The sequence below is a fragment of the Lissotriton vulgaris genome, chromosome 2_1 (assembly GCF_964263255.1).
Source record: "Lissotriton vulgaris chromosome 2_1, aLisVul1.2, whole genome shotgun sequence".
Lineage (NCBI taxonomy): Eukaryota > Metazoa > Chordata > Amphibia > Caudata > Salamandridae > Lissotriton > Lissotriton vulgaris.
The window spans coordinates 1151740717-1151812805 of record NC_141687.1 but is presented as its reverse complement, the minus strand read 5'-3'; positions in this window follow the sequence as shown (position 1 = coordinate 1151812805).

Below are 72089 nucleotides of genomic sequence, written 5' to 3'. Positions count from 1 at the left end.
AGTGATGTCATTTGAGATGTCATCAGTGATGTCATCAGTGATGTCACTGACCATGTCATGAATGATGTAATATGTGACATCATCAGCAGTGGATTGCGGGTGCGCGATATATAGTTAGTGCAACTAACTATATATGGAATTTCAATGGTTTTGTGTGAGTAAAATAAGGTTTTGTAAATGCTAATTCCTAACTATATATGGTCTATAACCTATGGTTTTTTCAGTGAACATATATATATATATATACGCTCCGATCTTCCACGATCTGCGGTGCACTCTTCAACGGGTGCGGAGAGCGGTCGTGGACACCGCTAAATATTACAGCTCTGAAATCAGTGGTTCTGAAACTCAAGATGAATTTAAGTCTCAGAACCACTGTTGCATTAGCCGATACACGGCAACAACCTGTTAACTATAAATCATATACGACAATATATGAAATATGACAGAAATGTATCTGAGTATGTGTAATTTTACAAAGGTGGAATGGTTGGTAGCTTGATTCTACAGAAGTTGATGAAGCAGTATACATTGTATAGAAGTATGTGACGCTGAGTAAAGAGAAGCGCGATAGTCCTTTCTCTATCATGCTGAAAATGAAATGCTTAAGAACATGTCGATTTCAAATGGCTATTGACATAGAAGAAGGCGCTTTGCCGAAACGCGAACGCGTCTGTTGCTTGCTGGTTAATAGACAACTTTTAAAAAATTCCCCTTAAGTGCGGATTATTGCTTTTGAAAACGAAGGATTTCGGAGCTGTAACATATATATATATATATATATATATATATATATATATATATATATATATATATATATATATATATATATATATATATATATATATATATATATATATATATATATATATATATCAACACGTTTCACCCGCGTCCTCTCACTCCCGGTTTAGGAAAGAACGACACAGGAGCCGTGGCCTCAATTAATGGTGCAGTTTTAATGTTGATACACCGTCCGACGCGTTTCGGAGTAAGCCTACTCCTTCATCACGGGCAAACTTTGTGAATCACAATTAGAATAATAAAGTAAAAAACATGTCATGTGATAATAAACATAAACAAAATACTTTGCAAATGTACAATTTTCAAATTGTGTTTGTACCCTTAATTTCAAATGACTGTAAATTTCGTTAATTAAACTTAGCAACTCCCCAAAATTTAGAGTTGGATGCACCATTCATAAAGTTTATACAATATAAATGCATGATATTCGGTTTTGTCCACGGACTCACGCGCAAGTTAAATCACGGGTCCCTGTCTCTTGTAAACATGAAAAGCTAGTAAAGCAAATCAGTTACTGCCATCTGGCGCTGGATGGTTACATGCAATTCTTAATATAACCAAAATGTCAAAATTATTTTCAACCTAAACATGTTTCAGCGCGACATGTGGCGCGGGGTGGAATCGAACCCATACCTTCAAACGATAAAATATATAAACAGTCGCTCGAACCTCCGGGCTACGCTGGTGAATGCAGGACCGAGGCTGATTTATAAGTGATATCTAAACACTATCAATGAAGCTGGTATAGCTATGATCATATATTGCCCAAGTGGGCTGTCAAATAAAAGTCAAAAGAGACAAAAAGGACAAAACAAGATTAGGCCCAAGTGGGCTAAATCAAAAGTTCGAATCATGCCTGACAGACAATCAAGGTTGTGGTCGGATCTGAAGATCAATCAAATAAAAAGGCAGTCTCTGTATAAAGCCCCAGTGGGCTGGTGCACTGTAGGAAGCCAAGGTTGAATTCTCATCAGTCAATGTTGAATGAGTACTTGCAACACCTAAGACAATGATAAATGCAAAGTCCCAATAAAATCCTCATAATAGAGGAAACTTCACTTATTTATGAAAACACACAAAATTTCTAAAACAAAAGGCAGAAGTTATTAGGGCAAAAAACAGTATGAAAATAGTTCGACATTTAGTGTAGGTGTACTGACAGTTCCTTGTCCATGTTCAAACCTTGGGGCACCATGGTATTGAAACGTATAATGAACTTGGACTCTAACTTTCTTAGTTCCAGAAGCCTATTGCCTCCTCTTGGATTTTGGGCAACACAGTCAATGACGACAAATTTCAAGAGATTAGCATTGCTTTTGTGGTGCTCTTGAAAATGCCGCGCCACAGGATAGGATCTATCCTGTTTTCCTATGGCTCTTAAGTGTTCCAATACTCGCTTTTTGCTCTTATGGATGGTACTACCAATATAGTACTTAGAACAAGGACATTTCAAAGCATAGACGGCATATTCAGTGTTACAGTTCAAGTGTTTTTGTATGACCCATGGATTGTTGTTACCGTTAAATTTGATAGTCTTGGCACTACTACTGAATTTGCAGGCCTTACACTGATTACATGTGAAGAAACCTCTGACAGCATTGTCCTTTTTGGGGGTGGATATCATATTGCTACATAAGTGATCTCGCAGTGCCTTGGGTTTGCGAAATGTAAGGGATGGGTGTTCTCCTATGTAGTCTTTAAGGTCGTTGTCAGTCTTAAGGACTTCCCAAAATTTGCCCAGACTCCTCTTGACTTCCCACGCATGGGTACTATAAGTGGTAATGAATCTCACTGTCTGTTCTAGTTTGGGTTCAACAGGTTTGGGAAACAGCAAGTCTTGTCGATTAAGTGTTTCCACTCTAGCAATAGCTTTGTCGACAACTTTGAGGCTGTAGCCTTGTGACACAAATCTTTCCTTCATGATAGTTTTCTCTTTTTCAAAACTATCTGATGTACTACAATTTCTACGGGCTCTGAGTAGCTCCCCAAATGGTATGCTGTCAATTAGGTTGCGGGGATGGCAGCTGCCAGCATGCAGTAAGCTGTTGCCCGCCGTGGTTTTCCTAAACAACGAGCTTACAATGGCATTGCCGCTCACCTCCAATTTAAGGTCCAAAAACTCCATGGTCACTTTACTGATCTGGTGTGTAAATTGGAGATTCAACTGGTTAGTGTTGAGGCTTTGCACAAATTCAGTTGCTTGTGCTTCAGTACCACTCCATACACAAAAAATGTCGTCGATATAACGTAACCAGAGGACGGCGTGGTCTTTAAAGAGCCTGATGTTCTGGACTACCTGCTCCTCCCACCAGCCCAGGTAGATACCTGCAAAGCTGGGGGCGAAGCAGGTCCCCATCGCCGTCCCCTGGGTTTGCCTAAAGATGGTGTTATCAAAAAGGAAGAAATTGTTACTCAAGCACATCTCAATATCATTGATTTTTCTTAAAAAATCACTGGTGTCAAGACACCAGTGATTTTTTAAGAAAAATCAATGATATTGAATGGTCCTCCAACTATCTCATGCTAGGCCTAGATGTATGCAGTCTTTACACCAGTATTCCGCAACATCTAGGTCTAGATGCCTGTAGACAGTCTTTTAGTAACAGGCAATTATGTTTTCTTCAACATACTGAGATGTTACTCAAGATGATTGAGATGTGCTTGAGTAACAATTTCTTCCTTTTTGATAACACCATCTTTAGGCAAACCCAGGGGACGGCGATGGGGACCTGCTTGCCCCCAGCTTTGCAGGTATCTACCTGGGCTGGTGGGAGGAGCAGGTAGTCCAGAACATCAGGCTCTTTAAAGACCACGCCGTCCTCTGGTTACGTTATATCGACGACATTTTTTGTGTATGGAGTGGTACTGAAGCACAAGCAACTGAATTTGTGCAAAGCCTCAACACTAACCAGTTGAATCTCCAATTTACACACCAGATCAGTAAAGTGACCATGGAGTTTTTGGACCTTAAATTGGAGGTGAGCGGCAATGCCATTGTAAGCTCGTTGTTTAGGAAAACCACGGCGGGCAACAGCTTACTGCATGCTGGCAGCTGCCATCCCCGCAACCTAATTGACAGCATACCGTTTGGGGAGCTACTCAGAGCCCGTAGAAATTGTAGTACATCAGATAGTTTTGAAAAAGAGAAAACTATCATGAAGGAAAGATTTGTGTCACGAGGCTACAGCCTCAAAGTTGACGACAAAGCTATTGCTAGAGTGGAAACACTTAATCGACAAGACTTGCTGTTTCCCAAACCTGTTGAACCCAAACTAGAACAGACAGTGAGATTCATTACCACTTATAGTACCCATGCGTGGGAAGTCAAGAGGAGTCTGGGCAAATTTTGGGAAGTCCTTAAGACTGACAACGACCTTAAAGACTACATAGGAGAACACCCATCCCTTACATTTCGCAAACCCAAGGCACTGCGAGATCACTTATGTAGCAATATGATATCCACCCCCAAAAAGGACAATGCTGTCAGAGGTTTCTTCACATTTAATCAGTGTAAGGCCTGCAAATTCAGTAGTAGTGCCAAGACTATCAAATTTAACGGTAACAACAATCCATGGGTCATACAAAAACACTTGAACTGTAACACTGAATATGCCGTCTATGCTTTGAAATGTCCTTGTTCTAAGTACTATATTGGTAGTACCATCCATAAGAGCAAAAAGCGAGTATTGGAACACTTAAGAGCCATAGGAAAACAGGATAGATCCTATCCTGTGGCGCGGCATTTTCAAGAGCACCACAAAAGCAATGCTAATCTCTTGAAATTTGTCGTCATTGACTGTGTTGCCCAAAATCCAAGAGGAGGCAATAGGCTTCTGGAACTAAGAAAGTTAGAGTCCAAGTTCATTATACGTTTCAATACCATGGTGCCCCAAGGTTTGAACATGGACGAGGAACTGTCAGTACACCTACACTAAATGTCGAACTATTTTCATACTGTTTTTTGCCCTAATAACTTCTGCCTTTTGTTTTAGAAATTTTGTGTGTTTTCATAAATAAGTGAAGTTTCCTCTATTATGAGGATTTTAATGGGACTTTGCATTTATCATTGTCTTAGGTTTTGCAAGTACTCATTCAACATTGACTGATGAGAATTCAACCTTGGCTTCCTACAGTGCACCAGCCCACTGGGGCTTTATACAGAGACTGCCTTTTTATTTGATTGATCTTCAGATCCGACCACAACCTTGATTGTCTGTCAGGCATGATTCGAACTTTTGATTTAGCCCACTTGGGCCTAATCTTGTTTTGTCCTTTTTGTCTCTTTTGACTTTTATTTGACAGCCCACTTGGGCAATATATGATCATAGCTATACCAGCTTCATTGATAGTGTTTAGATATCACTTATAAATCAGCCTCGGTCCTGCATTCACCAGCGTAGCCCGGAGGTTCGAGCGATTGTTTATATATTTTACCGTTTGTAGGTATGGGTTCGATTCCACCCCGCGCCACATGTTGCGCTGAAACATGTTTAGGTTGAAAATAATTTTGACATTTTGGTTATATTAAGAATTGCATGTAACCATCCAGCGCCAGATGGCAGTAACTGATTTGCTTTACTAGCTTTTCATGTTTACAAGAGACAGGGACCCGTGATTTAACTTGCGCGTGAGTCCGTGGACAAAACCGAATATCATGCATTTATATTGTATAAACTTTATGAATGGTGCATCCAACTCTAAATTTTGGGGAGTTGCTAAGTTTAATTAACGAAATTTACAGTCATTTGAAATTAAGGGTACAAACACAATTTGAAAATTGTACATTTGCAAAGTATTTTGTTTATGTTTATTATCACATGACATGTTTTTTACTTTATTATTCTAATTGTGATTCACAAAGTTTGACCGTGATGAAGGAGTAGGCTTACTCCGAAACGCGTCGGACGGTGTATCAACATTAAAACTGCACCATTAATTGAGGCCACGGCTCCTGTGTCGTTCTTTCCTAAACCGGGAGTGAGAGGACGCGGGTGAAACGTGTTGATTTGTAAGGGGGTGGCTACCCCTGCCGTGAGCCCGCCGAGATCGAGGCAAGGGTTCAGCCACAACTTTGTGTACATATATATATATATTCAAATCCACCTCCTTTGTAACGCCGGGACACCGTGACAGCGGTGCATTAAGGGGCAAAGGTCCCCCTTTGTTGTATACAAGTCCACAAAACGTAGTAAACTACGTAAATGCACTCTCCTTGAAAGATCCGGAATTAAGAATTTAGCAGAGTGCGCTTTTCCAAAGTTCTTGTTTATTTAGAGTGCAGCATCGTGACAGCTCATGGAAACAAAAAACCCAACGCGTTTCAGCGAGGAAACTCGCCTTGATCACGGCGAGTTTCCTCGCTGAAACGCGTTGGGTTTTTTGTTTCCATGAGCTGTCACGATGCTGCACTCTAAATAAACAAGAACTTTGGAAAAGCGCACTCTGCTAAATTCTTAATTCCGGATCTTTCAAGGAGAGTGCATTTACGTAGTTTACTACGTTTTGTGGACTTGTATATATATATATATATATATATATATATCTGCACAGACTCCAAAAAACAGCCACTGCTGGTTCTAGCAAAGATCAGAACCCTCCAGGCAATGAGGAGACATAAATATATATAAATACACACGTACATTCACAGAGGTTCACTCTTCTTGTACTGGTGTCGTCGAATTCCATGCATGCTCTGTTTCTAGCCATGACAGCATAGAGCAGGGGCAATGGGGACAGTTGCTGGCTCTATTGCCCTATGAGGGAAAGGATTTTGCTGATAATACGTGCACTTCTACCTGAATATAAGTGCACTTCAGTGCCAGAGCAGGTAGGTCAGTCCTTCAGTTTCTATTTTTCATTCTGTGTCTCGTTCATGAATTTACTTCTCCTTATAATTATTTTTACAGCTTAAAGCAGATCTCCAAGCACTGCTACTGAGTGCCGAGCTTGCTGCTAATTGCATCTGTAGTATCATTGTAAGACAGATGCCCTATGCTTTTTTTTATATTAATTCTTTTTTATTGCAAGCATATTGTTTAGGCAGTGCCATGTTGTCTTTTTTCTACCCTTTTCTTCAATGTAGCTTGCATCAGCTTGTGCTTATGTGTACTTTAAAATGTGGATAATTAAGTTGCTGAATGCAAGAACTAGTCAGCAAGAGGATAAATGGGTGAGCGTCAATGCATTTCTGACGACATATTGAGTGCCTAAACTTACCAGGGACTCAAGAGGCACTTTCAGTTATACCTCGGATGCTCTTGTATTTCCAAATCTCGTCTTAATGATTTTTACAATGGAATTATAACAAATGACTTCAAATTGAAAAAGAAAAAAAAAGTGTTTGCCAATACTTAGAAAATGTTTGTTTGTGCTCAAAGGGATTCCCCACAATTTCATTTGCTTCCTTCTGTGTATCGTCTGTGTCTGAGGCTGACTGTTTGACCATTACTGACATTTACCTGTGTGATCCTGTGCTGCCTTTATAAGCAATCACTGAGAAATAGACCTGCAACGGTATATGACCTTTCAAATACACAAATTTACTGGAAGTGGCAGCTATCTACAGAGGAAAGCCATGGAGGTAGGGAACACCGGAAGTCGAGTCTGGTATGCCAGGGTATAGCCTGCTCCACAGGCCAGGGCTTTCTTTAAACCTTCACTTCCACCTTGTTCAAAGTCCAGGCAAGTCATTGGGATCAGCTCAGCTCCGTTATGTCTAAGAGATAAGGTGCAATTAAACTAAAAAGAAATGCCCATAAAAGAGAGTTGAACATTGCATGAAAACTCTGGAAGGATTTGCCTTTCCTGGAAGCTTTAACGTTACTTGGAAAAAAAGTCTTGAGTCATAAACTTTCTAATCGCTGTTCACTTTCTTTGATTATTCAAACTATGGTTAGGCTCTTGAATATGCACTGTTGTTTACAGTATGATACAAAATGAGGTTTCATTTTCAATTTGTGTAATTAGTACGTTACCTCTGAACTCTACTGTACTTACATTCCAGGATTCAAAGGCGAGATGGGAGCAGGGTGAGAGCTCTTCCTGGCTTGCACATAGATCTATTTCTGGAAGTAATGTAATTGCATTGAGATAGTGCTCATTATCTCTGATAAAAGTGCTGAAGAGTGGTGGTGAGAGAGTAGTATTCTACACTGCGGGGTAGCCCTTGGGGGCCTATTAAAAAAAGTGTTTAAGGAGGGAAATGGCGTGGGTGGCATTGTTCTCTGCCTCCACAGGGGACTTTGGTGTTACGGAAGGGATAACAGACACTTGCTATGCTATCTGAAATACGGATAGCACCAACAGACATTTATGACTGGCGCTATCCTGAAGAGGTATTCCATCATTTGCCTGGGGGCATGCCCACATACACATGAGGAAAAGACTTTGCCACTATGCCCATGTCATATTATGGACGTTTTCTCTGAAGCAAAGAGGCTGTCAGGTGGTACACTGATTGTGAGCCACAAAGAGGTGGTGCATTGTCAATGTGCCTCCTAATGGGACCCCACTGAAGAATGGAAGGAGGTTTCATGGACACCCCAGACATCCTCTGGCAAGCGGGTGCAGTCATTCACTACATCTGCCTGCAGGGGTATTTCTGCCTCCCTTAAAAGTGCATGCCTGGTGCCACCTGCACTGTGAGACGCAGACCAGCGGCTCAATCAGCTGCTTCAATCAGCTGGTCTCTCTTTCACTAATATCCCGCCCTCAGAGCAGCCACAATTTTGCGGCTACTCTTGAGGCAAAACATTATCAAGGTGCACTTTCCCTGTTTGCACCTGGCACACCTACTTAAAGGTAAGTTGTAATGCAAACAGGAAAAGTGAGCCCTTACTGTAATACAGCCCTGGATGGCAGTGTTGAACATCAAGTGCATTCCTCTTGCAAATCACATCAATGCCAGCATTAAAAGCAGCAAGGAAATATTTGCCATCATTGCAACTCCTGCCCCCTTCAGAAACATCACACCCTTACAAGACCTTTGCAACAACCTCTTGGAAATTGTCTGCAACAAAATCACCTCCATATGCAGCAACTTCAGCCCTCAATTGGACCCCATCACCATCACAACTCAGCTTCCCATCATGGCTTAAGAACACACCCTGAACTAGTGGCATTCCATCACCACCATTGAAATGGCTGCTACCATGAAACCTATCCACTTGGAGGCTCAACCTGGCCCTCGCCCCCACCATGCCTTCACCAAAAAACTCCCTACCATCAGCGAGCACTAAAATCCATTCTAAACACCTTCATCGACTCGCCATATTCCTGGACAACTGGAAACAAAACACTGTCTTGCCCCTGATCAGGAAAGCATCAGCTGACCCAACCACACTTTTCAACTACAGATCCACCTCTCTCCTATTGTGCTCTGCAAAGGTCTGAGAGAAACTAATCAACTGATACAACACCACCACCTCAGCAACCAACAGTTCTTCAACGCCATCCAGTTCAGACTCAGGCCCAACCACAGTACAGACACACCACTCATCACCACCACATACATCCTCATGATCCGTAACAGAGGAGACACAGCAGCCCTCTTTTTCTTGGACCTCTCACCAGTATTTGACATAGTGTCACACCCCATCCAGCACATGCACCAGATTGTTGCATAAAGGCATACTCCTCCCTGGATCTGCTCCTTCTTACTGATAGAGCACAAGCTGTCATCCTGGCACTTTTTTCCCACCAAAGCACGCAACCTCATCTGCAGAGTGCCTCGAGGTTCATCGCTCAGCCCTACCCTTTTCCACACATACATGATCCCTCGGGCTAATGTCATCCGTGCAAATGACAAACTCTCACTCTTGAAAAACACTCACAACAAAAGAAATAAGTTCACCGCCCGCATGAGTAAAGTTGCTAGCTGGATGAAAGCCAACTGTCTCAAGCTCAACATCGACAAGATAGAAGTAGTGATCTTCAGCAAAAACAATTCACCATGGGACTCCAACTAGTGGCTGGCCGCACTCAGACCCATACCCAAAACCCATGCCAGGAGCCTCAGAATAATCATCAACAGCAAACAAGCCATAACCGCACAAGTAAACGCCATCACTGCCTCCTGCTTCCATACCCTGAAGACACTGAGGAAGCTCTTAAAATGGCTCACAAGCAACACTAGAGAGATTGTCACACTTGCTCTAGTCACCAGCAAGTTGGATTATGAGAACATTTAGAATTCGGCATCCAGACACATCATCAAACTCCCACATAGAAGTCACATCACACATCAGGGAACTACTCTGGCTTCCGATACACAAATGGATGCAATTCAAACTTCCCGCAGGCGCATTCAGGACACTAGACAACTCAGGCTCCACCTACCTAAACAGTTACATCTCCTTCAACCAAACACACAGACACCTCTGCTGCACAGGACTCCTACTCACACACATCTCATGCATACGCAGAACCAGATCAGAAATAAAGGCTTTCTCTTACGATGCTCCTAAAGCATGTAATGACCTCCCACTCTACAACAGAGCCTCCGCCTCTCTTCTTGAATTCCACAAGAAACTGATGAACTGGCTGTTCATTTTGGTGAAGTTACCATTTCATGCATTTGATTGCATTGATGCAAATATTGACTTGCAGTTACACTGTTGTTAATCATTCATTTCCACTTTCCGAGTTTAGAAGTGTATAGGCACTAAAACTTGTTAATAAAATAGGCAGAGGAAGAGAGTCATTTTCCAAGGCAGATTGCTCATGATGTGAGTTTCATTCAACTTTGATTTCATTTAATAGAATTTTGTATACTGCTACCGTGTCCTCATCTAGGTATCACAGCGATTGGAAAAAGCTCAAGAAAACACACCACAGATTGCTTGGGAGAAGAGCCATGTCTTAAGTGGCCTTAGAAATGTGTGGTGTAAGTAAGGGTTCTAATACTTAGTAGTAGGTTCTTTCAGTCTTTTGCAATCAAATAGGTAGCTTGTCCTGTTTTCAGTGTTTATTTAGAGATTTTTGTGGTGTTTTTAAGTGTTTTCTAAAACCTTTGAGCAGTACTTATCAGTGTTTATTCAGCTGAATAATCTGCAAAATAGACAAAAAACGTGTTTTACATTCATTGTTATAACGCATACATTTCATTTAAAAGCGAATTAATGCAGGGTATATACTCTCACCCACACTCACATCTCATTATCCTTTCTCACATCTCGTTTCCTTTCATACTCACTCTATTTATTTATTTATTTTATTTAATTGCTTGTATCGCGCCAAAATCGACCCATGAGGTATCTCCGCGCTTTGCTCGCATAAGCATTGGGATATGTTGTCTCTGTGGAGTACCACAGGGTGAGTTATGCTTCCTGAAACAGATGAGTTTTTAAGGCTTTCCTAAAGCACAGATGGTTGGTGTTGTGTCTTAGGTCAGATGTAAGCTTGTTCCACATGGTAGGGCCTATAAATGATAGGGCACGTCCTCCTTGTCTGACTTTTTTTATAGTGGGGATTTCCAGTAGACACTGGTTGCTGGAACGTAAAAGGCGTTCAGGTTTGTATATCTGAAATTTTTGTGCCAAATATCTGGGGCCTTGCCCATAAAGGCATTTGTGCACTAAGCAGCAGATTTTAAATCTAACACGTTGTCGTATGGGCAACCAGTGAAGGTGTCTTAACAGGGGTCTATCAAGTCTCTATCTGATTTACATGGTTAATGTGTTTAAAAAGTAAGAGTGCTCTATTCAAATGTTTCCATAAACAAATTCCTGGACACAGTTGAGGGTCATTTACCTACTCCTTACAGAATATTTTGAAACTGTAGGGTTGGTCAACCTTGCCAACAGCATAGTAACTTGGGAAAAATGTAACATTTTATTTACGCTAGAATAAATTGCAGCTATGTATTCTGAGGAACCTGGAACGTGTTGCTTTAAGCATGCTTACAACATATTTTCTGCACTCTTTGCCTGACAACAGTAAGGTAATGCTGCTGTTGTGTGGACATTCATAGCTACGAAGTGTCCCTATGGCAAATGTCTCACTTTAAGTCAGTCCTGATATTTTAACATACATTAAATTGTATTCTGGGACTTGAAATGCTGCTGTTAACATCATAACTATGGGCTCAAAGACCCTAGCAGAAAAGTGCAGTAGGGAAAAAGGCTAGCATTAGCTGAAGGTATCACATAAAAAAACTGACAGGCCTTGCAGCTAAAAATGTTTTTGCTATGTGGAAAGTCTTATGTCATGTTTTCATCACTATCCCATATGCATTGAGAGAGCACTCCAACTCTTACAATGCATACCTCTCACTACAACTTGATTTGAATGTTTAAAGCTGGTCTGTTTGGCTTGAGATCTGAAGTGGATACAGATTTGTTAGAAAAGGGGGCTGATGTATCCAAGGCTTTCACTCATTCTGTGTCTACAGGTAAATGTGATAGTACATACTGGTCATGATTCTTATGAGCCAGTCATTTCACAAGTCAATAAATTAATTAAACGCTGCCAAAAGATCAAATATGATTTTAATATCCCCAGATTCTCTACAGTGTATAATATAATTAGAGCAAAACTAAAACATGCTTCTAAACGCTGCACCTTAATACAAGCACTCAAAACTGGGGGAAACAAAGAGAAGAATTAACCATATTTTGGAGACATCCCTAAACAACACAACTCAAGCAGAATAATCTTAGGCCAGTGCTTCTTGCTACTACATTGAATAACAATGTTAGATTGACAGATTCAAATGGCCCAGCACCTCAATTCAAAGAACATGTAACAAATGTCATTCATGGCAATTCAGCACAGAGGTTATGTATTTCAGCCCACATGTTATATATAGTTCGCAGACTCTATTGAATTTACCTAGGAGGGACTTATTTATTCATATTTTTCTTCTTTTATTATCCTTTTTATTTAAAAAAAAAACAGAATTTCTCGCTTCTTTACTTCAAATGTAGCCAATTCATTTCATCACTACAGACTTCTTCGGGGCTTTATGAATGGATCCTTCTTAGTAAAATAATGTGATGATTTCATGAAATTAATAGTACACCAATTTTCTTAGGAATCATTTTTTTCATGAGTCCTCTGAGGCTCAACATGAACAGGGTGGTTTCAGCATTAGTTATCAATTTGATTGCTTGTATTGGCAACAAAAGACAAATCCTTTGGTGTGTTCCCAATGTAGAAATCAACTGATTTACAAAATCTTTACCTTCAAGCCCAGAAAATCTCTAATACGAGTTGCCATTACAATCAATCTAATTGATAACTAATGCTGGGACCATCCAGCTCAAGGGTGGTTCCAGCATTCAAGGAATCGTGCACAGAATGAGAACGGTAGGATCATTGATGAACCTTGAAGAACACCTTTCGTTAACAAATTAGGCCTATCAGCCACAAAATGTTCAAGCAAAGAATGTCCACTGTCTCTTACTCCACCTCCTAAAGTTGTTTTTAGGAGGATGCCATGTGAAACTGTTCATGGACCCCACATAAGGTTAATGTTAATAATTCAGAAGGTTAATACACAACAGTAAACATCAGTGGTACCAACTCATCTTTGAACATGTCACAGCAAAATGGGTCAACCTACAAACATCAGGAACAGTTGTTTGTGTACTCTGGATATTAGTTTGAAATCCAGGTGTATGATACTCAATCCTTGTAAATTGAACATGTGGAAATGATATATCCTGCTTCACACCAAGCATGAGAAAATTACAACCCTTAAGTCTACTCCAGCCAGCCTACAATTGGGTAAGAGTGGTCTGTATTTAACATAGTTTCTAACGTCAGGAATTGAGGTGTGCTTCAAACTTTACATCCTTTCTTGGTTCTAGGACATGTGAAATAGGCAAACACCGAGCTTGGGGAGAAGATCTGAGCAGTACATTGATGGATTACAAATGTGAGGTTGCATTGGCATTTTTTCTATCCAAAGTCTCCGCTGAAATATTGAAGTGGGTTCTTGTGTACGCTCTGAAGTTATTAAATAAGGCATGACAAAAGGGATGGTCACTGGAACCTGATGGAACTTATCTGCCAACAACATGTACAATTAAAGCCCAGGATAAAAATAAGATGTTCCTACAATCATACACTTTAGTAATTCTTGAGAAAGTAGAATAAGACAACAGGTTACCTTGTCCCAAAACTGACAGCTTCCAATTTTCTCATAGTATCTTCCCTCTGGTATGCCTCAGTGAGTGAAGGATGATGTCTTCTGAGTAAGTGAATGTTGATGTTGTATGGGTAAGTGAATGATGATGTCGTCTGAGAAAGTGAATGAATGACGGTGTCATCTGAGTGAGTAAATGATGACGTTGTATGAGTGAGTGAATGATGGTGTTGTCTAATAGAGTGAATAAATGATGATTCCATCTGAGTGATTATTGAGGATGTCTTCTGAGTGAGTGAATGATGATGTTCCAAACCGTCCAGAGTGACAGGTTACTGTGTTGCTTTAGTGAGTGTAGTGAGGAAGGCATTACAGCCAACATCAGCTGGCTGAGCGGATGGTGTAAATACTACAACAACAACAGATAAAGATTATAACTTTATATGCACTACACTGACGATGAGGCATGTAGCCTTAAACAGCCCCTGGAGAGAAAGAAAAGACAACCCTCAGAAGGAAGCAGAAGTTTAGGAACCCAATTGTTACAAGTCACCTGTCAGTAGAGAAGGCTGCAGCAAATAATTTTATGTTTTAGTACAGAAGCCATAAAACCATGATTAGAACAGGCAGCCATCAAAAGTGAGAGTTCCAGACATCCTAGGACTATTCGTCAGTTGGCAACAACTGAAGACATCTAAGTTGCTCTGGAGTTGGGAAGGAGAATGATGGTCTCACCCACCAATGAGAAAAAGCCAGCCAGCAGGGTGATGTAGCATTTGAAACCATGGGTGGTGTTCAGGATCTGTTTAGGCTGAGAAACAACCAATAAGTCAAGGATGTCCAGAGTAAATACAGAGAGTCCTGATTGTCAGGATAACTACATATTTTAAATTTTCATAAAATCATCTAAAGGTTTTTGATGCTTAGTGGCTGTGTTTAAAGTCTGTTATGGATGTGTGGTCCTCCTGGGCATATGCTGAACTGCCCTGTAACACCGAAAGAGGTACTTCATGATGCAAAGTAAGATTGTGCATCAGAAGATAAACAGGGCTTCTTAGGTGGCTCTAGCCATTAACAGGACAACATGGGTGAACTTTAAGTGAGCAAGAAGAAACCAGTCTCACGGAGAGGGTGGATCAATAGATTGGATAGTCAGTATCTATTCACCACTATGAATAGTGAAACGAAACTGCTTGCACACTGACAGAAAGTTATAGTCTACAGTTTAGTGTGTGGCCCTTAGGACATTTCTTGGATGACTGCTTTACCAGCCTATGTCTCTGTCCAAGAGTTCATCCAGCAGTGTTGAGCAGTGGTCTATCTTCAAGGAGACCGATAAGATGTTGAGTTGGCACTGGCTTCCTTAGTAACAGCTGGAGTGTACATTGTGGGGCATATTTATCAAAGAGTCTTGCAGCAAGTCACCTTGCTGCACTGCATGACAGGGAAAGGGTACCAATGCGCCATATTTAACATGATACGGTGCATTCCTGTCTTTTCCCAGCACTGACGCACAATGCACTGCCTAGCGCCAACATCGGCACTCCTGTACCATGGTGATTGGGTGCCTGTGTAGTATGCAGGATTGCTTGTATGCAGTAAGTCTCCTGAAGCATTTTCCTCTTCAATGTGTGATGCAAAATGCAGCACACATAGAAAGAGGAAAAATCAAGGAGAAATAAAGATATTTCTCCTCTTTACACCTCCTCTGGGGAGGAATAGCAGTTTCGGTGCATTCCCAGGTCTACCACTTATGGTAAATCTGGTAATGCACCATCCATTGGACACCTCCCTGGGGCAGAGTAATGCAAAGCAGCTGTTCGTGCAGCGGTGTGTTACTCCAGATTTATCAAGCCACTCAGGGACATGCAAGGTGGCCTTGCATGGTTTGATAAATTGCACTTAGTTGTGTCGCGCTTCAGCCGCAGTCGGTAGTGGGAGTACCTGCCGGGGGGTGACGTGGGGAGGGGGAGGGGAGGGGTGTGGTAGTAATATATGGATTACGGAGCTTTACAGGTAAGTAAACATTTAAATGAATAAAACAAATTTTGTTGCCCGCACTGCATCGCATTTGGAGATGCAGTAAATGCAACAAAAGTTGTTTAATCTATTTCTATGTTTACTTACCTGTAAAGCTCCGTAATCCATAGATTACTACCCCCCCCCCCACCCTGCCCCTCCCCACGTCACCGCCAGGCCGGTACTGTCGCGCTTGCAATGCAACTACTTGATAAATATTGCCCTCAGTCTTTCTGTCCACCAAATATTCCCTGGGGAGCCTGGGTGCATACAGTGAGTTTTATAGTATGCATTACTAGCTCATGAAATGGAGAACAGTCTAAATTATTAGTACATTGTGTGTCAAATATTGTTGTTGTTTTTTTGCAGTTTTATATAGCATGTAGTAGTCACAGGTGTAAGAAGTTGGCCTGGCATATGATATCCACTATTCTAGTGGGCACCTTGCACCAGTCCAAATGACCCTTATTGATGGTAGGTTTAAGACAACCTATATAGAAAGCTATCCTAGTGGTAGCTGTGGAGAGCAGCCTTCAGGCTAAGTCTTGAAGGAATGTAAAGCAGCTTGTTTTAGCAGTCTATAATCTCTTGTATCATCAAATGAAAGAGCACCACACCAGGTATATATAAAATATATGTATTTATTCTAAACACAATCCCTCTAGTCTCTTTGTGAGGCGAGAGGCAAAAGTAAAATACAGGAAATTAAATAGCACACAGTAAATTAGCACAGTCTACGTTTTGACCTAAGGGCATCACAAACCATATGTGGTATAAGAACCACGTGAGGGATAGAAGTTAAGCCTAGTGCCTGTAGAACCGCCGGGGCAACCAGGAACCACCCAAGGTAGGGACGCAGGAGACCCACGGAGGACGCGTGCTGTGTCTAAACAAAGCCATGAATCACCATTGACTTCTATGACGAAAGTTAAAGTTACAGTTTAAGGACACCTAGGAGTGGACTACGGTAAAACCCTTTCAGTACTGGACACTTCGAGAGTCAAGACCTCACCCAGGGAAGCCGGGTGCATAGGTGTCTTTTCGTGTCGTGTTTCGTCATCGATTCCAATGGAGAGCTGCAAAGAAGTGCTGCAGGCGTCCAGGTGAAGAGTGTCTGGATGGGTCCAAGGGTGGATCGGAGATCTGAAGAACCTGAAAGCATAGGTACAGAGTCTGGATCACTAGCCAGTGACCAGGATGGCGACAGGAAGATGCCAGCCGATGTCGGGTGCTTTCCAGTGAAGTAGGTGAAGCTTGACTCTTCAGCCACGAGGTTCAGGAGGCATCGACGCCAACCAGAAGCTGGATTTCGGCTGTCCCACGTTGGATGTCGAGTGCTACAGCGTCGGTATTTGGATTGGGCCCAACAAGCCTTAGCAACAGCAAACCATGCAAGATGACAAGATTGGCTTTGGTCCAGACCAACAAGGTCTGAGGGACTCACCCTTTGGAGGGGAGTCAGGGCATGTCTGGAGCAATCAGGGAAGCCCTTGAAACAAAGTAGATTCCTACGCGGGGACCCACTAGCCAACAGCCTAGAGATCGCGAAGGTGCCTCAAGCTGAAATGCTGAAAGTGGGCCCACGGAATACTCATGGAGTGTAGGCCCACAATCGTCAATGCAAAAGGTGCTCAGGGCTTAGACTACAAGTAGCCCATTGCCAACTTCAGGAAAATTCGGGAAGCTGATGCACTAGCAAATGTGCAGGATGTCCAGGAATTCCGGTCCCACGTTTCTCGTGATAGCTACAGGTCTCAGCTTCACTGGGGATTTCTGTTTCAGAGTTTCGTCCAGGGTAATCTAAAGTCCTAGGGACTGGGGGGCATATTACCAAGCAATAGCGATAATTATCGCTATTGCTTGGTTAGAGATAAAAATTTACCGCTGAGCTGCGGCGATTTTTATCGCAGATAAACCTTGGTATTACCAAGGTTTATCGCGAATGCGATAAAAATCGGCCACAATGCATGAATATCGCTGAAAAGTCAGCGATATTCATGCATTACCAAGCTAATGCTCTTAGCCATGTTATCCACCTCCCATTGGATAACATGGCTAAGAACTGCTCAGGGCAGGTGTTAGCTTTTGGAGATATTCGTGCTTAGCGTGAATATCTCCAAAAGTTGGTAATAGGAGATAGCGATGTTAGCGACTGTTTCCCGTCGCTAACATCTTGGTACGCCCACTTTGCATGTCATTAGTGATAAATTTCACTGACATGCAAAGTGGGGCCCAAGATGGTCGCTATCTAATACTAGCTGTCGCTAACTGGTGTTAGCGACAGCTAGGTAATAGGGAGATAATTTTATCTCCGCTTTCTTGGCTTTTAAAGCCAAAAAAGCAGAGATTAACCCCTTGATAATATGCCCCTGGGTTTCTATACTTATACCAAGTTTAGGGGTTGGACTAACTCTAGGGTCCCACTTATGGGTGGACCTGGGGACGGGGTGGTTACACCCCTTTGCCTTTGTCCAGTTTCATGCCAGAGCTGGGACTGAGTGCCCCAGCAACGGGTTTGAACTGGGAAATGCATGGGACACCTTGTGTGCCCCAGGCAGTGTCTGAAAAACATTCACTAAATGCAAACCACCCTGCCCCAATACACTAAAACCTATCTGGGGAGATGCTAGCACCTCTCTGGACAGGAAACCTATTGTCCAGGCCTCCCCTGCCAGAGTTTCGCCCAGCAGTCGGAGGTCAAACTCGTGTCTTTGGCAGCAGCATCCGTTTGTGATGCTGAGGCTCTTTTAAACATTTACAGAGGAAAGAAAGTGTGTACATGTCTTCTCCCTCTAGAAGGGTGGAATTCTACCCCCTCTGCCAGAACTGGTGGGGGGTGGGGGGGTGGTAGGTAGGATTCCAAAGCGTTTGACACCAAACACAAAATGTTTTGATAAAGCCATTCCAAAGTTAGCATTAACCGCGAGGATTATAATGCACTTAAGAGTATATGGTATGGCTATATCATAGAACAGCTATAAGGAAAGGGATTACGAAAGCTGCAGAGGGGCTCAGGTCATGCTAGGGCACCCTCTCACACAAAACCAAGCACTCTGCCTTCAGGATTGCGCAGTACTGGCATTTTGTTTGTTTAATAAATTCAGGATTGCTAAGGCCTGCCATAGGAGTGACTTATAGGTCTATATGTGTCTATATCTATAGGTTAATATAGGTATACTATATCTAAGTAAGGGGGCTTAGACCACCTTACACAGGCTGCAAATGCAGACCTGTGGTGTCATTTTGGAAGGCTTCCCAGGGGTGGCATAATACATGCTTCAGCCCTTGGTAGGCCTCTGGAGTACCTATCCCCCTGGTACCTAAGGTACCATATACTATGGACTCACAAGAGTAAACCCAGTAACCAATCTGGAGTTTACCTAATGTGCAGGTAACCAATTTAGAGAGTGAAACAGATAGGCTGGGACCGTGGACAGCAGGATCCCAGCCAAACTGAGCCAAAAACCATCAAAACACCTGTCAAAAAGTGGGGGTAACCATGCAGTAAGATTTCACCTTCCTACACCGGGGGTTTCAGAACCTGTTACAATATCAATAGGAAAGTTACAATTAATAGTGATTAATTGAATTATCGTAGTCACTGCGACCTTCGTAAATCCAAAACAATTAGAGGGGAGCAGACCAGATTCTGTTTATGAATCAACAGAGAATAGAAGAGGGTAATTACATAGGTATTTCTCAAGCAGTGGGATTTTTAAGTTCTTCTTGTAAGCATCCAATACAGGGTTTTTGTGGATTGAATTACATGTTTGGGGTGCACTCTCAGAGCTATTTTTGTTGGATTTCTTGAATGTGGATAATGATAGAAGTAAAGATCTGCACTACAATGGGACCCTTGCACTGTGATGTTCTATAGTGGAAGTAGAAATGCCTTTCTATGATTGCGACTTAACAAGTCGAGGCTATTGCCAACTGCAAATCGACTTTTTGGTGGATTCTAACCTTTGTATGAACTCGGGATTTGAACTTCCCCGACAATCTATAGACTAATTACAAAACTTATCAGCTGGGGAAGGGGGGTAAGTTCACCCCCTTTATTTTCATTTGCCGCATGTTTACACAAGTTCCATGATATGCTTGTGGTTACTCTACCCGTAAGAACAACCCTTGACTCTAAGACAGAGGTCTTCAAACTGTAGGGTGGGGGTGTGGATGGGTTCCCAGGGGGGCGCAAATGCCTTTGCAAGTACATGTAAATGAAGATGGCATGGGAGTGCGGCAATCTTTATTTGCTGCACTTCCAAGCTGTGTTCATTTACTCCCAAGCCCATGAAGTGAGATCAGAGTGCTGTGGGGCCATAGGTTAGTGAGAGTGCTGTTGTGGGCTTGGCTGGACAGTGGCTGGAGTCTTATCTTCGGCATGTCCGAGTTTTTCACAGCTCTTTAAAGACCATTTGCATATTTACATATCTTTATTAACTGGTTACTGAGGCTTAGTTTTGTTTTGTGGTTCCAGTACCCCATGGACTCCCACTCTGCCTATTCCTTACATTTGTATATTACATTTACTAGTGTGAGAATGCATTTCATGAAAAGAAATATAAAGTAGAGTTGCTAAAAGAAAATTGCCAGCCATGTGTTGTTTAAAGAGCCTGCAAAGACCTTGTCTTGACACTAAATAGGGTTATAAATTTAAAAAAGTACTATTCATTTGTAATGTGACTTTTCTGTCTTTGTTCCCTTTAATTGTCAGTTTCTATTTATATTTGCTGTTGGAAGTATGCACAGATAAGTGCTGAAAATATGGCTTTAGTGACAGCACAATAATGGGCTGGCAACCATAATCATAAAACTGAAAGTTTGTTGCAGGATCAGCACATTATTTATTGCTGCACCGTTGATCCCTGATTAATGCCAAAATAGCTGAAACCCTACGCCACCGTCAATAACATGCTGATTTACTTCAAGTGTCTGGGAATGCACCCTGCATTCAGACAACTCCTCATTCTCACCCTTCACTTTCACGCTCACCCTGCACTCACAGCAATCACTCTGCCCTCACAATGCACTTGTGCTGTTCACCCTGCACCTCACCCTGCAGTCACACAAGCAAACTACTCACCCTGCACTCAAGTGGACACTTCACTCATCTGTCCCCCTCATGCTCAATCAGAAATCTGACTCAAACAAGCCCATCACTAACCCTGCATTCATTCGTCCCACTCTGGACTTACATCCGCACCCAAAATCATATGGGCACCTCACCCACACTGCAGTCACTCTTCTTACCCTACTTTTACACTGCCGCATCACTCACCGTTCACTCACCTGGGCACTCCTGCCACCCACACCTGTGCAGAGGGTTGATGTGCCTGCTAAAAATAACTTGTACAATGCAGATCACAGAACTGATTGTGAGTAGCGATATAAAAAAAAGAAATGTTTGTCTGAAAAGTGCTATAGAGAGATGAGCTCCGCAGGCAGACGCCGGGAGACTCGCTTTTTTTTAAAACTGTTTAACTTGATTTTACCTGTGTGAAATTCACAAGAAGCCTGTTGCTTCACTTTCCCTCAATCTTTAAAACCAAACAGCGTCCTTGGGACGACTGCAACGACCCCCTGATCGCCTCCCCGGCGACGCACAGGCCACGCCCACTTTCGAGGCCACGCCCACTCCGTGACTGCATTTAAGAGCGCGCGCACTGGGAAGCTGCCGCCAGAAGTGTCAGAGCTCCGCAGGCAGACGCCGGGAGACTCGCTTTTTTTTAAAACTGTTTAAATTGATTTTACCTGTGTGAAATTCACAAGAAGCCTGTTGCTTCACTTTCCCTCAATCTTTAAAACCAAACAGCGTCCTTGGGACGACTGCAACGACCCCCTGATCGCCTCCCCGGCGACGCACAGGCCACGCCCACTTTCGAGGCCACGCCCACTCCGTGACTGCATTTAAGAGCGCGCGCACTGGGAAGCTGCCGCCAGAAGTGTCAGAGCTCCGCAGGCAGACGCCGGGAGACTCGCTTTTTTTTAAAACTGTTTAAATTGATTTTACCTGTGTGAAATTCACAAGAAGCCTGTTGCTTCACTTTCCCTCAATCTTTAAAACCAAACAGCGTCCTTGGGACGACTGCAACGACCCCCTGATCGCCTCCCCGGCGACGCACAGGCCACGCCCACTTTCGAGGCCACGCCCTCCCCTACCTATATCATGTGCTGCCAGCGGAAGCGCAGCGGACGAGCGCAGCGGGAGCGCCGTTTGCGCGCCGAAGGCGCGCCTAAGGCAAGCCCGTCTGCGCCCGTCCGCGGCAGACCGGGGCACGGGGCCAGACCCCCTGGTCCTCACCCCCCAGATAACCGCTACGACAAAGAGGAGCTCCTCAGCCTTCGCAACAAATATCTCAAGGTATGTGAGCACAGTATTGATCTCAGCAGTCCTACCAATTCCTGTGAAAACTGCGGCTTCACCCTCAACAAACACCTTAAAGCAAGCACGCCCAACGGCAACGTCCAACCAGAGCACAGTAGAAAAATCAGTGGCGCTCTACTTAACTGTCGCTCCCTCAAAAAACATAAATTGGAAGTATTCGACCTTTTAACTGACAATAAATGGGACCTACTATGCCTTACTGAAACTTGGCTGGACGAAGACTCAGACCCAGAAGTCAGGGAGGCCCTGCCCCCTGGATATGCAATTTGCAGGCAGGATAGACCTAAGGGAAGGGGAGGCGGCATTGCCATAATCTATAGAATGAATATGACATGCATCCTCGAACCTATCACTATAACAGATAGCGAAACTGGAGTTTTCTCCATCGATATTGACAAAAATACGGTCATCAAAGGCCTACTGATCTATAGACCTCCGGGAGGTAGCAGAAACTTTACGGAAAGTCTTATCCAGAACGTCACCCCACTGGCTATGAGATACAGGAAGTTCCTTGTATTAGGGGATATTAACCTCCACATTGAAGACCCTAACAACTCAGCTGCTCAAGAACTATGCCAAGAGCTGCAGACCCTACAATTAGTCACTACCTCCCACTTCCCGACTCATCGCCAGGGGCACCTTCTAGACCCCATTTTTAATAACATGGAGGATTTGAAACAGGATACTCCCATTTCTTTGCCGTGGACAGATCATTTCTTAGTCCCTTTTCACTTCCTAGTCATGATTCATCATAAAAAAACTCACCATTGCGCAAATAAACTACAAAGAAAATGGGCCAGGTTTTCCATGGAGTCCTTCGTACATCACTTCCTACTAAACGGTTCCCCTGCAGACTTAGGAGTGGACGTTGACAGAGCTTGCACAGCCCTGGACGAACACATCACTAAAACCCTGGATATTACTGCCCCTTGGGCCAATAAGGGCCCGGAGCGACAAACTAAAACTGCACCTTGGTTCAGCACAACTCTTAGAGAAACCAAGGCAGCCTGTAAAAGGCTTGAACGCGCCTGGAGAAGGAACTACTCATTAGAGGCAAGAGATGTTTACAGAGCTAGCATAAAAGAATATCACCTCCTAATTAGGAAAGCCAAGGCGTCCTTCTATGCGGATCGAATAGATAGTGCTATATGCTCTCCCAAGGAACTCTTTAGGATTTATAAAGAGATTACATCACCTCCCCCTGTTTTAGAGCAGGCCGACACATCAGCACAATCATGTAACGCCATCGCGGAATTTTTCCACAAAAAGGTACGCGACATTTACAACAGCTTCCCAGATGATGCCAGAACTGGCTCTAACCCTCTTCCTCCTCATGAAGAAGCAGCTTGGGAGGCAACGATCGAAGACTGCCTCACAGTATTCCAGATTCCGTCGGAAGATCTCCTGATAGCCATTGCTAAAGGCATTAAATCAGGCTCCCCGCACGATCCTGCCCCTGCCAAATTCCTGGCCAGCGCCATGAGTCATCTGGCACCCTATGCTGGCCACGTTCTATCTACCTCTTTTAACACCGGCAAGGTCCCTCACCGGTGGAAACAGGCAGTCGTACTGCCTCTGAAGAAAAAAACCCAACATCAGTGCGTCCCAGCTCAGTAACTTACGCCCCATTTCGCTTTTACCCTTCTTTTCCAAACTGGCGGAAAAGCTGGTTAACCAACAACTTTCCGCGCACATAGAGTCCAGAGGACTCCTGCACACCAACCAATCGGGCTTCCGAGCACGCCACTCCACAGAATCAGCCCTCCTTTTTTCGACTGAGGCACTGAGGAGGCACGTAGATGCGGGACATGTGGCAGCACTAGTGCTTCTGGACCTCAGTGCAGCCTTCGACACTGTAGCACATCATACGCTGCTGCAGTGTCTGAAGAAAGGAGGGGTGACAGGCAGGGCCTGGTTATGGCTGGAATCTTTTCTCACCAACCGCAGCTTCTCGGTAGAGCAAGGAGGAGCACGCTCCGACACCTTTGACCTCGGTCAAGGAGTGCCGCAGGGCTCAAGTCTCAGTCCAACCCTTTTTAATTTATATGTCACCCCAGTGGCTTCTACTGCGGAACGATATGGGGTAGAAGTAGTGACATACGCAGACGACACACAGTTGGTGGTCGCTCTGACCCAACCTGCTGAACAAGCTGCCGCTAATTTTTCAGCATGCCTCCAGGACATGGCGGGATGGATGGCGAAGAATTGCCTCCGTCTTAACGGTGACAAGACTGAGGTGCTGATTGTTGGAAAACCCCCCTCAGTCTGGTCATCTGCCTGGTGGCCACAGACCCTGGGGCCCCTTCCTACCCCTAGTGATCAGGTCAAGAATCTGGGAGTATGGGTGGACTCGAAATTGGACTACGACTACCATACCAGACGGGTAGCCGGTACGTGCTTTTCGATTTTACGGAAACTCCGCAAAACCATCCACCTGCTCCCTGAATCATCTAGGAAGACCCTTGTCCACGCCCTGGTCACATCAAGACTGGACTACGGCAACGCCCTATATCTGGGGGCCAATGCCTCTAGCCGGCGGCGACTGCAGACAATCCAGAATGCTGCCGCCCGCCTGGTCCTCCGGCTGCCCAGAAGAGCCCCCTCAAAAAAATCCCTACAAACTCTTCACTGGCTTCCGATCAATGAAAGAATTGATTTCAAAGTCCTTTGTATCGGTCATAGGATCGTACATGGCAAGAGCCCGGCCTTCCTTCGGAACCTTCTCTGCCCCTATACGCCCACTCGACAACTCCGCTCGTTAGGAGCAGGCCTCCTCGCTGTCCCCAGACACAAGAAAGCCAGAATGGGAGGAAGATCCTTTCGCACTTTGGCAGCACGTAAATGGAACTCTCTCCCCCTGAGCTTAAGAGTGGAAACATCAGAGCTCATCTTCCGTAGAAAGCTCAAAACATTCCTCTTTCCCAAAGATTAGCCCGTCTTGTTTGACTGACGGAGTCGATGGCTCTTCTGACAGCGCGGGGACACACTGAAAGTGTAACCATGCGCTCTACAAATTCAGAAATAAATAAATAAATTGTTGGTGAGTGGTAGTGAGGGAATTCATGGAGAAGGAGGAAATGGGGGAGGGACACCAAAATAGGCTGTTGCACTATGTGCGATCAGTGCTAGGGCCAGCCTTGGCTGGGATTGCTAGCTCTCACGAAGTTCTGGTCTAGTTGCTGTCAGGGTCAAAGAGGTTGCTAAAAAAAAAAAGCCTAAGGGGGATTTCTCAAGAACGTGTGATAATTACCGCAAAAGTAGCTTAACGCAAGTCTTCTTATTGCAGTCTATTGCGGGAAAATAACGCTGTGTTTACTAATTATTCACAACATGGAGGCACCATGCAATAGGCCCACGACAACGCGTCAGAAGGTCAGCGATAAAGTCAACGCGATGCCGCAAAAATGCATAACGAGATGAGGCCAATAGCGATACAAAAATCAGTAAAAACAAGTGACAGGCCTGCAAATACCACGTGTCAGGTGGAAAAAAATCACCATAAAAGTAGAAAAAAAACAGACAAACAAATGCCAAACAACAGCGAAGCACAATGGATGTTGCCGGAGCAGGTACGGAGGACAACCAGAACCCCACAAGCCCCACAGATGACCAGCCTAGGATCTCGGGGTCAGGGAAGGCCAAGGAGAAGAAGAGTACGAAGAAGTGGTTCAGTCCGCAGGAAAACAAGATCCTGATAACAGAGGTGGTAGAACACCATCAACAACTGTATGTCACCTCCACTGTGTCATTGGCAACAAAAAATGGACTACGGCAGTTCATCGTTGACAAGGTGAATGTAGTCGGAGTGCTGAAGAGGACAATGGAAGAGGTCAAGAGGCGCTGGAATGATATCAAGCGCAAACCAAGCTGGAACTCGCCAACAACCGGAAGGCAGCAATGCAAACTGGAGGTGGCAGTCCTTCGCCACAGGAGGAGCTGGATGAGATGGAGGAAATGGTGACTACAGTCATCAGTGGGGAGACGGTGGCAGGAGTTGGGGGACCGGACACTGCTCAACATGACCGGACACAACAGCACCAGGGTGAGTAAACACCAGGGACTGGGGGACAAGGGGAGATGGGCACAATGGCACACATGTGCAATTAAGTAGAGCACATTTGCTGACAAACCATGCACCAGCCCCCAAGTCCCACCAAGAGACCGCACATCGATACTCAATCATAGAGGGTCCATGACTTGCGGGACACAGACTTGGTGGCACCGGGCACACTGCGGCCGGCACAGACCCACCGCCAGGGGATGGTGACTTTTGGTGCCCTGAGGTAGGGGCACCTTAGGTGCTGAACGGGTGTGCAGCCTGCGATGATGCCCCATCCTGGTGGTCTGGCTTGCTGAAGATTTGTGTGCCCTTCTAGTCCGCAGTGTAGGCCTGAGCCAGTGGGCAGTGCGTGCCTACCGCCATGTGGCGTTGCCTCGCGGGTCACAGAGTTAGTGGCACCTCAAGGGCTGATCGGGTGTGCAGCCTGCGTTGATGCCGTGTGCACTGGTATGTCCTCTGCCATAGCGATATCAAGACCCAGAATCAAATGTGAGACCTGGTGGCCCACGGAGCGGGGCTGCATGATGCGGAGGGTACCATGTTCGCGGGCCCCGGGCTTGGGGCTTGCACCGGAACGTGGTGGGCCCTCTTTGCGACGCACCAGTGGCAGAAGGTGAGCAGTGAGGCATGGGTGCGCAGGGGTGGGCAGTAACCGCTGGGCGGTGGGAGGGGCTGGGGTTCAACTGCATGGGTGCGCAGGGGCGGGCAGGCACCGCTGGGCAGCGGGAGGGGCTGGGGTTCAGCTGCATGGGTGCGTAGGAGCGGACAGGCGATGATGGCCTGTGCCCTTGTATGTACTTTGCCATTTAGGTATCTGCACTCTGTTTCAGATGAGGGATTTGGTTCAGATGAGGGACCTGGTGAACTGCACTACATACCAGCATGTGGTTGGAGACACACAGGTGGCAGCAGCTGAGCAGTGATGCCTGGGTGCGCAGTGTCGGCACTCTCTCTCCCTGTCCCTCTCTTCTTTTCCCTGTGTCTCTCTCCCCCTCTCTTCCTGTCTTCCTCTCCCTCCCTCTCTTTCCGTCTTTCTCTCCCTCCCTCTCTCTGTTTCTCTCTCTCCTCCACTCTCTCTCTGTCCTTTCATGGGCGCATGACACACCGTCTTCTCTGGATTTTTGTCTCGCAGGCTATGACCTACAGATTGTTCATAGAGGAGCCGCCATGTATCTTCATTGATGTTCTCCTGTGTTTGTTTGAATAAATTTGCGTGTGGTAATTCAAAGGTGATTGTGTAATGCTCATTTTTATGACGACACATGCATGATGTGCAACATCATGCAGATTCTTTGGTACATGCTTTCGTGAAGTTGATGTGACATGTCTTTGCTGGGGGGGCTGGAGGGGTGCTTGGTGGGTGGGGGATCCTGGGGGTGGGGGCGGTGGGTGTTGTGGCCCTCTTGGGTGTCCGGCATGCATAATCAGTGGCTCCATGGCATCTGATGCCCTTCTGGTGTGGCTCTGGGCTGGGCTCCCTTTTGTAGTGCAGGCTGTCGTCCAACTTTACACCAGATCCAGAGAAGGTGTTAATTTCCTACTACTAATGCGCCTTATCGCATGTTTTGTGATCCTATCGCCGATCTGGCTGGTCGTTGAGTATGTTGCGGAGTGGTGTTGCGGCTTTTGGCACCGAACACCTACTCTGCATCTCATTAGCGTTAGTTGCCGGTGTCATCTGTGACAATGTTTTTTACGGCTGCTATTGCAGATAAACTGGTGATACGGGCTGTTAGCATCAGCTTATGAATGGGGTGATAAATTTATCATCACTTTGGCTGCGATAAAGTGTCGATAACTCGGCGATAAGTCCTTGTGAATATGCCCCTAAGTGTTTTGTGTTTTCACAGTTATTCAAGTGTGTATAAAATAATCCAATAACAGCTTAATTGGATAATGAATGCAAGTTAAACTAACTGGTGATAAATGCACACTTTTAGGTTATGAAACCTCAGTTAGCGAATACCATCTGTCAGGGTCTGAAGGAGGTACCTTCCAAATGGACAATTAGGGAGGACTACATCTCCCATACTGCCTAGCGGTAGGGGGACGGACCGGGAAGGCATATAGCACTTCGAGAGGAAGAGGACCACGCACCTGATTCGTCCTTGGGAGTCTGCTGGTTGCGGACGTCCTGTTCCCGCGGAGCCGCTGCGGAGTTCCTTGTTTGCCTTCACGTTGCCATCTCAGCTTCGCGGCTGTGAAGCGAAGTTGCGTGCTTGCTTGGATGAGCCAGCACGCCTGAGGTATTTACCGGCTGGTATTGCCAACGTGTTTATGGTGAGGCGATTAGCTTGAGAATTGGTTGGGGAGACGGTGGATTGCCCCCTCCCTGGCCGCATCAAGCAGACTGCTCGTAGGGGTCTGGAACTCTCGTATCATTCTATGGTCCAAAGGCTTGCAACGATAGCATTGCGAAGAAGCAGTGAGACAATCCTCTGTATCCTCTGGACCTGCCGGTAAGGCTACCTTTGTTTTCCGTTTTGTTTTCCAGAGTCTAAGGGGCTATGCTCTACTGCTAACCATTGGGGTAGCGAATTATTGACTACCGTTGTGAATACTGTGTTGGAGCTTTATGGGGAAGGAAGCCATTATTATTTTTTCCGCCGAGAACCGAGAGGCTGAAGGACCCGAATTTCTTTTAGGAACTTGTGAATGTGTTTTTGATCAATCGTATAGCAGATGAGAGAAGGATCTCAGAAGAGGGAAGGGTTCATCTCCTGAGAATTTATCAGGTGTCCCTACCCCTGCTGCTCCTACCTCTACCTTTCCCTCGCTTGACTGCCTTTGTGCTCTGGATATTATAGCTGGTCAGAGTGCAGGGACGTCAGGAGGTGGACCCCTTTTGAGCATCGTTCCGACCTCGAGGAGCCAGCAGCCGTGACAGAATCACGTGCCCACGTAATACCTCTCCTCCCGATCGGAAGGATCCTCAAACATGGCGACTATGGATGACGTACTCCAGGCCCTGCTGCTAGTACAGCAGGAGCTGGCTACGTCAAAAACAGAGACCGCAGCATTAAGGGAAAGACTAGATCGACAGCAGGGCAATCCGTTTGATGCGTCAGCGGGGGCTCGTCAGATACAGGTGACAGTCCCACCCCCTATACCCTTAGCCAGTCCAGAAAGGTATTCGGGGGATCCGCAGAAAATACAGGCTTTTCTGACACAGATCACCCTCCATTTTTCTTGCAGGCCTGCTTCGTTCCCCACAAACATGTCCCGGGTGGCGTTTGCCATTTCTTATTTGTCAGGGGATGCTGCCAATTGGGCGGTTCCGTTCGTCAGGAATGATGATCCTATACTTAACGATTGGTCCACTTTCCGTAAGGAATTCGAGCGGGTATTTGACTGAAGAGCGACCACTCTCAGTGCAGACCGGGAGCTCTTAGAGCTTCGCCAAGGAACGAAAGACCTGGTCACGTACATGACCACTTTCAAACGGCTGGTTGCCGAACCTGCCTGGCCGGAAGAAAAAAGGATGGCGTTGTACTACCAGGGTCTGTCCGACGACTTGAAGGACATGCTCGCTCAGATCGACCCCCAACCTACTACCTGTGTCGATCTGATCAACCTCACCCTACGTCTCGACCATTGGTTAACAGAGAGGGGAGGTGATCGTTGGAGACACGACAGAACCTCAGGGGACATGGAGCCGATGTCTCAACCTACCACAGTAACGAGAGACAGCGCCCTGGAGCCTATGGATGTAGGCGCTATCTGAGCGCCGTTGTCCAGGGCAGAAAGGGAGAGCCGCCGAACACAGGGGCTCTGTATGTACTGTGGGAAGAAAGGGCATTACATCAAGGAGTGTACCCTAAAACCGAAAAGACCTAAGCCCTTCTTTTCAGGAAAGAAAGTGGCGCTTACCACCGTAGACCTAGGCAAAACCGAAGAGACAGAGGTAACCAGAAAAGGGTTGGAGGATAAAGAATGGAGGCTGACATCCTTAGCATCTACAGAAGCTAAACCAGCAGCCACTCACATTATACTATCCACGTTGTTGCAATCTAAACTGCAACAACATTCAGTGAGGAGCATGATAGATTCTGGGGCTACCAGGAACTTTGTAGACGAGGGACTGGTGCGCCGTTTGGGATTGGGACGAGTTCCCAATACAAACCCGGAAACAGTGTTGGCCCTGGACGGTACCCCGTTGAAATCCGGTCCCATAACTGAATGCACTGACTAAGTAGTGTTGGTCCTAAAAGGCAGCACGGTCAAACAAGTAGAAAGTATTGTGCTAAACATCATCGAAGCCCCCCAATATGAGATCATTCTGGGGATACAAGTTTCAAGTTTCAAGTTTATTGTATTTGATTTGGTTCTCCACTGAGAAGCACAAATATTAAATGTACAATTTCAATTTAAACAGTTTAGGGTAAAAAATGTAATTCTAATACAGAGTTAAAAATGGTTTTAAAAATTTGTAAAAATTGTAACATACAAATTCATTTGGCGGAGCTTTACATAAAATATTCAGGTCCTGTACTGAGTTAATTCTACATTTAAAATAGATTGGTTGAATAAACCTTTTCCTAGCTTTTACTACTATCGCATTTGGGCAGGTAAACAGTAAATGCTCCAAGTCCTGCTCCCCACCATTACACAAGTTACAAATAAGACTTTCTTTTAGGTACCACCTGAATGTAATGGTTTTTACCGGAAGTATTCCGAATCGGAGCAAAACAATCGATCTCCTAGCTCCATGGTTTAGGTTAAAATTAATATACTGTTAAGGTTTCTTATACTCTATAGATTTAATGAAGCTTTGATATAAAGACAGTTTAAAACAGTGCTGAGAGTCAAGGTCAAAGCTGAGTCTTGAAGTAAATTGCTTGAGAAAAAGTTTCAACTGGGCAGGAGTCCAAGAAAGTAACAGTTTGATATTAACCTCTGATAACTTAAAAGCAAATAGGATATTTCTTGAAAATACATTCTTTGATGATTCACATTCAAAAGTTTCTATTTTTAGTAGGGATCGGAACGTTCCTTTTTCAGCATGGAGGAGATTGTACGCCCACCTGATGATATTGGCGATTGATCGGGCATAGGAGCTGGTTAGTGAAAACTCTAGGCGGAGAGCTTGCACTGGTACCGCCTGGGACAACTTCATTCGTTTTCGTAGGATCTTTCCTTCTTTTAAGTCTAAAAAGCTCCATTGAGTTATAGGTACATATTCAAGAGTGTATGACAGTACTGATGGAACCTTGGCACTGTATACCTTAAGCATAGCAGAAAAATGTCTTTGTCCAGATGCAGCGTAAAACCGTGAAAGTGCTCCCACATGCGCATTAGATTTCCGAGTCAAATTCAAAATATGGGGCCTATTTTGCAAAGTCTTGGTGAAGATTCTTCCCAAGTAGCTATATTCATTTACCACTTCCACCGTTTTTCCCCCTAGTGACCAGGTGAATTGAGTGCTCCTTTTCTTGCCAGAGAATGGTACTATTTTTGTTTTCGAGATGTTCGGTATTAGATAATTTTCATCTGCATAGTTGTGAAGTGCCCGAAGGCTTCTTTGCAGACCAAATGGGGTTAGATCTAATATAATAACATCATCTGCATACAGCAAAGTATGTATTTTGTGGGAAGCAATTTTTGGTGGAAAGTTGCATATCTGCTGAATACATTGAGGCAAGTCGCTTAAATAAAGGGAAAACAATAGAGGAACCAGGAGGCATCCCTGCCTAAGGCCATTTGGGGTCGGGATAGGATTAGAGAGACCCTTTTCCCTCCCCATTTGGACCTGGCACCAGGTATCTGTATGTAGTGATGATAGTATATGTAGTAAATTGTCCGGGATACCCATTTTGCTGAGTTTTCTCCAGAGTGTTGCTCGGTCCACTCTATCGAATGCGGTGGTAAAGTCGATAAAGGCAGCATATACGACCTGAGATTTTATTGTGACGTATTTATCTAAGATGGATTGCAGGACAGCAATATTATCAGTGACTGAGTGCTTTGGTCTAAATCCGGCCTGGAATAGATGAAAAGGCCCAGTCCTTAAGATGATCTAATACTGTCGCTGTGAAGATCTTTCCTGTAGCGTCCAAAAGGGCTATCTGTCTATAATTGCCAGGATGCAGCCTCTTACCTTTTTTGTGTATAGGTATTATAATGCTCCCCTTCCAAGACTTGGGAATATCCCCAGTAGTGTAAATATAGTTAAAAAAGGGGGGATAACATCTTACTCCATTCCTTGGGGTTGCATTGAAGGACCTTGATCAGAATTTGGCCCGGACCTGTTGCTCCTGTTGATCTCGCCTTTCTTATATGTAACTCAATAGAAAACGGACTGGAAACTCAACTATCTGAAGGTTTTATTTCTGGGTTCCTAGCAAAGTGATGACTTATTTCAGCATTAGTGTTTAGTTTATATAAATTGGCAAGATAGAATTTTCATTCTGATGGAGGCACCGGGATAGCTTGTAATGTTTTTTTCGTACCCATTTCTTTAGCTTTAATATTCCCATAAGAACGTTGGTTATTTTGTTTCGCTGCTATCTGCAGGTCTAACCAATTTTTATCTTGGGTTATTCTCTTGTTTTTTTCTATTTCTCTCCTGCGTTGATTTTCCAATTTGTTGATTTCTAACTGTCTAGCTGGTAATTTTTCTAAAAACTGTGCTCTTATCAGTTTATTTAGATAATTTGTATTAGTAACTAACTTTGAATTTTTGTTTTGAATCTTTATTGGTTGCATCAACTTTTCGTGTAATTTTTGTATTAGCTTTTTGATAATGATTTCAAAATTTGTTACCGGATTTGCTGAATGCATTACATGCAAAAGTTGCGTTGAATCTATTATGGTGATTATTTTAGTGAGAGTTGTTGAATTCCAATGAATCCGTCTTTGGGTTGAGTTTACCAGAACTGTACTGTGGCTATACATAATTTGGTTTGACTGGGACAGTTGTGTTTTCCACTCTGTACTTAGCTGTAGAATAGCATGGTCACTACTGTAAACAGAATCTATTTTAAGTTGTAAAACTGATCCAAACAGATCGTAACTACAGATCATGTAGTCCAGTAGCGAATGATTACAATTTCCCTGTCTTGTGTTTGAGACAGGGATGTCTCCTTCTACGTTGCCATTTAGTATTATTCCATTTAACATGGGTAGTGATGCTATTAGGGTCTTCCCTCTTTTATCCGCCTTACTTTCTTTAGGAAGAAGTGGAATAGAGATTCCCAGGGCGTCTTCTGAGACCCAATTTGCCCATTTCGATAGTACATCATTAGATATTTTCCCGTTGAGATCACCCATAATGAGAAGTGGTGGATAACCATGATTTTCTATTGTTTGTTCGATGTCCTTTAGGGTTTCTATAAAGAGGGCATCCATTTTTACTCCAGGAGGGATATAGATGTTATAAATTAATAAATCTTTTAGAGATTCTGAAGGGTTTGTCTCACACTTGATCTTGATACATTGGTGATTCTTTGAGTTAGTTGGAATTATTTCTTGGGTCCATTTGTAATCTTCATTTAATAAGATCGCTATCCCACCTTTTGTGTGTCCTCGATCAACCTTCTCTGCAGGGATATCATATACCAAATATTTCTCCTGATTGAAGTTTTGTGTAGACCAAGTTTCTTGGAGGGCCACTATTGCTGGAGAATTTTTTGTTGTTTCAGCCATTTTTTCTTTAGTTATCCCCGCTATGTTCCAAGAGGAGATCGTCAAGCCTGTGCTAAACAGAGAATTTGTTATCCTTGATTTGTTTATTACTGTTCAGGGTTTCTGAGATCCAGGCCCAGGAATGATCTCTCTTTGATATTTCCATGCTGGGGATATTTTTACTCCAAATTTCTCTTTCGCCATTCTTTATGGACACAAATAGATTTTCTGCAACTTGATCTAAGGGATTGATCATGGTGTTAAAGAATTGCTTCAATCGCTGCGTTTTGAGAGGTAGTTCTGCTATATATCTCTTTTGAGGTTCGTTCTTTAATACTGGGGTCAGATCATAACCATATTTGTGTAAAGTCTCACACTCCTGTAATATAATTCTTGGTATTACTGGAGACCAAAATTCAAGGTATTACTGGAGAACTGCACAATCCCTCCATTGATTGGAGGACGAAATCCGTGAGTTTTGCTTCTGATGAGTGTCAGAACACCTGTATGACTACACCTCCTTCACACACACTAGAATTGGCTCGGGTCATGCACATAGCCACGGCAGTTGAAAAGGATACGATCCTGCCCACGGCCTACGAAAAGTACAGAAAAGTGTTCAGCGAAGTCAAGGCAGAGGTACTCCCTCCCCATCGGGAGTACGACTGTCGGATAGACCTGGTCGACGAAGACATAGTCCCAGCATGTAGGGTGTATGCCTTATCAGAACCGGAGACTAAACATCTACAGGAATATCTGACACATTTTAGCGCTATTGGGTTTATCCGACCACCAGGTCTCCAGCAGCCTCGCCCCTGTTTTTCACTTCGAAAGCCAATGGCGAGCTGCGGACGTGCATTGACTATCGCCAGCTGAACAAGCAAACCATTCGGAATCGCTACCCACTTCCGCTCATCCCCGTCTTTTTGGATCAAGTGAGGGAGGCAGTGATCTATACACGGTTGGATCTCCGTGGCGCCTATCACTTGGTCAGGATCCGCGAGGGGGTTGAGTGGAAGACTGCATTCAAAACCCGATACGGTCTTTTTGAATAACTGGTAATGCCGTTCGGGTTGTGTAACGCCCCGGCGGCATTCCAGTACTTCCTCAACGACGTGCTGAAGGAGTATATAGACCTGTTTGTCAATGTATACATCGATGACATCCTGGTCTATTCCGTCTCCCAGGCCCAACACGCCAGCCATGTTATCCTGATTCTGAAGAAACTACTAGAGAACAGCCTCTATTGTAAACTCAGCAAATGTGAGTTTAGCTTAGAAACGGTGGAGTTTCTACTGGTTATATTGCCTCCGAAGGGTTTCCGTATGGCTGAAAGAAAGGTAGAAGCTGTACGATCGTGGCCGGTACCTACAAGCATGAAAGAGGTGCAGTGTTTCCTTCGTTTCTCTAACTATTATAGGCGGTTCATCTCTCAGTTCTCCCTGTTAGCCTCCCCAATAACTAAACTACTGAGGAAAGGGGTACCCTTCAGATGGAATCCCGAAGCCATGGAGGCTTTTGAACGCCTGAAACGGGCATTTGTCACTGCCACGATTCTGAAACACCCTCAATTGGACCTACCGTTTGTGGTGGAAGCGGATGCATCCGAATCAGCTGTGGGGGCCGTCTTATCGCAGAGAGACAAGGAAATGGTACAGTTGCATCCTGTTTCTTTTCTGTCCAAAAAACTCAACTCCGCCAAGACCAACTATTCGATCTCCGAAAAAGAGCTGCTAGCCATAAAAAGGGCGTTCCAGGAGTGGAGGCATTACCTTTGGGGAACGCAACATCCGAAAACCGTGTATTCCGATCACAGGAACTTGCAGTTCATGAAGACTGCACGTCACCTCTCCCACCGTCAGATGAGGTGGATGTTATTCTTTGCGGAGTACAATTTTATAGTCACTTTCGGTCCAGGATCAGAAAATGGGAAGGCAGATTCCCTCTCACGACAAGGGAGTGACTCAGTAGCATCACAGGAGGTGCAACGAGCAATCATAGCCCCGGAGAAAGTTGTGTGCACAGTTACCGCTGAACGGTTTATTGAACAAGTCCAGGGAGAATGGAGCCAGGCTCAGTGGCAGGCATAGGCGGGCAAGAACAGACTCCAAACTATTAAACACGGTATACCGTTGCATGATGGAAAGTTGTACCTACCCACACACGCCCTGCGGATGAAGGCGTTCAATTGGTGCCATAACGACGTGCTCGTGGGGCATCCAGGAAACAAGAAAACACTGCATCTAGTAAAGCGCCATTTTTCGTGGGAGAACATGACAAAAGATGTGGAGAGCCGGATCAATATGACACCTGTGCCCGGTCAAAAGGGGACCATACCAGGAGCCGAGGAAAACTCATGCCTCTACCCACTCCATCTCGTCCCTGGCACACCATAAGCATGGACTTCATCATTGGCCTTCCAACAGATCAAGGGTGCAACTCCATCATGGTGGGGGTGGACAGCTTAACGAAGATGGGACATTTCATCCCTTGTAAGAACCTGCAAACGGCCAGCCAAACAGCCCAGTTGTTACTAACCCATGTGGTGCGGATCCACGGCATTCCACGGAAAATCGTCTCAGACAGAGGACGGCAGTTTGTGGCACGGTTTTGGCACATGTGGTGCAAGGCCCTTCGGGTGGAAGACGCTCTATCCACCAGCTTTCATCCACAGACCGACGGACAGACAGAGCGGCTTAACCAAACGCTCAAGCAATACTTGAGGTGTGATTCAGAGGAAGCTAGTCAATCCTGGGTCTCTCTACTATGGCTTGTGAAACTGTCCTACAACAATGCCTGGCATAGTTCGATAGGAGAAACACTGTTCAAAGCTAACACTGGTTTTCATGCGAACACTCTGCCCTTGACAGTGCCAGGAGAAGTGCAAAATCATCCCACGGTAGCAGCTCACGTGAAGGCTCTTCTGACAACACACAGGCGAATTCAAAAAACGCTGGTCCACGCCAAGACGACATACAAAAGGTGGGCCGATAAACACCGACAGGAGGGCCCTCAGTATAAAGTGGGTGACAACGTCTGGCTGTCTACGAAGAATATCCGTTTCCACTATCGTTGCATCTTTCATCCGCGTTTCATCGGTCCCTACATCATACTCCGAAAAATCCATCCAGTGGTGTACACACTGAAGTTGCCTGCCTCCATGAGAATACATCCTGTGTTCCACTGCAGTTTACTGAAGCCCACAGGTTTGGCGCGGCGCAATGCCGCTCTGCCTATCCAGATGGGTGATCAACTGGAGTACGAGGTACGTTGCATACTGGACTCCAGGTTTCGTCACGGGAAGCTGTGGTTCCTTGTACCCTGGAAAGGATACCAGCCGGAGGATGATTCATGGGAACCGAGTGAGTAGGTTCACGTCCCACGGTTGGTCCGCATGTTTTATGCCCGTAACCGGCGTAAGCCGGGCGCTAGGAGGCACAGGGAAGGGGGGCGTACTGTCAGGGTCTGACGGAAGTGCCTACCAAATGGACAATTAGGGAGGACTACATCTCCCATACTGCCTAGCGGTAGGGGGACGGACCAGGAAGGCATATAGCACTTCGAGAGGAAGAGGACCTTGCACGTGATTCGTCCTTGGGAGTCTGCTGGTTGCGAACGCCCTGTTGCTGCGGAGCTGCTGTGGAGTTCCTTGTTTGCCTTTGTGTTGCCGTCCCAGCTTCGCGGCTTCGAAGGGAAGTTGCGTGCTTGCTTGGATGAGCCAACACCCCTAAGGCATTTACCGGCTGGTATTGCCAACGTGGTTATGGTGAGGCGATTGGAGACTCCGGATTGCCCCCTCCGCGTCCTCACGTGTAACGGCTGGATTCAACACTCGGCTGAGTGTTGACGTGGATGTGACTTGGAGTTGGGGTTTTATTAGCTTGAGAATTGGTCAGGGAGACGCAGGATTGCCCCCTCCCAGGCCGCATCAAGCAGACTGCTCGTAGGGGTATTTTGTTATTGGAACTGAGAGTCAGGAGACGCTGGATTGCCCCCTTCTGGAACTCTTGTATCATTCTATGGTCCAAAGGCTTGCAACGATAGCATTGCGAAGAAGCAGTGAAACAATCCTCTGTATCCTCTGGACCTACCGGTAAGGCTACCTTTGTTTTCCATTTCGTTTTCCACAGTCTAAGGGGCTATGCTCTACTGCCAACCATTGGGGTAGCGAATTATTGACTACCGTTGTGAATACTGTGTTGGAGCTTCATGGGGAAGGAAGCCATTATTATTTTTTCCACGGAAAACCAAGAGGCTGCCTGACCCGAATTTCTTTTTGGAACTTGTGAATGTGTTTTTGATTAATCGTATAGCAGATGAGAGAAGGATCTCAGAAGAGGGAAGGGTTCGTCTCCTGAGCATTTATCAGGTGTCCCTACCCCTGCTGCTCCTACCCCTACCTTTCCCTCGCTTGACTGCCTTTGTGCTCTGGATGTTAGTCAGAGTGCAGGGACGTCAGGAGGTGGACCCCTTTTGAGCATTGTTCTGACCTCGAGGAGCCAGCAGTCGTGACACCATCACTGCAGATGTCTGTGTGTGTTAAAGCTGAGGAACACATAACTGAACCCTAGTTGGTGCAGAGGAATAGTGACCTTTGTATTTATAATCAGGGCCACTGGAATTATGCAGTTGTGCAGTTTGAGCATTTTGCACATAGTTATGGATTTCCCGCATCATCTGCTGCATAATTTGCAGAGTTTAAAAAAAACTTGTTTCTAGCTCAAACAGTTGCAAAAGTTACTAAAGATGCAGCAACACATGTTACCTCGAAGTAGAAGGCCCTTTATAAAGGTTTACTGGTCACCTTTCTGTTGCTTTTTGCTATATGTGGCTGTTAATGTGGTACTTATGAGGGGCAATACAAGCCAGGAGTGTGTTAACAAGTGTAAAAATTGCTAAATAATGCAGTTATGCTATCACAAAATATGCAAAAGATACACAATTGATGGACGGAATGTAGAACAAATCAAAACATCCACCCCCAGTCAAGAGATCTGTGTTTAATCCATCATTCTTTTGCTCACCATGCCACCCCAGTTTAGAACTGCCCATTTGCAAATCAGTCTTGATCCTGTGCCTCATGGGAACTGACCAGCCCGAACTGTCAAGACAGGTCCTCCCTGGACCGAAAACAAGCATCCTAGGCCCAGTTTCATGGTTTCACCCATCATCAGCCCGGATATCTTGAATCCAGTGGCACAGTGAGCCCCTTTCACGCATAACACTGCGTGAAAGGGCCGCTTCATGGGTGTTGCTGCGGGAGTTCTCACGCAACACTCTGGAATCTGAAGCATTCTTAGATTTAAGAGGAATCGTAAAGGGTGGTGTTAGGGAGGCACAACGAGGAGAAATATCCTTACTTCTCCTTGTTTTTTCATCTTTTTATGTGTGCTGCAACCTGCAGCACACATAGGAGGAAATTGCCTCCATTTATTGATTTTGTGCAGAAAGGTGTCCCTATCTGCACAAAAATAGCCGTCCCCGCAATGCATGCACCCTTGCAAAATGGCGCAAGAGTGCCTGCATTAGTGCTATAATCCAATCAATACAGCCATATTGAAAGACTAAACCAATACACTAAAGACTCCTAGTTCTGTCTGAATTAATATATTTTTTATTTTCTTATTTTTCTAAATGGAATTTTTTCAATTTTTGCAAAATATTTACATATTTCAAGGTTACAACACCAATAACACATTAAAACATACACTTGTACAAAAAAACAGACTTCCCCATATACACTCTCAATCTCTCTCAATCTCTCTCACTGCACTCTCAAACCTCTCAATCACCTTTTCTTTGAAAAACTCACACATTCATACACTCCATTCACAATTGTCTTTTTTCTATTTACGATACAAATCAAGTTGAATCTTTTTAGAACATAGCCATACAAAAAATGATACCAAAATGTCCTCATTTTATGCTTAATTCAAGCTTAGTTTAGACATTCTTTTGGCTACAAACGGTCTACGCGTTTCGAACTCTTGTTGGTGGTAGAGTTGTCTTCAGGACCAAAAAGCTGTGAAACAAAAACAAACAGAATTTGTTGTCTAACTCTTTACTGTTGACTACTGGCTGCTTTCACTTCCTTTGCCTCTTCATCTACTCTTACCTTCTCTTGATGTGAGCTTAATCACCCGACATTTGGCACTGTATCAAAAGACAAAACCAAAATAAAAACCTAAAGCCATAAGTTAAAAGGCACCCAAATGAATTACCCAATCAGACTGGTCTGTCGACCTGCTTTCCCCGGGGGCCGCATTCCTTTCGCTGAGAGTTCTGGGGATTGTAGTTATATGCGCTAGCTCCTGTGCCGCGTGCAATACCAACTTTATTGATCTGTCTAATCTTTGACACCCGGTGCCATGACGGTTGGGAGTAGTAGTGTCTTTAATAGTCACTCTGAAAAACTGACGTTTTTTTTTATGATTGCCGTGGGCGTGTCTATGAGCCTCCTTTGATTGGTTAAACTGCTCATTCTCCATAGATATTTTAGGCGATCGCTCTTGTACCTGTAATGGGCTTATGACCCATTGTTTTTCCGATCGCTCTTGTAACTTAGTTGAGCTTCAGGAATAAAATGCAAAACCACTGGGCATATGAAAAGATCTGTTTGTTTTGTTTAAATATAGGTCAGCGGCTTGGCCTTACTGTTGGGAGCCCGAACCCAGTGGTGTTATTAGTTGCATTATTACTAGGCTTCTTTTTTAGCACAGGGGTTAGTACAGGAATGCACCATAATTTTGTAAATACAGCACATTCCTGCAGTTTTAGAATGACGCACCGCGGGCTGAAAAATTGCTCCACCATTCTATTGTAAATGAGGCCCTTTGCTTTTACATTTTCATACTGCATTGTCCCCGGTGCAGACGCTAGCTAATGTCTTTAAAGGGAAAGCACATTTTGTACATCATATGACACTAGGGGCTAGATGTAGGTAATTTAATTTTACCACTTCTTAAATACCGAATGTTACCGATTCGGTATTTAAGAAGTGGTAAAATAGAGGGGGGGGATGTAGGTATTACAGAATCGGTAAATACCGAATCGTTAAGATTCGGTATTTACCGATTCTGTAAATACCGATTCGGTAATGCCCATTGATTCCTATGGGCATTGAAGCCCATAGGAATCAATGGACATTACCGAATCGGTATTTACCGATTCGGTAAATACTGATTCCAGCAAGGGTGCAGGGGGTGTCACTTTGACACCTACTAGCACCCCAAATACAGGCATGTGTGCCATGTGGCACACAGGGCATGTCTGTCTGTCACATGGCATAGGTGTGCATGCACACATGTGCGTGCACACCTGGATTCGGTATTTTACCACCCAATTGGATTGGGTGGTAAAATACCGAATCTGAAAGGCCTTTGGGACTCAGAAGAGTCCCACCTACATCTGGAAGTTACCAAATCGGTAAAAATACCGATTCGGTATTTTACCGATTCGGTAAATTTACTGATTCAGTAAATTTACTGAATCAGTAAAATTGGCCCCCTATATCCCAAAAACCCATTTACTGGTCGGTAACGGCCGAAATCGGCATTTCCGGCCGGTAAATGGCCACCTACAACGGGCCCTAGGTCTTAGCTGGGTGCAACAATGAGCCAGGTGCAGGTAGGGATGGTGCACCATTTTTGTTGACATGGCCTCTAGTACTCTGTTTTTACAGGTCTACAAATAATGAGGTTGTGAGTTGTGGAGAAGTTACAAGAATTTTCGGTAAAAGGCCGGGTGTCAAAGAAAGGTTTGAGCACTTTTTTCAGTTGCAACTATACACACCATTTTTAGGGGCCTCGTTTTGGGGATTTGACATAGGGCAGCGCAGCAAGTCATGTTGCTGCACTGACCTACGTCAAAGTGAAAGGGCAAGAATGCATCATATATATCTAACACGGTGCATTCCTGTCCTCTTCCCCAGGGCAGGTGCCATTTTGGCAGCCTAGCGCCAATGCAGGCACCCTTGCACCATGGAGCAATGGTGCCTGTGTTGTCGGCAGGATTGATTTTATGCAGGAAAGGGCACCTCCATGCACAACAACTATTAGGAGAGGCATTTTCTTCTTTCTATGTGTATTGCAGAATGCAGCATACACTGGAAGAGGTATAAATGAGGAGGAATAAAGTAATAAAGTTATTTCTCCATGTTACTCCTCACCTCGGTAAGCGTACAGTATTGGTGCTTCTCCACGTTTATATAGTCTAGTAAATCTGGGGAAGAGTCAAAATCCATCCCATGGAACTCTTCTCGAGTGCCGAGTAAGGCAATGCATCGACTTGCACTGCCTTGCCTTACTCCTTATCTATGAGGACATTCCAAGCAACACAAAGTGGCATTGCATGATTCGTAGATATGATTTTGTAGTTTGCGTCACCGGATCCTCACAAAACATGGCGCTCTGGCAGCACAAGGAGGAGCTCAGAAATATGCCCCTATTTTCTGTTGATACCAACAAATGGTTCCGAGTGACATTAGCTTAAGATGTCAGACAGTGCTTAGCATCGTTATTAGGGAGTGTTTGCATATTCTTTGCTGTGCTTAGTTTAGAGTTTGAGTTTAAGGACTATCCTGTGTTTTCTTTTCCTTGCAACACTTGATGTTCACACGACCACATAGATATCAGCCTCATTTTGTCCTTGGAAGTTAACAATTAGGAGTCATTGGAAACGTTGGACTGATTAAATCATTTTTTTTTTACAATATCCTTTAGCACCACCTTGTGTGAGAAGGGTGAACTAAAACATTTTCAAACAAACGCTAATTTTTAGGCCAGATGTGTATCTTGGCATTAGGGAAAGTTTTTGAAATAGTGTAAATAAGGGAGAGCTAGAACCCGCAGATGTAATGTTGCAATGATTAAGTGTAACGCAAGTCACGTGTGAACAACACGTTGTCAAAGGTTTCCATTATACACTAATGATTGAAAATGAGTCTAAATGCAATCTTTCACTCATGTTTTCTGCTTTTTAGGGCTGACGTAACAGCTCTGATGCCACACACCTTATGTGAGCAACAGAAAAAGAGTTTTAAGAAGCATTATTTGTTTGGGCAAAAATTGTATGCTTCTACTAAAAAAAGAGTGTTTGTATTACAATGTTTGCCTTGTGAGAAAGCCTATACTCAATATAGCAAGATTGAGTTGGTCCTCATAAAAAGCCAATGACCAAGGCTATATGTTGATATGTTTAATATGTAAAGTTACAACAAAAGTTGAAGGCCTAGTGCACTTATTGTGAAAAGCACCTGTTAAAGTCAAAAGTCAATTAAGGGTGGATTTTTACAATACTGAGTTAAAGCCTACAGACAGGTATTTTGTTACATGAAATCTCAAAGATTACGGGGCATATTATCAAAGGGGTTTATCTCCGCTTTTTTGGCTTTAAAAGTCAAGAAAGCGGAGATAAAATTATCTCCCTATTACCTAGCTATCGCTAACACCAGTTAGCGACAGCTGTATGTATGTATGTATGTATTGGCATTTATATAGCGCACTACTTACCCGTAGGGTCCCAAGGCGCTTCGACCGCTGCGAAACCCTTCCTGGCTTCCCTGAGAGATGGTCCCTTAATGGGTATCTCCAGGGTGAGACCAGGCATCCCCGGCGGTCTGGTGGGGCCGTTAGTGAAGATGAGGCAAGCTAATGCTCAGAGTTGCCGAGTGTGATCGCTGATCAGAGTGGGCACCGAGGCGAGAGAATTATCGAGTCCGCTGACCCTGGTCCAGAAACCTGCCGCGCCGGGAATCGAACCCTGGTCCCGGGCCGTCCTCTGCTCTCGGGTCTGCCGCCTCTAACCAGTGAGCCACACTACTTCACATGTAGGAGATAGTGACCATCTTGGGCCCCACTTTGCATGTCAGTGATATTTATCACTAATGACATGCAAAGTGGGCGTGCCAAGATGTTAGCGACTGGAAACAGTCGCTAACATCGCTATCTCCTATTACCAACTTTTGGAGATATTCGCGCTAAGCACGAATATCTCCAAAAGCTAACACCTGCCCTGAGCAGTTCTTAGCCATGTTATCCATGGGAGGTGGATAACATGGCTAAGAGCATTAGCTCGCTAATGCATGAATATCGCTGACTTTTCAGCGATATTCATGCATTGCGAATGATTTTTATCGCATTTGCGATAAACCTTGGTAATGCCAAGGTTTATCGGCGATAAAAATCGCCGCAGCTCTGCGATAATTTTTTCACGGTAACCAAGCAATAGCGATAATTATCGCTATTGCTTGGTAATATGCCCCTCCATTCGTAGGAAAAGGCTTTGGTTTTGGTTACTCACTCTGACTTACCCTACGCATAGTAGATTTTGCACTATCATACTCCTTTTTGGGTTATGTTCTGAGGGGGGTTGTGTATTATTTTGCCAACTGCAAATCTGTAAACATTTTTACATATATAACTGAATGCCTGATGTTTACCTTGTGGGAAAGCCTTTGAACAAAACAGACTGTCCAATTTGGTTATGATGACAAGACACATGAAAAAGGGAAGAGGTCTGATTGCTTCAGTGGGAAAAGATATGTCAAATGCTATTGGTCTGGTGTGTTTGTTATGATACGTTATGGCAAAAGCAGCTTATTTTTGTAAAGAGTTTATGAAAGCCAATAAGGCTTTTTATGGGTAGGTTGCTATTGCACTGTTTTAAAACTCAAAGACTAAAGTAGAAGGCAATGGTTTTATTGTAGGTTACTCCCCACTGACAAACCCTAGGGGATGAACATATGTACTCTCATAATCCTATTTAAACCCTTTTAGGAAGGACTGTATATTTTTGCCAACAGTAATTTCGCACATACTTGTAACTTCATGACAGTTTACCTGATGGTTAGCTTCTGGGGAAATGTATATGCAATACAGTAGGCCTGAGTTTGTTAGGATGACAAGCCAATGATAAAGGCTATAAGCCTGATTGGTTCATTGGCAAACGTTATGTCAGATGCTACAGGAATAATCTGTTTATTATGAGAAGCTATGACAAAGGCAGTAGGCCTAACTTATTTATTATAAACTAAAGCATACAAAAAAATAATGGATGGAAATCTTGAATTAATCGCAGCCACTGATAATTACTCAGGGTCGCATCCCAGTCCATCATTATTTTCACACCATGACAAATTCATTTGGACTCAGTCATACACAAATCTGTCTTGACCCTGCACCAATGGGAACTTTGCAGCCCGAGTAACTGGAACCAAGCTGTACAAGGCTGATGCACCCTAACTGGGGCGAAACCGGTCCTGGGTTGCTTGTGTTCCGGTTCAGAGAGGACCTGGGTTGACAGTTCAGGTCGAACTTTTCCCATTGGAACCGGGTTGGTCAAAACTGTTTTGCATATGGCTAGGTCTAAACTGAGGTGGCATGGTATACAAAATAAGGACTGATTGGATGCCGTTCCAAGTCATTATTAGTGGCGAAGAATAATTAAGTAAGCAAAAACAGTTCCCAACAGGTATTATGTAAAGACAGTTTTAGAAATGTATGCAACATGCATTACAAAGAAAGGAGGACCAAGGAGTCAGAATGTTTTTCAAAAAAAGGGTAGTCTTATTTTCCAGAGAACAAAAGGAAAAAACTTTCATGGGTCAATACAGTTAGAACAGCACTGTACAGAGTGGATCTTGTGACAACCCGGTGACACTTGGTGCAAAGTGCTATATACAATCAGTGATAGGTGAGTGTGCAAGTGTTAAAAACAACAGCATTGGCGACGCATTGGCCAGAGTATAAACATCAAAGAATGGCTCCAACAGAAACAAGTTATAATCACTTGAAACACAATTATTTATATAAGAGCACAAGACGTGATATGCGTCGTAAAATTCAAGCTGTCTAGTCGACGGCGTTTCGATCCCCTTTAGTCGGGATCGTCATCAGGACGGGGTTGTCGATGAGAACAGTGCTGTGGACAGAAAGGGCAATTTGAGCGTGGGATCTAGGGTTGGCGTAATGTTGGGGGAGGGAAAGTGCACAGGTGCATGATCCGGTCTACATTACGGACTAAGTTGTGCCAAGATGTGGAGGGGTGAGGGCCAGAACGGGCAAGGGGGGAGTGACATAGGGGGTGGCTAAGGTAATACATGAAATGGGGAGGTAGCCGCTATATCTCAGTCAGCCAGGTTGGCAATTAAGTAAGTGATTAGGGTCGCCGCATATGAAACGGACAGATAGAGACTCACACTTAAGCTCAGGCAGGAGAGCGTAATTGAAATCCGATTGGAGAACTCAATGGTCCGAAGCTGTTGGGGAGCAAGTGATAGACAGTTTTTTAGAGAATGGCTAAAATCACCTGCTAAGACTAGAAACCACGGTAAGTAGAGTTACCTGATTGTTTCTTCCGTCTGGGCAGCGAGTGCTATTTGCTGTGCCTACGGGGGGGAAAAAAGAAAAGTACTCGGAGTGAGCACGATTCGATACCGAGAGAAAGCAAGGAGTGTCTCGGGATAAGGTAGCGCTCGACGCGCGTTAAAAAGTTTCCTCTTACCTGACTTGATCAGGACTGTAGGCGGTAACCGGGGCTCTGCTGACAAGCGGGCTGCAGGCAATGAATGCGGGAGCTACCTGCGACCGTATTGTGCCTGCATATAAGTCAGGAAGTAAACGACTGGGGGCGGAGTCAGGTGACTACCAGGGGCGGAAAAGGGGAGTGTCTGGCAGAAATACCGGGGTGGTATTGGCTAATTGGGGGGCTGGGGGTTGAGTCCGAATGTCATTAGAGGAGGACTATAGGGCGTGTAGAAAGGTTGCCTGGGTGACAATGGCAAACAGGAAGAGGTTGAATCGGCATTAAGTCAGAACAGTTCTAACAGGCATGACGCGATGGGGGCGTGTTAAGTGGACGTGAGCTACGCTCAGGTTGTGAAGCGGAGTCGGGCAAGCCGCGAACACAGGTGCAATGTCACAATTAAAAGTGCATCATAAGTCATGGCGGGAGAACAATTCAATTTACGAATGTATACACTGGACATTTTTTACATAGTATATTTAGGGCGACGGGGATATCCTAGATGTCAAACAACATTTGTGGGGCTATACAAAACATAGAAGTTCGAGTCTGGTGTAAAACGGATGGTTTAATACATGAGGGTTCGAGTCTGGTATAAAACCGAATGGTTAAATACATGGCAATTGTCTATATAGATGGACAAATGACTAGGACCTCATCCGAGGCTAAATAATACGGGCATTTGCAGTGGACTTAGAAGCATAATATGCGGTACAGAATACATCAACTTTACACTTCTTTTCTGATTATAGAGAGGTAGTCAGAAGAGGGATAGATATAAAAGGTAGATGGACAGTGGAATTAGATGGAGATGGTGTTTGTCCATTCATCAAGGGTATTTAACCCATGGTTGACGGAGTCAACTCGTGCAATCCATTTACATTCTGCTCTGTTGAGTAGGGTTGCCATATTGCCCCCTCTGATAGGTAGTGTTGGTTTTTCGATGACCAACCATCTTAGGTCAGTGTCCGTATGTGATTTTTCCAAGAAATGTGCGACCAGTGGAGCAGTGAGTACTTTGCAGTTAATTCTGCTTTTGTGCTGTATTATCCGTTGTTTGACCATTTGGGTGGTCTGGCCAATATAGATTAGTTCGCATGGACAACGGATGGCATAGATGACGTTTTGGGTTTTGCAGTTTGAGTGGTGGGAAAGTTGATGAGTCTGTCCATTGTAAACAAATTCCTTGGTGTTGTAAGTTAGCTCACAGACGCTGCACAATTGACATTTGAAGTGTCCAATTACTGGGGTCATTCCCCACGCCGCTGTGATGGTATGTTTATCAGTTGTGGCAGTTGGCCATGTGATGGCTCGAACAAGATGATTGGCAATGTGATTGCCTCTTTGGTATGAGAAAAGCAGTGGTGCATGGAATTGTTCATCAAAACGTAACACTGCCCAGTTTTTCTTGATTATTTTAGCTACTCTGTTGCTGTCTGGGCTAAAAACAGAGACAAAAGGGATTCTGTTCATGGATTTTCTGTTTTGGTTCGGCACTAGTAAATCCTCGCGGTGGTTTTACCATGCGCGTTTCTTCGCTTGGTTAACCAGGCGTCGTGGGTATCCCCTGTTGACAAGTTTCATGACCAAGATGTCTGCCTCTCTGAAGTAGTCTTTGCGCCACTTGCAATTGCGCTGAATTCTTGCGCTGAAGAATAATTAAAGCATTCCATCTACCACTTTTTTTGCATACTTTAGTGTGTCGCCCAAAGTTGGACGGGTATGATCAGACATGGCTCCTGCACACACTGTGTCACTTGAAACAAGATATACCTGGCTGATAAGCCCTAAGTTTAAAATAGTCCTGGGTTTCTTGTGTTCCGGTTCAGGTAGGAACTGGCCTGACAGTTCAGGCTGACCTTTTGCCATTGGAGCAGGTTCAAGATTGATTTGCATATGGCTTGGTGTACAAAATAATGATGGACTGAGATGCGGCCCGAGTGATAACAAATGGCTGAGATTAATTCCAGCCTTCCATCCATCGCTTGTTTATAGTCTTTTTTTACCATAAAAGCATATGTCAAACCCAATAGGATATTAAAGGTGGATTGCTATTACATAGTGCTAAAGCCTGTAGAGAGATATTGGGCCTTATTTATGAGGCCTTGCGACAGTTTTGCACTTCTGTTGCGTCATTTTTTGTGACGCATCGGCAGCTTGAAAAATGCCTCCAGTTGCGCCCTATTTACAAAGTGACGCATCTAAGCAGATGGGCCACTTTGTAAACCCCTGCGCTAAATTATACCTGCGTCAGGTATAATGTATGCAGGCGGGCATTTTGATGCAAGTAAGCCTCCTAGAAGTGACGCAGTGAAATCTACGAGATTTCACGGTGCCACTTCTAGGGTGCAAATGCGTCAATATCTTACACCTGCCCCACAGCAGCATACGACTGATGCAGGCCCTTTCACATAAGGCTTTCACGCAGCGATGCGTTACTTCTCATAAATGAGGCCCATTGTGTTTGATAGAATTTCAAAGATTACTGTAGTTGGCAAGGGTTTGAGTATTAGTCACCCCCTCTGACACATCCTGGGAATAGAAGATTTGCAATTTGATAATCCTTGTTTACTCCTCTTAGGAGGTGTTACATTTGCCTTGCTAACAGTAATTTTGAATATAGCTTTACTACTATGACACTATGACTTTAGACTTCGCCTACTTGTTAATGTTATGTTAATGTTAAGGATGGTTTTGTATAGCGCTCGGCTACTCCGAGGAGTGTCTTAGCGCTTTGACCTAACACGAACAAAGGACAAAAGTAAAAAGGGGAAATGAGAACTACTGCACAAACAACCAAGATTTCAAGTCCTTCATAAAGGCCAACAGGTTAGGATTCCTGCGCAGGGTGACTGGCAGTGTATTCCACAGCTGAGGGGCTAGGCGCCGAAATGACCGGCCGCCATTCCGAGCTCTTCCTATGGCCGGGACCGAGGCCAGAGCCAAAGACTCTGATCTCAGTGATCTGGCAGGTTGGTAAAAAGCCAGCCTTTTTGAATGTATTTAGCTCCGGTCATGTGAAGGGCTTTAAAGGCCAGAGTAAGGGCTTTAAAAGCGATACGCTTCCGGATGGGCAGCCAGTGCAAGGTCTGCAAGAGGTCAGAAGCTCTGGCGCGCCGATGGAGTCCGAAGATTGCACGCGCCGCTGAGTTCTGCACTACCTGCAGACGTTGGAGAAGGTATTCTGGAAGACCCAAATACAGGATGTTGGTGTAGTCCAGATGCGACCCAATAAGCGCCTGCACAGTGATCTTTCTATGTTCAGTAGCTACTTGCAGTAGCGGTTGGTAGTGGGAGTGCTGCCTGGCTGTGACGGGGGTGGGGGAGGGGCAGGGTCGGGTCGGGGATATTAAACTATGGAATACGGCCAAATACAGGTAAGTAAACATATAAATAAATAAACCGAATTTCGTTGTGCGCACTACATCGCCAAATGTGATGCAGTGCGAGAAACGGAATTCATTTTATTCATTTATATGTTTACTTTCCTGTATTTGGCCGTATTCCGTACTTTACTAACCCCTGCCCTGCCCCTCCCCCACCGCACGTCACCGTCCGGCAGCACTCCCTCCACCAACCGCTACTGCCTACTTGGAGTTTTCCCACTGTCATCAACGACCACGGAAACCTGCTCTTCAGTAACCTACCATAATTGAAACCTGCCATGGACCCAGCTTTCCCTGCCAATAACTTGTCGACAGCCACTATTTCACCAAAAATGTTTTTCAATCAGAAGGGAAATTTTCCACTGGGACAAACCTGGTCCTTATAACTGACCCACACTCCATTAAGGTCAGCCTTAACTTTTTTCCTTGATTCAGCCTAGAATGTTGGGGAAAGCACAAACATTGGTGCCATGGAACTGGCACCAGCAAATAAGCAACACAATCGGGGAAAACTGTAATTTGGGCCAGACAGTCCAAATATTCTGGAAATATACACTAAGCATGTAGGATAGACAATGTGCAATGGTCTCAAAGATGACTATGTAAAAGCATAAAAAATGGGAGGGACTAGAGGGTGGAATTGGAGGGTAATCCAGATCAAAATTACTCCAAGTAAAAGTACCATCTGCTTACTATTTTTAGGCGGGGTGCTGTTAAGCCTGCTTGATTGCTGCTGAACTGCTGGTATTCTGATTCCCTTCTACAACAATACTTTTACAATATCTCTGCTTTTTAACTCTTCTAATTCATATGCTTGTGAGCCAAACTAGGTTATTTCAGTGATAGTGATACAGCACTTGGATAGTAATGTTACCACCACATTCATTAACCATGATAGAGTCACTTTGATGCAAAGGTCGAGGGGCTGAATATTATATCAGCAAAATGCAATTTGAATCCATCTAGAACCTTAATACCTTAAAGTCTGAGGGGAGAGCTAAACCCTGATGTTAGTGGCTCCTAGTGACTCCAAAGGCAACACCTCCCCTTCATAAGGTGGTCTGACAATAGGAAGGATGTAGGACGACTGGGTAAACACATACAGGAATACCAATGATATAGGAAACCTGGGGGCATATGTACAAGCCCCTATTGCCATCACAACGCCACTTTCAGTGAAATTACGTGGCTTAACGCTGCCTTGTAAATAAGGGCCCTTTTTACTCTATGCTGAGTGTGAAAGGGGTGGGCAATGGGTGTTACGGTGGGCGTTCCACTACAACACCCATTGATTTTGACACTGCCCCCTATTTACAAAGGCAGCGTAAGTAAGAGGCAGCACCAAAATTAAGACCAGAAAAAACCTGGTATTAAGTTGGCGAAACGGGGAGAAATGCTTTATTTCTCATTGTTTTTGCTTTTTCCATGTGTGCTGCCATGTGCTGCATACATGGAAAAAGCAAACGCCATGGATTGGTTATGTGTAAGAAGGTGACCCTTTCTGCACATAAACAATCCGTAAAAAAAATTGCCATTTTGTAACTTCCATGTGTGCTGCATTGAGTAGGACACATCGAAGTGACAAAATGGCATTTCAGGATTGTTGATGTGCAGGAAGGGACACTTTCCTACACATAAACAATCCTCCCCTGCACACTGACAACCTTGCACTATGGTCCAAGGGTGCTTGCGTTGGTGCTACACTGCTAAGTGTAACGCCAGGGCAGGGGGAAACGCAGGGCTGCACCATCTACTTGTAAATATGGGACAGCCTTGCATTTCCGAAGTGGCGGAGTGAGGCGTTAAGCCACGATGAATAACGCCTCACTCCGCCACTTACTTGTACATATGCCCCCTGGCTGAAATACCTGGGTAGGAGCAATCAAAGGGAAAGTCATAGGATGGAAACGTTATAGAAGGGTTAGGTAAGAACACAGAACAATGTGGAATAATATAGTATTGTTATGCTGGGACATTCAGGAATGATGCAGGATAGCTGGGTACTAGCACTCCACAACAGGAACAACATTGGAGGCCAGGAAAATAAGGCTTAAAGCTAATGGAACAGTTCCAGTTTACAGCGGCAGCCAGTGCAGGTAAGCGGGGTGGGCAGTGAAGCGGGCCGGGGCTCAGCGGGGTGGATGTCAACAGACGACGGAATAGGGCAAATTAAATAAATAAATACCTTCTATCCCACCCCGCCCCACCGCGTTTACATGCACCGCTGCTGCCAGTTTACCGCAGCACCCCGCCCCACCACGTTTATCTGCACCGCTGCTGCCAGTTTATCAGAACAGTGGGAAATGGCAGCAGCACCCCAGTGCATCATGCCTAAAATATGTACAATGGTAAAATAAGAGTGGTCGGTGAAGTGTTACATGCAGTGGCCTGTAAATTGATACTTGTATAGAGCACTACTCACCCGCAAGGGTCTCAAGGCGCTTGTACGAATACCGCTGTGGAACCCATCCTGGTTTTCCCTGTGAGGCGTCCACTCCTGGGCACCCCCAAGATGGAGGCCAGGCATCCTTAGCATTGTGGGGGCCGTTGTGGAGATTAAGCAAGCTATTGCCCAGAGTTGCAGAGTGGGACTCCATGATTGGAATAGGCACCGAGGAAAGAATTATCAGGTCCGTGGAATTTTTGAGCCCAAGAACCGCCGAGGCGGGGAATTGAACCCTGGTCCCGGGCAAGGCCTCTGCATCAGGGTATGCCGCTCAAACCATTGAGCCACACTTCTCCATGCAAAATGATGGCCACCCCCCTGCAGGTTTGATGAGAAGCCCACGAGTCGCCCATAGCTCACTTATATTCATTGACCTTGGGCGGCTGAAGGGGGGCTCCTGAAGGGTGGATGCTCTCCTGCGCCACTGGGGCTTCTGGGACTTATGTTAGGCCCCTGGTTCCATGAGGCAGGTTACATTACAGTGCCAGCAGGGGGCGTTCAGTGAAGTGTGAGCAGAGAGATATTTACCTATAGTGAGTAGTGGGAGCAGCAAATAAATTGGAGGCCGGAAATGCAGGCTGTGGATGAAAAGATCCTGCACATGGGATCATACGACTGGCAGTGCTTAATTTGAGCCGGTGGTTTCCGGTGCTTAGTGGTTTCCGGTGCTCGGCATAGGCACTTGATTGTCTACATTGGAGCTTGACATCTTGCTACAAGATGGCACTTTCTGGCTTATTTAGAGATTACCACAACAACAGTTAATAATTAATTCAATATACATTAAAAAAACGATTACGTGCCGCCCAAGACATTCCATTTCTTTTAGCTTTGGGGGCTGAAATTGTCCGAACTGTCACACTTGTAAGAGTGTGATGGTTAATAGTTATGTTGGTACCGTAATTGGCAGCAAAGCAGGGGGCAATGTGTGGTGCAAGCTGCAGTGGCCTTCTGAGAGAGCCCTGGCACTTTTTTTTGTTTGTTTTTATGAAAATAAGCACTGTCACGGGCATACGCACCAGCAAACGGAGGAGTTTCAGAGACTGCTGCAGAGGGGGGAAGGGGGTTCCATGAGGTACTGTCTGTTAACCGCTCGGACAAAATCATATACATTCAGATTTGACACAAAAATGACGGGCCGGAGAGGAAAAGTGGTAAGAAACTCAAGCAATGTACACTGCAGTCAGTTCAGGGTGGCTGCTTCTTCATTAGTTCGTTGTGCCTCGTGCACTGCTATGCCCTGCTTTAAACCCAGGCCTTTGGCATAGTGCCCTGTTATGTGGGTGACTACATTCAGCCCCTATGAATCTTGAGAAAAGTTGAAAAGTTTCAATGGGTTGGGCTAAGCACGCAGGGTTAAGGATGACGTCAATCCCGGAATGACGCGTAGATAGCGCTGGCTAAACTGCAGCGATGAGAGGCCAGCAGCAGAGCCAGCATAGAGAGCTGGTTTCGGTGGCATCAGGCAAGTACCCTATCTGTGTGCCCACAGCTGGGAGTGGTACACTGCGGGGCGTAACTACTTCAGATAACTTACTTGAATGAGACTTCTCTGAAACTTCTCTGTGCCAACCGAAGACACGGCCTCTGCAACTTGGAAGATTAGGGTTCATTTACGGGCAACGTGAACATGCGCCAGTGGGTGTCTACTGGACTTAACATACGTTGAAGTGAAAGAACAGTTTTAGCGCTATGAAGTGAGTGGAAGTTGACGCACAGCACTCTATAGATAAAGTTGATGTTGACGAGCTCCACCTTTAAATCACTTTCAGGGATGAGCTGCACCACAGACGTCAGCAGTACTAAGGCCGGGGCACCTTACAGGTGTTGAATCCAAGCGCGAGAGCTTTGACGCATTTCTCTCTTGGCAGAAGCATGGTTGCCTAAGAGTATTAAGTGAGGCGGGTACACGGGTTCAAGTGAGTTCATAAAGGACGCTCCTAGATTGTTAGACAATAAAGCAAATACGTTTCAACAATTATTTTGCATAAACTCGTTAACTTGATGTAATGGGGTTCGGTTGATAATCGGATGGAGGTCTGGGTCATATTTATGAGCCAGCGACGCAAATGTAAAATGAGATTTATGAAGCCATGGGTGCTCTGGGTAGGTAAATAGATCTCGATTAATGTAATGCAGTGTAAATAGCTGCATTGCATTACTCTGCACCAAGGAAGCCTTTCCATGAGTGTTGCAAGGGTGTTCCCAAGTAACATCCATGGATGTTGCCGCATTCCCACATGTACAGGAACAGGTAAACTTGGGAACGCAGCAAAAAGATACGCCTGACCAGGAGAGGTATAAAGGAGAAAAGTCTTCATTTCTTCTTGTTTTCTCCTCTTTCTATGTGTGCTGCAGATGAAAGAGGAAAAAGCCCATCAGGATTGGTTTTGTGCAGGAAGGTGCCCCTTCCTACACAGAAACAATACTGAATGCAAGCAGGCACCCTTACATCATGCACCCTTGCAAAATGGTGCAAGGGTGCTTGTGTTGGCGCTAGGCAGTCCATTGCTCACCAGTGCAAGGGAAAGGACAGGAATGCACTGTATTGACTTAAATATTGCACATTCCTGCCCTTTCCCAGTGATGGAGCGCAGCAAAGTGACCTGGTCCTGCTGCGCTACTTTTTCATACATATGGCCTTTTCTCTCTCTGAAAAAAAAATTGGTAACTAATCACCTAATCTCTCTTGTCTAGTCCTGAAAAGCCCTGCTCTTATGTGTTTTGTTGGTTCTAACACACACAGGAGAGGGTACAAGAACCTAAGGGCATTGAGAACAAGCACTGTGTATATATGACGTTATATAGCGAATGAACACCTGCAGTGGCTTCATCGAGGTTATGGTCTGCCTCAATAGAAACTCATACAAAGACAGCTACTTTGATGCCTGAGAATGAATGGTAGTTACTAGACCCCATCTCATTTGGTTGATACATAGGGGCATATTTATGAACCCCCTTTGCGTCGCTCTTGTACCACACAACGTTGTGCAAGAGTGACGCCAATGAAAAATGATAAATGAAGGCACGCAAGGCGACAGTGCATGGCTTCGTAAATCTTGAGTAATGTAGTGCAGCATTCCTCTGAGTCAGGAAGGTGTTTCAATGGGTGCAGGGGGCAGTAGAGTCACTTTTGCTCCACTACCCCCCAGTGCATCTCCTGCCAAATATTTATTGCATCAGCATCTGAAGCCATGCCTATGTCATGAGTCACAGAGTGGGCATGCTGAACGTCGAATGGCTTCAGCTTGTCTATCCTTCAAGATATGTTTTGTTGAGATTTTCTGCACAGAGCATGGCAGAAGCACAGGATGTCAAACAAAAAAGGTTTCTGTTTCCAGATACCCAAGAGCCTAGCTCAAAGAAGTTGTACAGTCAGCACACACTGGGGTTGACCGTGAGACATATGTTAATGTGTGTAAAAAGGGAGAATTGCTCCTTTTTTAGGATTTTTAGGTTTGACTCACTGTTTGGAGGACGAACCTAGCTGACTATCCTCTAACTCCCCTTTCTATATGTAGAAGCACAGGATGTACATGTTTTCTTTACACCTGGATTCCTGCAGCCTGCTCTTAGGTGCAGCTGATTGACTATAGATATCCTCAGAAAAGCACGAGGTGGCATGTAGGCATGTGAAAATGTGCTGGACATAGGGTTGACTCTCACTTGTGACATTGGGGATATTCAAGCCTTTTCGGCTCCTCTCGAGCTACATTGGGCAGATTTTCCTACTTCTGTCAGACCATCTGGAACTAAAATGCCCACAAATGGAAGATTTCAAATCTTATATTTTTTCTGCAGGTTGTTATGCTGGGGGCAGCACAATGCCGCGTTAGGTCGTTCTATGTTACATTTGTTAGTACAATTACTCTTAGTGTTGTGTTACTTTGTGTCGCTGCATAAACAAGTATTTCTTTACAGTTCTAGAGTTTTACTTTATTTCATTAGTCTATAAAAAGCAGTTGTTTTGCTAATCAATTTTACTTATATTTCTGATTCCAATTGACAGCAAAACTGACTTGTTGCTTTTCATCAACCGCCCCTCCCCCCCAAGATGGCCAATGCCCTCCACTGGAGGTGGAATAAAATCTCAGAGACCAGCTGGGAGAATGCCCTCAACACCTTCAACCCTGCTACCGCCACCAACATCGAACAGGGAGTGAAAAGCTACAGCGCCTGAATCACCAATTGCACAGACAGATTTGTCCCCATCAAGAGCATCATCAAGGGCATCATACAGAGAAAATTTTCTAAAAAGGCCAACTGGTACACCCAAGAACTCAGAATAGCAAAATGAGACAGCAAACAATTGGAGAGGAGTTGACGCACCAGCAAGAACACCTCCAACGGGGCAGCCTTCAAAACCTTCTTCAACCTCTTCCGTTGCCTGCTGAGGGCAACAAAGACAGTCATTGTTGCATGCATTAAAACCAGCGCCAACAACACCATGGAACTTTTCAACATTGTTAAGGAATTCTTGAACCCGGCTGCCAGCGAAAACAATATCACACCCTCACAGGATCTGTGCGACAACTGCGCCCACTTCTTCCACAAGATCACAACTATATACAGAAACTTTAAACCCCAACCCACACCTAATAACTACCTCAACAGATACCACGAGGAGACCTTTACTTTTTATAGTTAAGTGATAAGGAAAGCCAGCCTGAAGGACAGGGTACTTTTGTAGACAGTCATAGAATTTGTCCCCAATATCTTTGTGCACAGTGGGACTCAATCACTACACACACTCAATCTAATGAAGGGACTGGTTAAAAACCCATTTTCCAGGGCTGCTTTTGACTCCCAGTTCACCACCATAGTCATTTGTCATGCATTGGATTAAGTTTGAAAATCTGCTATCTCGCCATGCCACTATATTTTGCATGTTTTGTGTTCTCTTGCCCTTTCCAAAGTATTGAGTTTGACTGCTCCTCTGGTTATGATGACTAAGATGCCAGATGCTATCATGAAGTTTGGAGTACAACTCTGAAACATGTTGCTTCTCAAGGTCTTTTGACCCATGTTGGAATCTGCTCAGTGGTCGAACTTTAGAAAGATACCAGCTATTCTTCAAATCCAAACAGACGTTGACGATGACTATATCACAGGTTTAGATGATGATAATTAAACTAGATATTGTATACATCAGATATGAGCTGCTTGATGATGTGATGGTTCATCTGCAAGGGAAAATAGAATTTCAACCTCTCCCTTCCGTCCACCATTGCTGACTCTGCTCAGAGCGACCGTTCCACAAGGAGACTGGGACTTCCTTTCTACTGTCACTGAGTTTTGACCCAGATGTGACTTTTCCGCTTCAGCTCACTCAGATTAAACTTTTTGCAGAAAGAAGCAATGCTCCTCTTTCAGTTTTCTCTTCCAGAGTGAGCAAACTTCAGCTCACAGAGGAGGACAACTTACTTCCTGTTGTCCTCCTTTTCACATGTTTGCAATCCCATTATTTCCCCAAAATAAAGAGTATCATCCTATGTATCAAGAGAGGTGGATCAGTTGGGATCCTGGTCACTTCAACATGGCACGGGAAGTCTTGGTTTTCATTTCTCTGAGGATCTGTCAGCTTGCCGGGAGTGGGCAGTGACATGCGTTCCATTCCATTCCAGGGGTTGAATCATCTATCTACCTCCCTGCATTGCCTAAGCCTGATTCAAGTAGATATTTGGAAAACTCCTATGATGAAAATGTGATGTCTTAAATGTTGAATATGTGAGACAGGTAAGTTTATGCCACTCTTTGTGTTGAACCTTAATGCCAGTCTGATCCTTCCATTTTCTTCTCAAATTGGCTAGTAAATCTTCTGGTTCCACTTGTAGCCTGTTTTACTAAACCTCCATATTTGAATCTGTTTGGGTATGAGAATATAATTTATTCACCAATCCAGCAGTACATGCAGGGCCTTATTTATGAGGCCCTTACACCGCTGTTGCGTCACTGTTTGTGACGCTGTGGCGGCGTAACAAATGTGCCACACTGCGCCATATTTACTAATTGACACATCTAAGCAGATGCGTCACTTTGTAAAACCCTCTGCTGCATTTTACCTGTGACAGGTGTAATGTATGAAGGGTGGGCGTTCCGGCGCAGAAAAGGCACGTAGAAGTGTTGTGCCACTTCTACGGCCTCACTGTATCAAATCCTTACGCCTGCTTGAAATAGGCATAAGAGGTTATGCAAGACTTTTCACATGGAGCTTGCCCCATGTGAAATGACACATTGCTGGAGCTTCATCTGTTTCCAGACACAATCCAGAAATGTGCAATTTTTGGGCCGACAGATACATCGAGATTCCTGACGTATCTGTCAATCCTTGCGACATGCAGTGTAATACTGTAAATATGGCACTGAAAAGTGTTGCATCTCTGTTTTACTGTAGCGATGCAACACTTTTCATAAATAAGGTCCTCAATATCTCTCACTGACAATGACATGAACATGTGATGCAGTTGCAGATCGGTACGTAAAACCAGCCTGCATCGTCCATCTCAGCTAACTGAAAACTTGCAAGGTCCTTAATTGTAGTATCCGCATAGAAATTGCCATTTTTAACAACCTCTCGGTCCCTGCATCTTTTGACAAATGAGTGATGACGGGGACAATTAATTACAATCCACTAATGACCTCCATGAATTAAAAAATGGGATCTGAAATCCTGGTAAAACATTGATCGATGCTTACTCAAAGTTTGTAAAGCTTGAAAAAAACTTTTAGCATTCTGTTTTGGAAATCTGACGAAGTTCGATAAAGCTGAGCAAGTCCGAATTTTTGAAATCCTGAAGTGGTTGTCCAAGCCAGTAAAAACTTTTTTTAAAACCAACTGGCTTGCGTTATGAATCGCGTGGGAGAGTAAAGATGGAAATCACAATGACTAGCACCCCTTTTTCACGGGCAATGTTAAGAACTTAACTCTCATTTTGGGTTGTTTGCTAGGCTTGGTAAAGCTTGAGAGGACAACATTCCTTTTTTTAAGTGTTTGATACAAAACCAGAGGATTGACATCCACAAATAAAATTTTTTATAGGTAACGTCGATATTTTGATTAGGAATATGCGGCCTGTGATAGAAATGGTCAAAGTATTCCATTTTCTAGCTTCATTAACCGGAGGGGTGTAGTTATGATCCAATAATCCATCAGGGTCATCTGAATATTTAACCCCCATGTATCTTTTTGGCTGTGTGCTATAGTTGGAACTTAGACCGAATGGTAAAGCATCATTTACATATTAAACAGTAAATCTTCGGTTTTGGGCTCATTTATTCTGTATCCCCCAGAAATCGAATGAGACTTGACCACTTCACATGAGAATATTAAAGTATTATGATTGAACTTGAAATTGCGGGTGATATCACCTGCATACAGAAACATCTTAAGGATTTTGGGGGGCCTGGCCCAAAGGTATTTTGGTGGCCCCTGTTCAGAATAGGTTTGAATATATGATCTAAATTGAGCTCTTTTATGCCCTCTCTGGCCAGATCACTGACACTGCACAGGCACACTCATCCACATTTTAAATATGTTTACATATAATATGCAGGGATTCAGATGTGTAATATTGCTGAAAATAATCTCTGTGACACCCTCCTATTTCTCATCTTTGAGGTCCTGTTTTGAGCTAAAAGAAACTTTCTGGATGTTGCATAAACACACATTTCTCTGCAAAATGTCTACAATAGACTCCCGCATCACCCACATTAAAAATAAATGAAAGGAAAACAGTATATAAAACAATCTGTTTAAGAATTTTTCAAGGTCACAAGGGAAAGACTCTCTGTAGAACAGAGCTGGCTCTATCAGGGCCTCATCTGAAAGGCTGGGGCCCTGGGCCAAAGGCCACTTTGCCCATGTGTTGAAATCTCTCTGCCTGCATAAATAAGATATCATCTAAAGGAGGTGGTATAATTAATAAGGACTGAATGCAAACTGGAAGTGGCTCAATAAATAAAGCAAAAAGGACCAGGGATAATGGGCACTCCTGACAGAGGTCTCTTTTTGCTTCTACCACCCTATTTCTGTTGTCAACTATTTTTTTTGCAGCTAAATTCTTATACAAAGTCTGTGACTTTAAAATAAATTGTATGTTTTCTAAATGAAGAAATAAAAAAGCACCAAGTAGCATCTTAGCTGCAAGTTTTTTTGTTCAAAGTAATCCAATGCTTCTGCCAAAAATAGGTTTATCCCCCCAGCTTTCTATATGCTGAAAAAAATTCTAATCATTACGAATTAGGTAGGACATCACCGCGAGTACACAATTGGTTATGGTCTTTGTCAGTATTTTATAATTGGTATTTAGTAGGGTAAGGTCTCTTACTCTGATTTCAGAGAAGGAAGTCATCAGTTGAGAGGCTCAGCTTCTGAAAGGCAGGGCCGGACTGGGAACCAAAACTGGCCCAATTCCTCCCCTTCCTGCGGTCCCGCAGAAAATCATGGTGGACCGGGCCTCTGTCATTCTGGTAGCTCCAAGATGGGTGAGGAGGTCTTGATTTGCTCAGATCTTGATTCTGGGAGTCGCTACTGCCTGGGTTTCCCCTTTCAGCCCTCTCTGTTGTCCCTTCCCTTGCTCTCACCAGTTGCACTCAGGCCTCTAAACGTGGCAGCGTGGTTGCTGAAAGGTTAGCTCTTCTCCAGCAGGGCTGTTTTAGGGAAGTGGCAGATGCAATGTATTTGGTCTGTCGTCCTGCTACACAGAAGTCTTATACCTGCCATTTGGGCAACTTCGAGAAGTGGTGTGTGGCACATGATTTGGATCCTATTAATGGTGATTCCATGACGGTTCTTGATTTCTTGTGTGAAGTTTTGTGTTGGGACTTGTGGTTTCTACCATCAGAGCCCAGTGGGCTGCTATCCAGGTGGTTCGGGGTGAAGGGGTGGCTGGGCTGGCTCCTTTTACTTTTAAGCTGATGCATAACTTTTTTTCTGCAGCACCCTCCTGTTAGATCCCCTAGCCCTCATTCACTGGCGTAACAAAACTTGAGGGGGCCTCCCTGCAAGGTACGTGGAGGGACCCCCTCCGGGCTCAATCAGGAGCTCTCCGGCCAGAGTGCTGTGCTGAGGGGGCCCCCTGGAGATTGGGCCCCCCGCACCGTGGAGGCTGCGGGGACTTTGTTAAGCCCCTGCCCTCCTTGGGATTTACCAAGGGTCCTAAGGGCTCTCACATCCCTGCCTTTTGAACCTTTGCAGTCAGTGGACTTGAAGTCTCTCACTGAAATTGTGGTTTTTCAGGTGACTATTTGCTCCAGCAGGAGCGTTTCTGAGATGATCGAATTTTTGTCTGTGGCACTGTTCCTTCGATTTTTGGAAGATAGCGATTCTCCAGCCTAATTCTGGTTTTTACTTAAGGTTGTGTCTCATTTTCACACTGATTCGGATATTGTCCTTCCTGTCTTTCTCCCTTCCTCTTCCTCAGCTGAGGAGGTGACCTTGCTCACTTTTTTTCTGCATAGAGTTTTGTCCCTTTACCTTGACCGGGCTTCTTCCTTTCGGAAGGTGGATGCCTTGTTTGTCACGTTTGGATTGCCCAATAAGGGTTACCAGCCCTCAACCTCTTCTATTTCTTGGTGGATTAAATCTGTGATTGTGAAAGCTTATGAGGTTGCTCAGCTTTAGATTAATTCCCTGGTTTAGGGTCAGTCTACTAGTGGGGTGTCTGCTTTGTGGGCCTCTTTTCGGGGGGCTTATTTGAGGGATGTGTATGCTGCTGCTACCTGGAGTTCTCTGCATACTTTCCTTGTTCATTACCGGGTCCAATTGGATGGCTGTTTCTCTTCTATATTTGGTGTGTTGTTTTGTCTTCTCTTTTACAGCCTTGATTTCTGTATGCTCACATTTGTCAGGCATTTAATAAATGTTCAATTTGCTTGCATCAGTGCTGTGTGTTAATTCTATTATTGGTTTGTACAATCTTGTTGCTTGAGCACGGTCTTAAGTGTAAGGACTGGGTTAGGGAATAGGGACAAAGAGGGAATGCCCAGGTTACTTACCAGTAATCTTCAATACTATGACTCCTGGTCTTCCCTGACACCGTCCCAGTTACCGCCCACCTGCCAAGAGGTGGGATTGGTTAAAGTTTGCTTTCTGTTGGTTTTTTATTCTGCTTGGTATTCAACAGGAAGTGATGTTAAGGTTTCTCCTTTATAGGATGACTGGGTAAATGGTGGCCATGCAACATAGGGGAATTATTTTGGTTGGCTAGGCAATATGTTCTGCAGGTTGGAGATACATCTCATGTGTAAGGACTGTGTCGGAGAAGAGCAGGACTTGGAGTAATGAAGATTACCTGGAAGTAACTGGGGCATTCCACCAGGTGACTATGGACGCTGTTTCCAATTCTGCACTTTTATGTCACAGCTTAATGGGTTCTGAGTATTGTAGTCTTGTTCTGCTTCCATTTAACTAATTATATAAATATATAATACATATAAATATAGTACTTCTTTATTAGACCAACACACTTTAAACCAATTGATTGCAGGTGAATAGTTCAGGACAGCAGACGGTGTTCATAATGACCAGGAGTGAAGTGGTCACCATACCCAGCACAGCAAGGACCCACAGAGCCACAGAAGGTAAGTGATAGTCAGTCCGGCCTCTCTCCACAGGCAGAGACGTTTTAAGGCAAGGGCAAGTGGCCTCTGGCCCAGGTCCCCAGCCTCTCAGGGGGTGGGTGGGGGCTGATAGAGCCAGCTCTGTTCTGCAAAGAGTCTTGCCCTGATAACCTTGAATTATCCTTAGATTGTTCTAAATACCATTTTCCCTTAATTTATTTTTAGTGTGGGTGATGTGTGCTAGTCTATTACGGACATTTTGCAGATAAATGTCTTAATGTTTGATGCAAAATCCATAAAAACATTTTTCGCAAAATCAAAACAGGACCTCTCCTATGACAAAGGGGAGGTTGTGACATCGATCGTTTGCGGAAATATTAGTGAGCTGCTGCTGTGTTACATTATTGTTACTCTCCCTGAATATTACATGAAAACACATTTAGAATTTGGACAAGTCTGCCTCTGCACTGCCAGTGACCTGCCCAAAGAGAGCATCAAAGAGCTGAAATCAGATCATAAATTGAAAACTGTTGCTAAGCGAGGTCACCAAAATACGTTATGCTCAGGGACCCCAAAATCCTTAAGATATCCCGGTCCACAGACTGCATTTTCCTGTAGCAGATGGGGAAGCTGTTAGTGTATCTTGCAGATTACACAGCAAGCGAGTAGTCATGCCCCTCCCAACAGATCTCTCAAAGGGGAAGATTAATCTACATTTGTGGCACTCAAGGCCACCTCTGATGTCCTTTGATCTTCAAAAGATATGAGTGAGATGGAGCCCCAAGGAGAATGCGGCCCCCGGGGGAAGTGAAGGTCGCAGACCAGTCTTCCCCCGGGGTATTCGCGCAATGGCGGAAGGACAAGGTGGGGGGCGGGCCTAGAGGGGTTAAAGGAAGGGGTGCAATTGGGAGGGCATATAAGGTGTCAGGAGAGGAAGATCCGGCCTCTTCTGACACCTGAGAACCACCGGGAGGATCTAGAAAGTTTGTTAAAGGAATTGGTAGTGGCAGGTGGGCGATTTGTCGATCGGCGGGGCCTTTTTTCCCTTTAATTAACATTTATTTTAGGGCAGGGCTAGGTTGAGTGTCCCCGTTTCCGGTGTCCCAAGGTTCTGAGCTGGGATGGTGCAGTGAGATAAATAACGGTGATGGATCAAGGCCTGATCTTTGGACTGGTTAAGAGTGGTCTGCTTAATTCAGACACTCTCTTCATCACCACCTCCTTTTCTGAATCGTTTTTGGCCACTATAGGTGTGGCAGGGTATACTCAGACATGAGTCCCTTTCTCACTGCACCATCAGGATTCAAGCAAGCCGGGCCGAAGTTGGCTGAAATGCCAGAAACCGGTCCCCGGTAGCTTGTCTCCTTTCTGGTGAAGAATTGGCTTGGTAATTTAGTCTGCCCTGTTCCCATGATGCACTGGGCCAGGGTCAGACTGATTTGCATATAGCCAGGTTCTGAACTGGGATGGTGCAGTGAGATAAATAACGGTGATGGATCAAGCCCTGATCTTTGGACTGGGTAAGAGTGGTCTGCTTAATTCAGACACTCTGTTCATCACCACCCCCTTTTCTGAACCAAGGTGCCATCCAGCGCAGCGGCTGGCTTCGACACGATGGGTCCGCGTGACCGAGCGGGCCGGGAGGAGCAGTTGCGGCCGGGCGTGTGCTTCATGCACAGGCCTGGATGACTGAGTTCCCGGGAAACTGAAGGTACGGCGCGCTGCGTTGGTGACTTTGAAGAGCCACCACCCGGAACGTCAGCTGTGGCAGGTAGAGGGGGGGGCTTTCCTGTTCTGGTGACTGGGGTATGGGGGGCGGGTGGAGGACGCCTTCCGGCACCCGCTCACGGCCTCGTTTCAGGCTGCTTGGTATGCCGCCATCGCCCGCGTGGAGGGAGGGGGGAGTGGGCTTGAGCCAGAGTGCTCGGCGGCTAGAGGCCCCGAAGCGGCCGTAGACTCGGGAGCGAGGGTGGGGGCTTCAGTGCTCCCACACACCCACTTGGAGGCGGCGAGGGGCGGCGGTACTGTGGCGGTGGCAAGTGTGAGGGGGTACAGGTATTGACATTGCCGGTACCGGAGGGAGCTGACCGGCCCCCTAGGGTTGTGGGAGGTAAGGGCTGTCCTGCGCTGCAGTGCATTGTGGGCCGCTTGGTCATTGTAGGACACACCGGAGAGTCATACAGATTTGTAGGGGGGGGTTTAGGCCCCCTCTTTTTTCAGAGGAATCACCCATTCAGCCAACAAGGCACATGTCCAGCAGTGAGCATACTTTAGATGGGGTACTGTGGAGGAATATGAGCACCTTCAGTAAGACGGGGTGCTAGCAGTAGAGCCCCCTGCATCTATACCCTTTACAGCAGCAGGGGCAGGTCATGGCCAGTCAATTCTCAGACTCTGTAGCATTTATTTGGTTTTCAGGGCTATGTAGGCACTTCAGGGATTTACAGTCTTTGAGAGAGGTGGGGGGTCGCTGGTATGCCGTTTGGGCATGCGGGTCGCGATTTGAGGGGTACCCAGGGTCGGAGCTAGGAACTGCCAGCACGGCACGAGGCCCGGTTGTGCTTGGGCCCACCTGGTTGGTCCAGCCAGGTGGGGGGAAGAACCAGAGCCGGTGTTTGAGCCCGGCAGTAAGGCGTGATGCCAGTGGGGCGCACAACGGTCTCCGAACACTGGCCAGAAGCAGTAGGGGGGTCCGCGGCGGCCTGCCCTCCGTCGGGGGATTCGCGCAGCAAACGATACAGCGTTCTTAATTTGACAATGTTACGAAGATAATTTGTGAGAGAAGGCGTGGTTTTGAGGGAGAGAGTGGGGGTTTTTGGTTGGTCTGGATGCGAAGGGCGAAGGGTGAGCAGTGGAAGGTGTGCAATGGGGGGTGCAGTGTGGAATGGAAGTTGAGATTGGAAAGGCTGAGGCTGAGTGGGTTTGCAATGGGGGTTGGGGGGGTGTATGATAACAGGACGGCTGCAGAATGACTTGAGGGCACGGCGACTGAGGGAGCAGCAGCTCTGAGCAAACGAAAAATGGTCCTGGATTTAACCTCAGGTACAGGAATATGGCTGAGGCTTGGAGACGCGGGAAGCGTCACATGGGGACATCGGCTGGTCAGCTGAGGGGAGCTATGGGTGCGGGGGGTGTTGCAGAAATGGAAGTGCTGCGGCGGGAGGAGACGTGATGGGATCCCAACGTTGGGTGGCATGGGGTCCGAGAAGACAATCTGGCGGCCAAGGGACAGACTGGTTAATACGGGTCTCTGATCACAAGAAGCACATGGGGCCGGAGGTGCCTGTTAGCACACAAGCGGTCATTGGCGACAAAGCATTGGGAAGGAATATGATGGTAGGGTCCCTGGTTTAGGGGAGCGCAGTGAAGGGGGAGAGGACTGAGAAGTTGTTTCTGCTGGATGAGACATGTGGGGAGTCAAGGCAGGGTGGGGCCCAAACGGGGCGCAGCAAAGGGAGGCAGCAACGCAAGATGCAGACACTACCCATAACCGGGAGTGCTGGTGCTTTTGGCAGCATCACGTGGGCGCAATTCAGTAGGGGAGACTGGGCCGAGCAGATTGGGGGGGGGGTGCTGGTTTCCGCGGCGCATATGATACCTGACAGGTCCCTCTGGAGACAAGGGGAATGGATACCCGATGACGTTACGCAGGCGGTGGCAGGGGGATGCCGGGGGGCCCATATTGGTTAACTGGAGGCCATGGGTTCATGACGCGATGTCTCCTGAGAGGAAGCCAGGCTTCTGGCGACTATGTAGGAGGTGGCATGCTTCACATCATGGCTCACCGAATGCGCAGGGTGGGCTTGTCAAATAGGATCTCCACATTGGGTGGGAACTGGTTGCAAAAAGATTTAACGGAGGGTACAGGGGTTAGTATCTGGGGCTTATTACATTGCATTTTCTCTGGGGGGTCAAGCCAGTTAAGTGCAGGATGGAAGGCACAGTCTAAGACAGCGAACACAGGGTTTGACGGTGCTACGCAAGTTGTGCATGGGTCGAAAGTACTATGGTATTGGCGGCTTACGCACAGACATGGACGGGGTATTTTTGCAGTACTCTAGGGGGTGGGGTGTTAGGTGGGGGGGTGAAGGGATACTGAAGGCCTAAGGCATTGTGGCAAGGGTGCAGGCGGAAGCTCGGGCCATGGTTTGGACAAGTGAGAATTGTATGACATGGGCGGGTACCAGGGGGTTGTGCGGGGATGGCTGATGAGGAGGGGGATCAGGAAGGCGCAACACTTTTAGTTATAGAGAGGTTGATAACTTGATATAGTCGAAAGTTTTTTTCAGTTGAAAATGGGTGTATGCACTGGAGGCGGGAGTCTATGGTCCGGGGGAGTGCAGACAGCAAAGCACAGATGTGAAAGAAGTCGGCTGGGACGTTGGGCAGTTGGGGTGGAGTGTAAAGGCACTGTTGGCGGCAGTTCGGTCGGGGACAGGGGTAGTGTCAAGAAGGCAAAGGTCTGAGGGTGACAGCTGTTGGATGGGGGCACGTTGTTTTCCGAAGGGGGAAGATCAATTCTGTTGGAAAGATTGGTAATCCAGGAAGAAAGGAGCCCTTCTACTAGTCATTATTGGCCTTGTGTGAAGGCAGGGTGTGTGTGGTGGGGCTATCTTACGGAGACGGATGGTTCTGGTGTACTGGGGCGGGACTGGCTGTGGTGTCGAGGGGGGCCCCGGGGGAGGGGGCTTCAGACTGGGGACATGGGGTGTACTGTACAGTGTTTTTGTGGCACCCTAGTTATTGGGTATGGAGCTTTTTAGGAGGAGTTGAGGACGGCTACCGATGGGGGCGGAGGGAACAGGCTACATTTCTTGCCGGACTAACTTTTCTTTTTCTACCTTAGGGCCTGGGAGTAGAGCGGGAGCCAGGGCAGTCGCCTGGATGGGGTTGGCCGTTCTCCTGGCGCTTAAACAGGACAGGACTGGCAGGTGTACAGTTGTCACTATGCAGAGACCACAGTCATTGGGCTGTGAGATGATGGAGGAAGAAATCGGATGAAAGCTGGGGTGTGTGTGTGGCCGGTACGGCTGACATTTTTCTGCAAGAAAGATGAGAGTGCCCAGATCGGGGGACACAGTTTTTCTGTGACATGTCAGGACTGGAGTTATCATATGATGCCTGGTGGGGATATGGTCAAAGGACCGGAGCATGGCGCAGCCTGGTCACGTGCATGAATTGTAATTTGCAGAAGAAGGGATTAGGGGCTTATGAATTGTTTGTAATGGCACACTGGTGATGGGACTGTTTTTAAGGTGGAATGGGGGGGGGGGCTTGTTCAAGGGGGGCTCATGTCACGGACAAGGTGTGGTCGGGGCTGTTTCCTCACTTACATTGGGATGCAGGTGGTGGATGGTCATTCACGGAGGGGGGCACCTCTTATGGATGAAGATTGGCCGGTGAAGGTTTCCGGGTTTTTACAGGGAGGCAGGTCCGGATGGTGCCGAGTGGTTCACCGTGTTTGGAGGCACCTTTTACGAACAAGGAATGGTCCAAAATGTTGTGATGTACAGGGGACGCAGGTCCAGGAGGTGGATGGTCATTCACCGCGAGGGGGGGCCTCTTTTTGTGAACAATGGAATGGCCCGAATAGGTTGCTGTTCGCTGAGGATACAGTTCCGGGTGGCGTAGGGGCGTCCACTGCATTGGGGGCACCTTTTTTGCGGACTAGGATTGGCCAGCAGATGTTGATTGCTTCCACGAGACATAGGTACAGGTGGTGGACGGTCGTTCGCCGCGATAAGGGGGGGCAATTTTTGCTTGGTTGACGATTGGGCCCCGGACATGTTGATTGTACATGGGACCCAGGTCTGGGTGGACTGGTTGTTCACTGTGAGGGAGGCACCTCTTTGCAGATGGGATGGGCCTGGAAGGGCTACTGGTTACATGGGATGCTGTCCCAGGTGGTGGATAGTCATTCACCGCGAGAGGGGGCACCTTTTTTCGGTCAAACGATTGGCCCGGACACGTTGCTGGTTTCTACGGTGGTACAGGTGGTTTATGGTCGTTCACCACGTTGAGGGGGGTGCGCCGTTTACGGCAGGGAGTGGCCCCATGGGATGTTAATTGCTTACCAGGCACGCAGGTACAGGTGGGGTGATGGACTGTCACTGTGTTGAGAGCATCTTTTCTTGTTGGGGTTTGTCCCGGGCACGTTCCTGACTTGCAGGGGATGCATGTTTAGGTTGATGGTCCTTCACCGGGTGTTGCAGAGGGGGGCAGCCTTTGGCTCAAAGGAACGAAGGCTTGTGGGCCCGCGTTGGATGGGCACCTTTCGCGATTCAAGTTTGTGCCAGGAATGGTGCTTTGCTGCAGGACACAGGGTGTGGTGGTGGATGGTCATCCACTGGGAGGCCGCAAGGTCGGCTGCCAGGAGGCGAAAGGTGCCCAGGACAGTGGGGGGGGATGGGGCAGGTAACCGCCCTATGAGGGTTCCCTAGTTGGCGGTACTTTGGAGGGGTGGGGAGTCACATACGGGCGGATCCACCCCTCGGGTGGGGGAAGAACGATACACAGGTGTCTGATAGCGGGGCACTGGAGGCAATGAGCAATGAAGGCAAAGTCAACAGAGGTTGCTTGGAGGGCAAGTGAAGGTGAGAATGGGGAAAGGAAGGAGGTTATTGAGAGAATCGGGAAGAGTCAAACAGGTGAGATGGTTTTGAGAAGGCAGAATAGAGAATGCGTGGGTATGGGATGGGAATGTATATTTCTTGCATTGAAGTACTAATAATAAGTCTAAATGATTGCAACCTTGTCCTAATATAATGGTCTTTTACACTTCAAGTAACAGCGTGGAGTGTAGTTATTGCGCAATGCGGCCCCCGGGGGAAGTGTAGGTCGCAGACCATTCTTCTCCCTTGGTATTCGCGCAATGGTGGAAGGACAAGGTGGCGGGCGGGACTAGAGGGGTTAAAGGAAGGGGTGAGATTTGGAGGGCATATAAGGTGTTAGGAGAGAAAGATCCGGCCTCTTCCTGACACCTGAGCACCACCAGGAGGATCTAGAAAGTTTGTCCACCCACCCACCCACCCTACAGGTTTTCAGTAAAGGACTAGGGGTGGTTTTAGGTCTGGGGGGCCTGTTTAGGGCAGATTGCGGAGCAGAGGCGTTACGGTACTTTGGAGGGGTGGGGAGTCACATACGGGCGGATCCACCCCTCGGGTGGGGTTAGAACGGTACACAGGTGTCTGATAGCGGGGCACTGGAGGCAATGAGCAATGAAGGCAAAGTCAACAGAGGATGCTTGGAGGGCAAGTGAAGGTGAGAATGGGGAAAGGAAGGAGGTTATCGAGTGAATGGGGAAGAGTCAAACAGGTGAGATGGTTTTGAGAAGGTAGAATGGAGAATGCGTGGATATGGGATGGGAATGTATATTTCTTGCATTGATGTACTGTTAATTAGTCTAAATGATTGCAACCTTGTCCTAATAAAATGGCCTTTTACACTTCAAGTAACAGCGTGGAGTGTAGTTATTGCGCTACAGCTGTGTGATACATGAAAAGAAATTCATGGGATAGCTCTAGGCTACATTGAATGCAGATAGCCCTAGTTACAGTCTGTATGTGGAGAGAGACTATTAACAACAGCACTCTCCACCCACACTCCTGTTGCGATAATGCTGGGTTTATTAGGCAATAGGATTCCTTAGTCTATGTCAATCTGACCCAGGCAATGAAGTTGCAGTGTAGTTTGACAAAGTGATCCATCAGGGGTGACACCAAAGGGTCTGTGAGTGTATCTTTGTGTGTTTTCATTTGACATACATTCACAGCCATGCATACGGCATAGTGCACACGGGAAACACCCTTTACTCCGAAGTTTGTACAATTTACAGCATTTAGCGCGCTTACCTGTTACCACTCCAAAAATGTCCACATAGCAAGATTTTACCACACAATTTACCAGTAGGTGGCAGTGTTGCACCGTAGCCTGGTGGCAATGTTGTACCATAGCCTTTTAAATAGAATTGCTGGATTCATATGTAGATTCAGATACATTTTAATACAAAGTAAATGGACATTATTATGTTTGCAATAATTAGAATATTATAATAAATGATTTTTTCTTAATCTAATTTTCAACCAATAACAAACCCAAAAAAATGGGCAGCTCTTTTTTATTCTGGAAAGATCAAAATAATGTATTTATATATTTAATGTATTTATTTTAAAGATTTATAAAAAGGGAACAGCTACCCAACAGGGTTTCCTGATGCTGAGCAGGACAAGTGAAGTGGCAGTTTATTTGGAGGAAATAATTTAAACCTGGCTATAAAGAAAGGTCTTCAGCTTTTTACTGAAGGCTAAAAGAGACCGGCAGATCCTGAATTCTAACAGAAGGGAATGCCACAATTTAGGTCCAAGGTAGGAGAACGAGCAGCCTCCCATACAGATCCGCCACACTCTGGGAACTGAGAAAAGAGAATGGCTGGGCGATCTCAGTTGGAGGGGGGTTGGGAAGGCTTGACAAGTCTATGTATGTATAAGGGGGGGGCCAAGCCATGCTGGGCTCAAAACATATAGCAGAGGGCCTTGAACTCAATACGTTTGTTTACCTTGAGTTAATGAAGTTGATGAAGCAGAGGGGAAACAGTGGCGTCACTAGGCAACCGAAAAAATCAGACGGGCCGCCGCATTTTGAATGAGTTGGAGCCAGCAAACTGAGGCCTTGTCCGCACCCAAATACAGTACATTACCATAATCAAGTCTGGAGATAACCAAAGCCTGCAATACGGTTCCTTGGGCTGCAGATGGAATTAGCCAGAGGATTTTGTATAGCCACTTGAGGACTGCAAAGCAACCTGAGGTGACTCCAGACACTTGGTCTCCGATAGAAAGCTTACTATCAATGGCAAAAAACCCAAGTTCTTAACCTTCGGGACCAGAGTCGGTAAAGATTCCAATGAGGTAGGTCAATGGCTAGCTCTGCAGAGCTCTGGATTATTCCCAGAATGAGGCCCTCAGTCTTAGAGCTGTTCACCTTTTAAGCATTTCTGGACATCCACAAGGAAATATTAGTGAGTCCAAGCTGAAGTAGTGAAGGGTCTTGATGCTGAGTAGATGAAAGAGAGAAAATAATTTGCGTATCATCTGAGTAAGAGAAGATGATCAACCCAGATTTTTCCGCAATGTCCCCCAAAGGGCGAACATAAAGATTAAAAAGTAGAGGACTCAGGATTGTGCCCTGTTGTACTCCTG